The sequence below is a fragment of the Odocoileus virginianus genome, chromosome 29 (genome assembly GCF_023699985.2).
Source record: "Odocoileus virginianus isolate 20LAN1187 ecotype Illinois chromosome 29, Ovbor_1.2, whole genome shotgun sequence".
Taxonomy (NCBI): Eukaryota; Metazoa; Chordata; class Mammalia; order Artiodactyla; family Cervidae; genus Odocoileus; species Odocoileus virginianus.
In genome coordinates this window covers 21,281,640-21,353,728 of record NC_069702.1, presented here as the reverse complement: position 1 = coordinate 21,353,728, position 72,089 = coordinate 21,281,640, and the positions used below count along the sequence as shown (strand labels likewise).

The following is a 72,089-nucleotide window of genomic DNA, read 5'->3' as shown; positions in this document are numbered from 1 at the left end:
GTTATTGTTCAGTCACCAAGTCATGTCTGACTCTTCATGACCCCATTCATGTATGGCAGCACACCAGGCTTCTCTGTTCTTTAGGAGGGTTCAGAGGATATTCCCTTTGTTAACACAATAAGGAAGGCACAGGCATCATTGAGTAGAATGGCAATCCTCTTTGAGTTACTGGGTTCTCTACTTGCAATGGGGAAGATAGAATTCCAAGGTAGGAGAGACCAGGTGATAGCACTTGACTTCCTGAAGCAAGATGGACACAGGAAGCAAAGTTGGGGTGACTATGAGGGATTCTTGCCCACAGAGGCCATATGAAAATAGCTAGTAGACCCTGGAGTTCCCAGAGACTAACCTGACAGACTGTGGGTGTTGCTTCCCCTGTATAACCGAAAAAGATCAAGGGTGAGTAAGCAGAAGTTTGGTGTCAGTTACTACAATTAAAGGTCATGATTCTTCACCTAGTTTCAAGATGTTGGCCAGTTCTCAGACTCAGAGGCCAATAATCAGAAGGGAATTCAATCTCCTTAAGGAAGGACCTTTACACTACAACTATATACAACTGTGATCCCCCTTATACTTTCCCAGAGTGACTTATAACCACTTACAGAAATTTTACACTAATAAAAGTGAAATACACAAATATTTACAGGGATGTTGGATACAAAGACTGAGGTAATACTGATACAATGGAAACATTATTTATAATGAAAGAAGTAAAGACATGACCACTAGACCTCCTATTTTTTAAATACTCAGCTGGAATTCTGTGAGCTCTTAGCATCTGTAAGATGTAAGACTTTATCTTACATTTGAAGCTTGACTTCAAATTACAGCACCTTCATCTCCTTATCTGATGGCTTTCTCTAACCATCAAAGCTTGCCCTTGCCTCCACACACAGCAGACAGAATTCTTGAAAATGAATGCAACCCTAAGAACAACCCAACTCCTGCTACCTTTGAGGCTTATGTTCTACTCTGCTTCAAATCATATTTTAAGTGGCTTGGTAATGCACTTTATATTGGCTTTCTTCTCTTCTTGGTCTTGATTTATTACTCTCCTAGCAGTGTTTCCAACATCCATTGGATCATAGAAAAAGCAAAAGAATTCCAGAAAAATGTCTACTTAAGCTTCATTGACTACGATAACGCCTTTGACTGTGGGGATCACAAAAATCTGTGGAAAATTCTTCAAGAGATGGGAGTACCAGACCTTACCTGTCTCCTGAGAAACCTATATGCAGGTCAAGAAGCAACAGAACCAGATATGAAACAATTGACTGGTTCAAAATTGGGAAAGGAGTACATCAAGGCTGTATATTGTCATCTTACTTATTTAATGTATATGCAGAGTACATCATGTGAAATGCTGGGCTGGATGAAGCACCCTGGAATCAAGATTAAAGGTGAAATATCAATTACCTCAGATATGCAGCTGACACCACCCTTATGGCAGAAAGTGAAGAAGAACTAAAGAGCCTCTTGGTGAAAGTGCAAGAGGAGAGTAAGAAAGCTGGCTTGAAGCTTAACATTTAAAAAACGAAGATCATGGCATCGGGTCCCATCACTTCATGGCAAATAGATGGGGAAACAGTGGGAACAGTGACAGACTTTATTTTCTTAGGCTCCAAAATCACTACAGATGGTGACTACAGCCATGACATTAAAAGATGCTTGCTCCATGGAAGAAAAGCTATGAGAAACCTAGACAGCCTATTAAAAAGCAGAGACATTATTTTACCAACAAAGGTCCATTTAATCAAAGCTATGGTTTTCCCAGTAGTGATGTATGGATATGAGAGTTGGACCGTGAAGAAAGCTGAGTGCCGAAGAATTGATGCTTTTGAACTGTGGTGTTGGAGAAGACTCTTGAGAGTCCCTTGGACTGTAAGGAGATCAAATCAGTCAATCCTAAAAGGAAATCAGTCCTGAATGTTCATTGGAAGGACTGATGCTGAAGCTGAAGCTCCAATACTTTGGCCACCTGATGCAAAGAACTGACGTATTGGAAAAGACCCTGATGCTGGGAAAGACTGAAGGCAGGAGGAGAAGGGGACGATGGAGGATGAGATGGTTGGATGGCATCACCAACTCGACAGGCATGAGTTTGAGCAAGCTCCGGGAGTTGGTGATGGACAGGGAAGCCTGGTGTGCTGCAGTATATGGGGTCACAGAGTTGGACATGACTGAGAGACAGAACTTAACTGAGCACTGTTTTCATAGATCCTTTCCCAAATGTGTGTGCTCAAATATTTGTGTCTAGCGCTGCTTCTGGGGAGAAATGCATATTAAGATATATTAATACAAGTAAACAGGACAGGAAGTGAAAAGTTTCCTCCCTTTTTCATTTGGGATTCTGGCACATCATCACCTAAGATACCCATCATCAATACAGGATATCTGATAGAAATGAGAAACTATGATGTGACACTTAGGCACAAAAACGGGGGCAAGAAATAGCACCTTCTGAGTCGTCTTCTGTGAAGCTTGTCAGATATTTAGAAATTCTGATGTGATGTAATTGAGTTGAAAGCCAGAAGACCTGCTAGCGTGAGGTAAGAAATGAGATGACATCACTGCTGACACTGCTGAGGATCAGCGATACCACCAAGCATTCATATAGAGCCAGTTCTACATGTGGAAGATCATGGTGCCTTGACCACAGCAAGAGACCAGAAAAGTCTCTCTAGCTTCAGACAGACTTCTGCAGGTGATTCCATAAGGGTATCTATCTACGATGAGGAGGGATGAAGGGTATTGCCCAGAACCCAGGGAGAACACAATCTCTTATCCCACAATCATAAGGACAGAGAAATCCTCTCAAATCCAGATATATTTCAAGTAGGATAGGAGAGGAGGAGTCACAGAAAGCTGAAATTTGGACTGTCTGAATGTGTGTGCTGTGCTAAGTTGCTTCAGTCATGTCCAACTCTATGCAACCCCATGGACTGTAGTCTGCCAGGCTCCTCTGTCCATGGAATTCTCCAGGCAAGAATACTACAGTGGGTTGCTATTCCCTTCTCCAGGGGATCTCCCTGATGCAGGGACTGAACCTGCATCTCTAGCACTGCAGGCTGATTCTTTACCATCTGAGCCAAAAGGAACCCCAAATAGTAATATAACACGGGGTTGTCTAAAACCAAGAGGCTGAGATCATTTTTACTGACAAGTTTAAAGACTGCCACAGCACAATCTATGCTGTCCAGTTAAGTGGGGCTCCAGAGGAAGAGTTTCATGTTAACAGCACCCCCAGTTTATAGATTTAATGTCTTCAAAGAATAACTGAATTCTCACTTTCTTTTATTTATTAAGGGGAAAATGCTTTTGATATATATATTTAAATATAATTATATTATAATAATATAATACCCTGGAGTGCATCACTTACACTTTCTAGGAATGTAAAGGCAGAAAAAGACAAGATCATAAGCACAACAGGCTACACAGGCAGGAGAGCCCTTGGATGCAGACACTCAGATTCACCTGAGACCAGGAAAGAGGTGAGGCTGTACATTAGAGGATCCTGGGCCTCAGGGGACCTGAAAGAGCCGTCAGGACAAAAGGTAATTAACAACTGTCCCTGTAGCTTCTCCTTCTCTCGGGAAATTTGTCCCCTCACTTCTCCTGTACATGTCCTGTGTCTTCTCTTGATGATTCGTAATTCAACCACTCTGAATCCAAATGTCATTAAGAAAGATAACACAAAGGGAAACTTTAGACACCTTAGAACTGAAGCAGTTCATTCAGATGAAGAAGTGCTGTGTTTTATAAAACTCTGTGAAATGGATCCTAACACAGAAGTCAAAAAAAGAAAACTGTGGGGATCTCAGCATTTAACAGTCCACACAAGTGTTAACGGGAGTTTCAACCCACATCAGGATTAATCAAGATGTCTCAAATCATAATTTTACAGAGCACTTTATAAATTGTCATATAAACAAAGGCACTATCATTGGAAATCTAAAACAGAAAAGGCCATTGTTTTTCAGTTGCTCAATAGTGTCTGACTCTTTGCAACCCCATGGGCTGAAGCATACAAGACTTCCCTGTTCTTCACTATCTCCTGAAGCTTGTTCAAACTTATCTCCATTGTGTTGATGATACCATCCAACCATTTCATCTTCTGTCACCCCCTTCTCCTCCTGCCCTTAATCGTTCCCAGCATCAGGATCTTTTCCAAGGAGTCAGCTCTTCACATCAAGTGGCCAAAGTATTAGAGCTTCAGCTTCAGCAACAGTCCTTCCAATGAATATTCAGGACTGATTTCCTTTAGGATTGACTGGTTTGATATCCTTGCAGTCAAGGGACTCTAAAGAGTCTTCTCCAGCACCACAGTTTGAAATAATCAACTCTTCAATGCTTAGCTTTCTTTATGGTCCAACTCTCACATCTGCACACAACTACTGGAAAAACCATAGCTTTGATTATATGGAGATTTGACACTAAATTGATGTCTCTGCTTTTCAATATGATGTCTAGATTTGTCATAGCTTTTCTTCCAAGGAGTGAGCATCTTAATTTCATGGCTGCAGTTATCGTCCACAGTGAATCTGGAGCCCAAGAAAATAAAATCTGTCACTGTTTCCACTTTCTCCCTTCTGTTTGCTATGAAGTGATGGGACAGGATGCCATGATCTTCGTTTTCTGAACACTGAATTTGAAGCCAGGTTTTCACTCTTCTCTTTCACCCTCATAGAGGCTCTTTAGTTCCTCTTCACTTTCTCCAATAGAGTAGTGTCATCTGCACATCTGAGGATATTTATATTTCTCCCAGCAATCTTCATTCCTCCTTGGGCTTCATATAGCTCAGCAATTTGCATGATATACCCTGCATATCAGTTAAATAAGCAGGGTGACAATATATAGCCTTGTAGTACACCTTTATCAATTTTGAACCAGTCAATTGTTTCATGTCTGGTTCTAACTGTTGCTTCTTAAGAGACAGGTAAGGTCTGGTACTCCCATCTCTTTAAGAATTTTCCAGTTTGTTATGATCCACACAGTCAAGGGCTTTAGTGTACTCAATGAAGCAGAAATAGATGTTTTTCTGGAATTCCTTTACTTTCCTTACGATCCAATGAACTGCTTCTTCTAAACCTGCTTGTGCATCTGGAAGTTATTGGCTCACCTCCTGTTGAAGCCTAGTTTGAAGGATTTTGAGTGTAATCTTGCTAGTATGTGAAATGAGCACAATTGTATGGTATTTTGAACATTCTTTGGTATTGCCTTTCTTTGGGATTGGAATGAAAACTGACTTTTTCCAGTCCCGTGGCTGCTGCTAAGTTCCAAATTTGAGTGCAACACTTTAACAGCATCATGTTTTAGGATTTGAAATAGCTCAGCTGGAACTGCATCGCCTCCACTAGCTTCATTCATAGTAATGCTTCCTAAGGCCCACTTGACATTCTAGGATGTCTGGCTCTAGGTGAGTGATCACACCGTCGTGGTTATACAAGTCATTAAGACCTTTTCTTGTACAGTTCTTCTATGTATTCTTGCTACCTCTTCTTAATCTCTTCTGCTTCTGTTAGATAGATCTTTACTGCTTCTGTCCTTAATTGTGCCCAAACTTGCCTGGACTGTTTCCTTGATATCGCCAGATTTCTTGAAGAGATCTCTAGACTTTAGCATTCTATTGTTTTCCTCTATTTACACTGTTCACTCAAGAAAGCTTTCTTATCTCTCCTTGTGATTTTCTGGAACTCTGCATTCAGTTGGATATATCTTTCACTTTCTCCTTTGCCTGTCACTTCTCTTCTTTTCTCAGCTATTTGTAAAGCCCCCTCAGACAACCACTTTGCCTTCTTGCATTTCTTCTTCTTGGCGATGGTTTTGGTCACTGCTTCCTGTACAGTGTTATGAACCTCCATCCATAATTCTTCAGGCACTCTGTCTACTGGATCCAATCCTTTGAATCTATTCATCATATAAAATTTCTTTTACAGATAATTCTGATAATTAGTACAGGAAAAAGAAAAAGTGAGGATTAGGCCTTCCATATGGCTGGGAAGTAGGAGAGATGTTGATGATGAGGGAATCAGGGGAATCACTAACACCTCTGTCAAGGAGAACAGCAAAGTAAAGTAATTAAAGCCCAGTTTTGATACCAGATGGGCTCAGATTTTAATCCCAGATCTGCCACCTGCTACCTGTGCAATTGAGCAGTTTATTTAACCTTTCTGAGAATTAACTGGATGTTATGCAGATTAACTGAGACCATATAAAGTTTTGGGAACATCATAGATGTCCAATAACTATTCATTTTTCCACCCCATTCACACCCACTACCCATATTTAAGAGAAGGAAGAGGTGGAATCTTGGGTAAATGAGACTGAAAATACAGGGGAAGAAAGCAAAGCTCCAGGAAAAATTGCAGAAATAAAAGTGAAAAACAAAATACTTTATGGAAGGTGCCTTGGTTTTCTAGCACATGCATTCTAACACACCCAAATTTTATGTCTAGTCTGAGAAGCCAAGTTTTCATGCCAGGTGACACCTACTAGATCATTTCCAGTCTCCTCAAAATCCTCTGGAATCCATCTGAGATCAGTGTCCAAACTGGGGAACCTGCTACAATGTTGATCCCCAGGCACCAGGGCCAGAGGCTTTGATTCAAAATATTATTCTGTATTTTCACAAAAGAGACTAATGTTTTTAGATAAGAACTGAGGCTTCTCTCCCTGTTTTTCATCTGATTGCTAAATTTTCTTTCTTCTCTTCTCTTACTCAGTCAGAAGCTGCATGACCTCAGGACAAAAAAATAATAAAAACAAACATCTTATTATTAGAAATTACTATCCAAATCAAATTTTCAAAAGAAAATGTTAGAGTCAAAGAAATTTTAATTCCACAGAGCCTACAATTTTGAAAGAAGATAAAAGGTTTTATGGTGAATGTCAAAATATGTGACACATGCCATAGGCAATAGATTTGAGAAAGAATCAGATAACATCCCATTTTCCTACCCAACCTGAGTTCAAGAAAAGATGCAGCTTACCCAACTAGAGGTAAAGGAACCTTAAGCCAGAGAACAGAATTAAGTGTAAATGTGAAATTCTTGGTCAGCAAAGGTCAAGAAGCTTGGAGGACAAATTAGTCCAAACCTCTGATGCCATGAAATCATTAAATAACTTGGGAACTCAGGTACAGTTTCAGGAAAAGGGCGTGGAACAGAACTCTTGAGTAAACTAAGTTACAATGACAGGCTAATCCATGAAGTCCAACATCAGTAGATTAATTCTTCTGTCATCACTGAAAACAATGGCTCTCAGCAGAAATTAAATCCAGTTATATGAAAATCTTATAAAAGTTAAATTTCCCCACACATTTTGGAAATTGTATGCCTACTACAGTTTAATAAGCTACGTAAATTCTTCTGATTCAAGTGACCTGCAAACCACACTCTGAGAAATACTGTGAACTCTACTTAAAGTCTAGGTCCTCCTTCATACAGATCTTCAGTTCAGTTCAGTTCAGTCACTCAGTCATGTCCTACTCTTTGCGACCCCATGAACTGCAGCATGCCAGGCCTCCCTGTCCATCACAAACTCCCAGAGTCCACCCAAACCCATGTCCATTGTGTCGGTGATGCCATCCAACCATCTCACCCTTTGTCGTCCCCTTCTCCTCCTGCCCCCAATTTCTCCCAGCATCAGGGTCTTTTTAAATGAGTCAGTTCTTCCCATCAGGTGGCCAAAGTATTGGAGTTTCAGCTTCAACATCAGTCCTTCCAATGAACCCTCAGGACTGATCTCCTTTAGGATGGACTGGTTGGATCTCTTTGGAGTCCAAGGGGCTCTCAAGAGTCTTCTCCAACACCACAGTTCAAAAGCATCAATTCTTCAGTGCTCAGCTTTCTTTATAGTCCAACTCTCACGTCCATATATATGACTACAGGAAGAACCATAGCCTTAACTAGATGGACCTTTGTTGGCAAAGTAATGTCTCTGCTTTTTAATATGCTGTCTAGGTTGGTCATAACTTTCCTTCCAAGGAGCAAGCATCTTTTAATTTCATGGCTGCAATCACCATCTGCAGTTATTTTGGAGCCCAGAAAAATAAAGCCTGTCACTGTTTCCACTGTTTCCCCATCTATTTGCCATGAACTGATGGGACCGGATGCCACGATCTTAGTTTTCTGAATGTTGAGCTTTAAGCCAACTTTTTCATTCTCCTCTTTCATTTTCATCAAGAGACTCTTAGTTCTTCACTTTCTGCCATAAGGGTGATGTCATCTGCATACCTGAGGTTATTGATATTTCTCCCAGCAATCTTGATTCCAGCTTGTGCTTCCTGCAGCCCAGCGTTTAAGATCTTCAGCTTACCCTATAAAGTGATACCTGCTGCTTAGGGTTAAGGTGAGGGTTTAGTGAAACATGTTACTTAGTGTATAGTAAGTTACTGATAAATATTAACACATTGTTATCAGAGAAACATTTCTAACTCCCTCCTGATATTTTCTTCTATATTGAGAGGGCTTAGTGTAACTGCTGGTGTTTTTTACACAACTTTATCTGCCCCATGAAACTGAATGACTTATTGGTCACTTTGGGAAGAATAAACTGGAGTATTGTTAGCTCAGTTCCTTCCTGCTTCTTCATGGGAACATGTAGCCAGTGATATTCCAGTGGGAGCACGTCACCTACTATTCCCTCAGAGACAGACTCTGTCCCTACAGTGAAGCTCCCCCCTGGTCCAGCATTATCTGTATCTGTGCATTCTACTAACCCTGGGCTCAGTTATAGGCTCATTTAGCTTTCACATGATTTGACTTACCTTCTTTGGGCAACAAGGTTCTATTTTGGCCTATTGCATTCCTTTGTATTATATATAAGTTTATTTAAATCTGAATATTGATGAAGACTGCTACTTAGTAAGTTTCTAAGGAATCTCAGCACTTATTGTAAATGAAATAAGTAAGAGCTATACAATTTACCCAAAAGTCTTGGTTTTTACATCCTTTGACCCATAAATTTCATCTAAAATAATTTAAACAAAGGCAGAAATATTTATGCATAATAATTTTCATAATATTTATGAATAATAATTTTTATGATTGGAAAAATGTAAATATCCAACAATATGTAACTAGTTAACTTATGGTATTGATAAAGTGGAATACTATGAATATTTTAAATATAATATTGTCGACTTCAAATACTTACTAGATGTAATAACAGAGACCAGATTGACTCTGCCAATTTTAACAGCTAAACACATGAACAGAGATATGAACAAACAATTTTCAGACATCGGACAACAAGCAGCATAGGACTGTGGGATCCCAGAGAGATCAGAAACAAACAAGGTGAGCCCTGCATTTTCATCAGCTTACTGCTAGGAGACAGTTTCCATGGAACAACTAGGAGAACTCCTATAAAGATCATCAGTATTGCCTAGTTGAGAAGACAGAGATGGCATTCAAGGCAGCTACAAATTGTAGAGCAAAGCAATGGAAAAGAGAACACTCTATATAGAAAGAGCTTTGCAGCTCTACAAATGGATCCCACTGAGGCTTTAGCTGAGTATTGGTCTGTACGTGTCTAAGAAAAAAAATATGTGAGGTCAGGGGGGGAAATACCAAAGAGGAATAGACAAAACAATTCTGGACCTCACACAAGCCTGGAAATAGTTTGTCTTCACATCAGTTAGAGTGGAAAGATCTCATAATATATGGTCATCAGGTGGAATTCTGAGAAGGGCATCACCTTGGTAGTAGAGTTAAATTAGTCTCAGACTAAAGAGTTCTCTATACCAATAAGCAAAGATTAAACCTTGAAAAAGTATAATTAACTGCAGATCTGAACAAAATCTAACATTAAAAGATAATCAAAATCCATCAACCAACAACCTAAATTTACAATGCCAGGTATCTAATAAAATATTGCAAGACATGAGCATAAACAATAAAATATGACTCATAACCAGGCTTCCCTGGTGGCTCAGAGGTTAAAGCGTCTGCCTGGAATCCGGGACACCCCGGTTCGATCCCTGAGTTGGGAAGATCTCTGGAGAAGGAAATGGCAACCCACTCCAGTACTCTTGCCTGGAGAATCCCACGGAGGGAGGAGCCTGGTAGGCTACAGTCCATGGGGTCGCAAAGAGTTGGACACGACTAAGCGACTTCTCTTTCACTTTCACTGTCATAACCAGAAGAAAAATCAAACTACAGAAATGCACAGAAAATTCCATAGATGAAATTAGCAGACAGGAATATCAAAACAGTTAATATAAATAAACTGTATATGTAAGATCATGTCATAAACTGTATATGTAAGACCATGTAAGACCATGTAAGGTCATGTCATAAAATTATGACCATCATGAGGAAATAAATGTAAGTTATATAAAAAGTTGTATGTCTAAAGAGATAAAATACTGTATCTGTAAGGGGGAAAGGCATGGAATGAGATCAACAGCAAATTAGACATTGGAGAAGAAAATATTAGTAAATTGAAGACATAACAATACTAACTTTCCAAATGAAAGACAAAAGGGAAGAAAATACTGAAAAATAAGTGGGCAGAGCATTTGTAATCTGGTTAACCTTGCAAATGGTTAGAACCCCAAAAGACGAGAATGAGGTAGAGGCTGAACACCACATTTGAAAAAATAATGGGTGACAACTTTACAAATTTGATTAAAATACTAAGCTCACAATCTAACTCAGTGACTCCCAAATAGGAGAAACTTGAAGAAAAACATGCCAAGACATATAATAATCAAATTGCTGAAATGATAAATTCAATAAATGCATAAAAAGAATGGCTAAGTTCAATATTTATTTCTGATGGAACTCTCCACAAACTATAGATAGAAATGATTTCTTCAACCTAAAAGGTAAATCTGTAAAAAAAAAAAAAATCACCAGTAGAATACTCAGTGGTAAATAACTGGTTATTTTACCTGTAATTTTGGAATAAGGCACTATTAGCAAATTTATTCAATATTTCCCTGAAAATCTTAGCCAGTGAAACAAGGCAAAATAATAATAATAATTTAAAAGTCACTCATGTTGGGAAAAAAGAATTTTTTCTAATTCTTTTTTTTTTTTTTTCCAAAAAAGGCACATGGTATATGTAGAAAATCCTAAGGAATCTACAAAAAAATTACTAGCTTTATTATAATAAGTAAGCTAAGCAAAATCACAGGATACAGGTTAATCTACAAATACCCATTTTATTTCAATATTTTATTAGTACATATTTGGAAACTATGTGTTTGTCAGTTTTTAAGTTTTGCGATTTCTTTTATCCTTTTAAATAAATATTCACTGTTGCACTTAGCTTTCTATTCATCATTTTGTATTCTTGCTCTTAACGAAATTCTCCAGAATTCTACAAGCCCCAGGCCCCATAAAACCTGGGTCCTTCCCTAACACAAATATTAGGGTCTACTTAAATAATGTCTTATTGTACACCACTGTAATGTGGAGCAAGCTTAAGAAATAATTAAACATACTAATGCAACATTCTGCATGCTTCCTTCCAAAAAAATAGTTCTGAATTATCAGTGAGATCACTGATGGAAAGCACTCTGAAAACTAGTAACTACCATATCCATGCAAATTGTTATTTTTATTATCCTTTTATATGCAAGCATCTGGAGCTCTCTACATTAGTTTGATAACTATTTTGTGATCTTCCAGTAAGTGTATGACACTCCTGGGGCTGTGGCGGGTCTAAAGATGAAATATATCCAATACTTGCCTTTGAGGAGTTCACTGTCTCCAGTTTGAGAACACTGTAAACTGAAGATAAAATTAAGATATAAACTCTATGTTAGTGCTGTGGACTGAATTTTGTTGTCGTTCAGTTGCTAAGTCGTGTCTGACTCTGCTACCCCACGGACTGCAGCACACCAGGCTCCTCTGTCCTCCACTATCTCCCAGAGTTTGCTCAAATTCATGTCCATTGAGTCAGTGATGCTATCTAACCATCTCATCCTCTGTCACCCTCTCCTCCTGCCTTTAATCTGTTCCAACATCGGGGTCTTTTCCAGTGAGTCAGCTCTTCGCATCAGGTGGCCAAAGAATTGGAGCTTCAGCTTCAGCAGCAGTACTTCCAATTAATATTCAGGGTCGATTTCCTTTAGAATTGACTGGCTCAATCTTCTTTCTGTCCAGTGGACTATGAAGGGTCTTCTCCAGCACCACAATTCGAAAGCATCATGTCTTTCCACATTTTGTCTGTTGAAGCCCTAATCCCAATATGATGGCTTTTGGAGAAGGGGCCTTGGGAGGTAAACAGGTTTATATGAGGTCATGAGAATAGAACCCTCGTGATAGAATTAGTGCTCTTCTAGAAAGAGATATCAAAGAGCTTACTCTCTCTCCTCACCATGTGAAGAAGGCAGCTGTCTGCAAGACAAGAGAGAGTTCTCATCAGGATGCAACAATGCCAGCACCCTGATCTCTGACTTCCAGCCTCTAGCACTATAGGAAAATTAACTCATGTTGTTTCAACCACCCAGTTGTGGGTATTTTGTTATATCAGCCAAGGCCAACTAATAGGTCAGAAAATTTTAATGTTTAAAAAAGTTTACTTTAAAAAAGTCCACATCGTAAGTGGAAATTATGGTCTAATACACACATACACATACTCAAACAAACATTTCACAAAATAATACTCACACTTACCATACACTAAATATAGTTTCTCATAGTTTGCTGTTCTATTCCACTTCATTTGGTAAAATGCTGGTCACAACTCTCTTAATTTACTTCATAATCTCCAAATAAATTACATCCTATCATTTGAAAGTTGCTCTTTCCTGTCCAACTCTTTTGCAACCCCATGGACTATACAGTCCATGGAATTCTCCAGGCTAGAATACTGAAGTGGGTAACCTTTTCCTTCTCCAGGGGATCTTCCCAACTCAGAGACTGAATCCAGGTCTCCCACATTGCAGGCGGATTCTTTACCAGCTGAGCCACAAGGGAAGCATGACTATTTCATCCTATGGAATGTACACTAAAAATGCATTAATATAACCTATACAGAAATAGGTTATATTAGAGAAATCTTCCTTATATACAGAAATCTTCAATAGCTCTAAAAAAAAGTTTTGAACTCTATTAGAGTGAAAAACAAGACATCAAAATCCTAACAGACCATTTCTCCCAATTAATCATATATGTTTTATTAGAACAAAGACCTTAACTGTCCCTCTATATACATACATACTAGAGAGAGCACACACACACATGGGCACACGCACACACATATACTCAAAAGCCTTCACCTCCTGTATCTACATATTAAAATTGATTGCTTTTTCACACTGACAACTGCAATGAAAGCTCCCTGCAGGGAATCACAAGAGTCTGAGTGAAGGGGTTATTTTAGTGGTTCTTTGCCATCCGAGAATTGCATTGAGCCACAAGAGCTTTCTGACAGGACTTGGCAAGCTCTGCATTATATTCAAGATTGTTTATTCTGTTGGAAAATTTGTCATAAAGGGGTTTGGCTCTTTTCTCAAGTATGTTCTGTGTGTGTGTGTGTGTGTGTGTGTGCACATATGTGCCAATACATGTATAAATATTCTATAAAATATATAACATGGATGTTATATAGAGATATTTTCTTAATTCTTTAATGGCAACATTTGTACATGAGCTATTATGATAATAATTTTTATAATGATAAACAATTATTTACTTAGGAAATACATCAAGTTTATGGAATAGAGCTGATCTCTACCTCCTCACTACAGCACTTATCTCTATTTAGAATGCACTTTTCAGCATCAACTCGGCATGTCTTAAGTGATCCATGAGAATAGGCATAGTCATTGTGTAAACAGAGAATATTTTAAAGTATAAGACTATTAATAAGTTCTATAAGACTATCAATAAGTTTCAGTAGATGAAGAAAAGGTTTACTCAATCCATTTCTCTCTCTGCATCTAAAGAAATATTACCAATACCCTTGTTTTTCCAATTTTTCCTTGACTAGAATTCACCAGCAGATTTACTCCTTTTGATCACTTCAAGAATGGGCAAAATCAGGCTGGAGTAAGAACATGACCAGCAGCTTTGGGGCATCCAAGAAATGTCTTTGGTGTAACTCCTGAAGTCATGTACAACAGTCTCTGATTAACACCAGTCTCTCTCTCTCAAAGCCCCGGCTGTTTAACCATGCCACAGTGCCATGTAGACCAGCTACAGAGATATCTAGAAAAGTGAGGGGTGGGGGGAAAAGGGAATGAAAGACAAGAAGATGTGAAAATCCAGAATTACAGACATACTGACTACCTGTCATCATTTGGAAGTGTGCCCATCTTATGCCAATTTTAAGCCAATGTATGCATTCCCTGGTGGTGCAGGGGTAAAGAATCCACCTGCCAGTGCAAGAGACGCAGGAGACAGGGGTTCCATCCCTGGGCTGGGAGGATCCCCTGGAGGTGAAAATGGCTACCCACTCCAGTATACTTGCCAGGAAAATCCCATGGACAGAGGAGCCTGGACAGCTACAATTCATAGAGTCACAAAGAGTCAGACATGACTGAAAGGACTTAGAACGCGCACTGTATTTTCAAGTTTCCGAATCTGCATTTTTTTCCTCATCGCCCTAGTTTATCTTTTCTGTAACCCATATTTTCCGTAAGTCCCAATCTTCTATTTCCTGCTTTTTCCAGTATGAGCCTCTTGGCCTTCTAAATTCCACTATGTGCTGTTCATTCTGCCTATTATGTCTTCTCTCCCTTTATGTTGTTGTTCAGTTGCAAAGTCATGTCTGACTCCGTGTGACCCCATGGACTGCAGTACACCAGGCTTTCCTGGCCTTCACTGTCTCCTGGAATTTGCTCAGATTCAACTCCACTGAGTCCGTGATGCTATTTAACCATCTCATCCTCTGTTGCACCCTTCTCCTGCCCTCGGTCTTTTGCAGCATCAGGGTCTTTTTCCAATGAGACAGTTCTTCATGTCATGTGGCCCAAGTATTGGAGCTTCAGCTTCAGCATCAGTCCTTCCAGTGGATATTCAGGGTTGATTTCCTTTAAGATTCACTGGTTTGATCTCCCTGCTGTCCAAGGGACTCTCAAGAGTTTTCTCCCTCACTAAGATCAATCTCAGATAATCCTTCTCCTGATCAATTTCTGGTAATCCTCCAGAGCAGTGGAGCCTGCTCTGACCAACCCAAACACAATGGACCATCTTACTTCATACCATGGCTGTGAGACTCTCATGGTCTTTTGGTTTTCCTCTTCTTTTTCTCCTACTAGAATATAACCTCCTCGATGGTTGTGTCTGTGTCATATTTATATTCCATCCCTGGTGTCTCTTATAAAATCTACTTCTAGGATATTGAGCTGATTAATTGATTGACTGATGTATCAGACCTGGGTTGGCATGTCTACTGTTCTTGGGAGCCCTGCTTTGTAACAAAGCACTTTTCTCTGTCCTTTCTGAAAATTTCAAAATGTATTCATTGGAAGTTCAGGAGCGTAGTCTGAACTTCATCCAAAATGCAGCTAGCACTGTGACCTAGTCTCACCTGAGAATTTTGATTGATGGTTGTTGGTACTATACTCTGGAGTATGTCTGCGTTACACTGGTTCCTTCTAATGATCAGAGGCAAGCTATTTTGAGCTTTCAGCACCACTATTATTTTTTTCTTATTGAAGGGCTCCTCTAGTAGAGCAGATATATATAACAAACGCTAGGTCAATAATAAAACTAGGGTAACAGTATGTCACAGTTTCAGTTACATTTGAGGGTGCTTTCCTAAGCTAGACATCTCTGTCTCAGGATAAAAAAATTTTAACTGTTAATGGTCCCAGAATTGATATTATTTCCCCAGTAATTGGGTCCCAGTGATAGAGAGGTTGCTTGTTCCTAATTGCTGATTCTCTGCATGTTTGTCCAATATGCCATAGCTGGAAGGAGAAACAGTGTGCTCACACTTAGTATTTTTTATTTTTTCCAGGCAGAAATTTGGAATTCACCTCTAATGAAACTCACTGTAACATCCTTGTATTTTCCTTGGAATTCAGAGACAAGGTTTTCCCTATTTTATATGTGGATTTACACATATCAAAATATTAATGAAGCATAATTCCTAAACAAAAGAGCTTTTTAAAAGGGGTTCATTTTTCTTTCATTTCAGTGTTGGAATTTTTCAAAAAGGAGCCCAACAATCTTGAGACACCTTGTTTAAGAAAAATAGTTGGAATGTACCAGTTTTAATCTGTTTTCATGGAGTGCTCGCTTCGGCAGCACATATACTAATCTGGTTTCATGGAAAGTAAAAGTTATTATTACATGGTAGCATACTAGGGACCTCGGGCCCACTTGGGATTTTTCTATAGGCCCCTGCAACATAACTCCATCTGCTTTTCCTTTAGAAAGTCTGTCCTCAAGTTTCCCAGATAAACAATCCTTCTAGACTATTTTCACCTATAGGTAAGAAGAGGTTTATCTCCAGTCCCAACATCTGACAATGAGACAACAGAACCTGCCTGCAATTCCAGTAACTACTCTAATGGGAGTACAGATCAACCAATTAATCAACTCAATATCCTAGAAACAGACACTGGAGATGGAATATAAATATGACAGTCTCAACCATCAAGGAGGTTCTATTCTAATAGGAGAGAAAGAAGAGGAAAACCAAAAAAAAAACTCTAATGGGAGTTCTGTTACCTTATCCTAGAGCTCCCTGGTCTTGACCTCATCTTCCTCTTTGGAATGACTCTTAGCACCCATTTCCTAGGCATTCAACTTCTCTTCCCAGCCTTCTACTAATGTACTTGATATCTCTTCAAGATTATACCTTGAATTTCAGACTAAACCTGGAGACAGTTTCTTGATCCTGCAGACTCTGAACTCACTCCCCTTCCCAAGGCTTTCAGATTACTGTTGCTGCCACCACAGAATTATTAGGTTGAATATTAGGTAGAAGACTAATTCAATAATCTAAATAAGACAGGAGGACCTGGACTGAAGCACAGCAAGGAAGGTGAGGGGTTCACATTTTAGAGGCACACCCACCTTCTTGCCTGGAGAATTCCATGCATGGAGGAAGCAGAAGAGCTACAGTCCATGGTTAGTCACTTAGTCACGACTGAATGACTAACACACACACACTTGCTTACAAACAAAATAATCTGGGGATTAATATGGGACGATAGTAAACAGAAAGGGAAGAAGCTATTAAACAGAAATGGAAAGCAGACTGTTCTTCTAGCTACCCGTTACTGCTTAAAAGGAAAGGGTATGAGTGTGTGTGTGTGAGAGAGAGTGAGAGAGAGAGAGATCATGGAAATTCTGGGGAAGAAATAAGGAGAAACAAGTAAAATTTCTTACAGTAGACCATTTTTGACCTATAAAATGTCAGCTTCACTTGATTTCAGCCTAAAAGAATTAAACCCAGCAGGAGTCACGTCCATTGCTGACAGTGTTACTGGCACGTTTGACAACTTTCCATTTCCAATATTCCTTCTAGGTTTATGTTCGTACAGAAAAATACTCAGAAGTATTACAAGCCTCCTTAAGTCTCTAAACTATCAGCAAATCTACAGATGCTTCCTTTTTAATAATAATAATGCTAGATAAGTGCACTTCCACAAAGATTATATCATATTATCCTCATAGTAATATCCCCAGAGAAGATATTATCCTCATCATACATATGGAAACAGGCTCAAAGAGGTTAAACAGCTTGTCTGAGGACAAATGGAAAGTAATGACCTCTAAGTATTCTAGCTGTGGGTCTACTGTTCTGTCCACTTTGTGTGGATTTCCTATCTATGAAACAGAAAAGAGGAGATTAGAGGTGCTTCCCATTAGCTATACTTAAAGCAGCAGAAAAATAACAACAGCCAAACAAATAAGGTCAACTTTTATTCTCTAAACTGTGATCATTTTATATGGGCTTAAAAGTTATTAAAATTATCATTTCCCTTTTTCAAAGCAATTATACCTGTGGTCTCCTCTCTTGTGACTTCCTATAGAACTTCACTGTTGGGAAAACCACTGACTAGCTTCCTGATAAAGTCACTTCTGTTCTCCTGCCCAAATTTGCCTTTCCTGGTGTTAGCTGCTTTCCCCTAACTCCTGCTGTCTAGAGAACATGCCCAGTGTTTTCTTTGTTTCATAGAAGAGGCCTGTATGAAGACTTTGGATTTTAATTTGAAAAATAAATAAATGCCCTTGAAAAGGGAAGACTGTATTCCCCTAGGCCTCTTTCATTAATATGAGCTTCCTGAAATGCAGAGTTCAGTAGTGAGACTCAAGGTTAGAGGCAGAAGACCACACAAACTTGGAGAAGCCTTAAAAAATAAGAGAGGAAAATGTGGTTTATTAGTTATACTCGTTACAGAATGAACAGCATATTGTATGTGCTGTGTTAGAGGTATGTTATGAATAACAAAAGCCCTGGAGCATTTACATATTTGTTTTCAGCAATCCTGGCAGTTGGATTTCACCATTCTATGCCTCTTTGCCAGAATCACTAAACACTGGTACATATGGCATCTGAAGTACCATATGCCATAGAAAATGTTAGCTGATGCCTATACTTCTATATTATATTTTTATTTCAGATTTTTGCAGTTTGAACAAAGAATAGTAGAAAAAACAAAATATTGGACAAGCAGTAAACAGTGAAGTGAAAAAAAATGCCTTCAGAGAAAGCAAATAAAGGAAATGAATCTACCATGAGTTAACATGGCTACATGGTAATGAATCAGATATGGGAAGTAATTGTTTTGCATGAATAAAATTTAGATAGCCTCTTAACTATTTTTTTGGAGTTAAAGGCTGCAACATGAAGAGTGAGGGTTGACATATTTTTCTTATCTTATTCTTCCTGACATTTCTTGCTAAAATCAGTCTGCATTTGATTGAAGTTAATTAACATGAAGGCTACAGTCAGGGACAACTAAAATCCAGGTTAAAACAGAAAAACTCAAATACTAGGAATGATTTTGCAATATTTATTTAGATTTTTTGACCAAGCTTTTCAGATAACATCTAGAGGCTTTTTTGGTTTTTGTTCTGAGACATAAGAAGACTTTAAAGTTAAAATCAGTATAATTGAATATTTGGCTCTCTCAAACAGAAAAACAAACAAAAATTCTATAGCCAACTGCAACTTTGTGATTTATAAGGAATACAAATATTTGGTCATTCAGATGACCAAAATATATTTCTCATGTATATTTGGTCTTCATTCACAGTTCCTGGCTCACAGCTCCCAAATTCCTTTCAATTTTCTGAGTGATAACAGCAATATGAGATTCTTTTGTTATATTAAATAATATTTCATCTCTTGTCCCAAGTTCCTGAAAATGCTTCAAAGCCATCAAAGGTGAAATGGGTGTCTTGTTATTCATAACAAGCCCCTACCCCCATGACTGAGTTTATGTTCATGAAGGTGACTTTTGGCCAGAGTAATCAACCATGAATAGAGGGTTGCAACTTTCAGTGCTACCCCCCTGATTTCCAGAGAGGGGAAAGGGGCTAGAGATTGAGTCAATCACCAATGGCCAGTGAATTAATCAATCATACTTATGTAATGAAGCCTCTCTAAAAACCCAAAGAAAGTTTGGAGAGTTTCCAAGATTGGGGAACCAGAACGCCTCCACATGCCACTGTTCCAGCCCCAAGCTCCAGGGGACAGAAGCCCCTTTGTTTGGAAACTTGCACTACGTATTTCTTCATCTGGTTGTTGGTTTGTGTATTTTAATATTCTTTATAATAAAATGGTAATCTAGCAAGTACAATGTTTCTCTGACTTTTGTAAGCTGTTCTAGCAAATTCAGTTCAGTCGCTCAGTCATGTCCGACTCTTTGCGACCCCATGGACTGCAGCACGTTAGGCCTCCCTGTCCATCACGTCCATCACCAACTTCCAGAGTTTACCCAAACTCATGTCCATTGAGTCAGTGATGCCATCCAACCATCTCATCCTCTGTCGGCCCCTTCTCCTCCTGCCCTCAATCTTTCCCAGCATCAGGGTCTTCTCAAATGAGTCAGCTCTTCGCATCAGATGGCCAAAGTATTGGAGTTTCAGCTTCAACATCAGTCCTTCCAATGAACACTCAGGACTGATCTCCTTGAGGAGATGGTTGGATGGACTGGTTGGATCTCCTTGCAGTCCAAGGGACTCTCAAAGAGTCTTCTCCAACACCACAGTTCAAAAACGTCAATTCTTTGGTGCTTAGCTTTCTTTATAGTCCAGCTCTCACATCCATACATGACTACTGGAAAAGCCATAGCCTTGACTAGATAGACCTTTGTTGACAAAGTAATGTCTCTACTTTTAATATGCTTTCTATGTTGGTCATAACTTTCCTTCTAAGGAGTAAGCTTCTTTAATTTCATGGCCGCAGTCACTATCTGCAGTGATTTTGGAGCCCAAGAAAATAAAGTCAGCCACTGTTTCCACTGTTTCCCCATCTATTTGTCATGAAGTGATGGGACAGGATGCCATGATCTTAAGTTTTCTGCATGTTGAGTTTTAAGCCAACTTTTTCACTCTCCTCTTTCATCTTCAGCAAGAGGCTCTTTAGTTCTTCTTCACTTTCCACCATAGGGGTGGTGTCATCTGCATATCTGAGGTTATCGATATTTCTCCCGGCAATCTTGATTCCAGCTTGTGCTTCCTCCAGCCCTGCATTTCTCATGGTGTACTCAGCATATAAGTTAAATAAGCAGGGTGACAATATACAGCCTTGACGCACTCCTTTTCCTATTTGGAACCAGTCTGTTGTTCCATGTCCAGTTCTAACTGCTGCTTCCTGACCTGCACACAGATTTCTCAAGAGGCAGGTCAGGTGGTCTGGTATTCCCATCTCTTTCAGAATTTTCCACAGTTTACTGTGATCCACACAGTCATTAATTGAGCCCAAAGAAGGGGTTGTGGGAACCTCTGATTTATAGCCGATTGGTAAGAACTATAGGTAAAAACGTAGACTTGTCATTGACATCCTGAGCTGGAAGGAGTCACTGGAATCTCCAACTTGTAGCCAGTCAGTCAGAATCACAGGGACTTGTGACTGGTGCCTGAAGTGTAGGGTGGTTTTGGACTGAGCCCTTTACCTGTGTAATTCAATGTTATCTTCTGCTGGTGGCTGAATATTGGATCCGGGCACCAAAAAGACCAACCTTTACCAGTAAGAAAAACATCCAAATAGCTGAATAGCTCTAGTATGTAACAGGTAAGTGATATCCCAATGGGTATAACTTGGTGAATATATTCATCCTAGGAGAAAACCACTTACTCACAATTTTCCAAAAACAGCTTATGATTTTAAAAATAAAATTCTTAGTCTGAAAATGACCTGAGATAGACAAGTCATCCAAAGTTGTGCAAACTGACAAAAAGTTAGGATGCTTGACTGCTTGATATATCCTGGTTGAATGAATGAACTTAATGAAGTAAGGAGTGAAAGGAAAAACAAAAGAAAACCACAACAGAGTAAAGCATAAAAGTTATAATGGTTTGACTTAAAATCATCCAATAATATTAATAGTTTTAAAGCAGATTTGTGCGTGTTTTTGTCAGTGTTCTCCAGAGAAACAGAACCAACACAGAACTAGAACCAAGATAGACAGACAGATAGATTTATTATGAGGAATTGACTTACATAATTATGAGGCTGGTAAGTTCCACAATCTGCCATCTGCAAACAGAAGACCTAGGGAAGCCAGTGGTTAATTCCCATCCTAGTCTCAAGGCCTGAGAACCAGAGAAGCCAGTGGTATACATTCTAGTCCAAGAGCAGGAAAAGAAACCAATTTCCCAGCAGAAGCAGGCAGGCAACAAGGGGATGAGTCTTCTCACCCTCTGCTTTTTGTCCCATTCAGGACCTCAGCAGATCAGATGCTGTCCACCCCCATCCAGGAAGACAATCTACTTTACTGAGTCCACCAATTCAAATGCTAATCTCATCCAGAAGCATCTTCAGATACACACAGAAATAGTATTTAGCCTAAGCACCCCATGGCCAAAATTGACTATCACAAGTAGTACTTTACACCTTTAAAAGCAGACTCATGTTCTTTTCCATAAGAAAAAAATATGCAATTCTGCACATTGGATATTAGAGCTTTCCCATCTCAGAGATGAGAAAACCAGCTCAGAAAGGTTGTCCTCTTGTCCTTATGTCTTAATTATATGTTGGAATTACATCCCATTCTAGAAGTAATACCACCACAAATTAAAAACAATGTACTTTCCCAGAGGAATTGCATATTTCCAAATAAGATACAAAAATATAGGTGATAAAGAATCTTAAGCTTTTCCTAAAAGTTTGCTATGAATAGAAGTTTGTGCGAGACCTGTAAAGATGTCTGTATAAACTTATTGTATTGTCTTTGTCCCAGTCATCCCAAAAGGGGCTTCCTCCGTGGGTTAGTAGTAAAGAACCCACGTGCTAATGCAGGAGACAAAGGAGGTGCAGATATGATTCCTGGGTCAGGAAGACCCCCAGGAAAAGGAAATGACAACCCAATTCAATATTCTTGCCTAGAAAATCACACGGACAAAGGAGCCTGGCGGCAACCATCCATGGAATCACAAAGAGCTGAACACCTTAGCAAGTGAACAACAGATCATCTCCAGAACCAAAAATCTCAGGCTCCCAAACTTACACCAAGAAACCAAAACCATATATAATGGCTCTTTTATAATGCTGATGTGACTCTCTCCTAACAGAGCTCTAAATCCAAAAATGTAACAAGGTAGGTATATTTGTTTCCTAGGGTTTTCATAACAAATTAACGACAAACTCTGAGACTTAAAAACAATAGAAAATAATTCTCTCATAGTTCTGGAGGAGGCCAGAAGTCCAAAGTCAAGGTGTAAGTCTCTCTGAAGTTTCTAAGAAAGAAAAATTTCTTGACTTTTCCAACTTCCAATGGCTTCAGGCATTCCTTAGCTTATGACTGTATAACTCCAATCTCTGTCTCCATTTTCCCATAGCCTTCTCATCTTCCTATGTGTCTTTCTTCTATGTGTCTCTTATAAGGACACTTGTCATTGGGTTTAGAGTCCACGGTTTCTCTGGTGACTCAGACGATAAAGAATCTGCCTGCAATGCAGGAGACCTGGGTTCAACCTCTGGGTTAGGAAGCTCCCCTGGAGAAGGACATGGCAACGCACTCTAATATTCTTGCCTGGAGAATCCCCATGGACAGAGGAGCCTGGCGGACTACCATCCATGGGGTCGCAAATTTGAACACAACTGAGCAATTAAGCACAGCACAGGTAATCTCATCTTAAAATCCTAACAGTTACATCTGCAAAGACTGTTTTTCCAAATAAGATCACATTCTCAGATTCTACGGATTAGAATATGGCCACCATGTCTTTGGACAGGGAAGCCTGGCATGCTGCTGTTTATGGGGTCACAAAGAGTCAGACACAACTGAGCGACTGAACAAGAACAAAATATCTTTGGAGGATGATGCCATTCAACCTACCAAAGTCCACTGTCTAGTCCCCCAAAGTTCACAACTGTCTCATGTGCAAAGTACATTCTCATTATCCCAACATCCTCCAAAATCTTAACTCATTACAGCATCAACTCTTAAATCCATAATTTCATCAAAATATCATCAGCACAAAAGTCCCAAATCTTATCATTTATGTCAGGTATGGGTTAGAGACTGAGTCTGATCCATCCTGGAACAAAAGTTTCTTTTTTGTGGACATCTAAAACAAGGAAACAAGTTCCTTGCTTCCAAAATACAATGGTGTGATAGGCATAGATATTAGATATAGACAGGATAGACACTCCTATTCCAAAAGGGAGAAATTGGAAGGAATATTGGGGTCACCAGTTTCAGGTATGTTAGAAATACATAAAGGAAAATTCCATTAAGCTTCAAGGTCTATGAGTAATATTCTGTGTTTTAATGCTCTGCCTCTGAGACTCCATAGGTCTCTGTACAACCTGCAGGGGCTGCATCCTTGGAGTCATTATTACTTTTTCTTGAAGGGTAGCATATGTTTGCAGTAGCAGTGTCCTGCTTGAATAATTTTGGAAGCCCAACAGCTTTCTCATTTTGTTCTGCTGTTACCCCTTTCAGTCCAAGCAGGCAGTGTTTCTGCTGATATAACATTATCAAGAACCTTGTGGGTCTCCCTTATATGTCACAAGGGTCCACAGCATTAGACAAAAGAATCCCCCAGAAATATTTCCAGAATAACTCTATCCCTATTCCTGCCTTCTCCTAAGATAATTGAGTGGATTCATGAGTCACATGCCTAATTGATCCAGCAAGTGTTATCCAGCTTTACCCTTGGCCTTCTCTCCAGAACACACTTCCCTAATCAGTCTCCTAGTATTAACATCCTTTGAAATATAGATAGGCCAATAACCTCCCAAATCATCAAGCACTGCTTCCTTTTTGCTTAACAATTCCTTCCTCAATTTATCTCTTTCCTCCTGCATTTTACTAAGCAAAAAAAAAAAAAAAAAAGAAAGAAAAGAAAAAAGAAAAGAAAAACAGGTTGCCTCTTTAATACTTTGCTTGGAAATCTCTTCAGCAACCTATCCAATTTCATCATTTACAATTTCTGCTTTCTCCACAATTGTAGAACACAATGAAGCCAAGTTTTCTGCCACTATAACAATTCTTCCAGTTATACTTAAAATTCCTTCACCTTCCAATAATGTGTTCCTCTTTTCCTCCTGAATCCTAGTAAGAACTGCCTTTAACGTTCATGTTCCTCCCAACAGACTTTTTAAGGCAAACTTTTTGTGCTCAAATTTCTTTCAGCCTCTACCCATTACTCTATTGTTATATAAATGAGTCAGAGTTAGCCTCTGTATATTGGCCTCTGGGATATTTACTTCTTCAAGTTTCTACCATCAACTTCACCAGTGTCAAACTCAAATTTTCACACCCCCAGTTGTTTTAAACACACTCCAAACAAATGGATTTTTAGCCATGTAAAGTCCATCTGCTTTGCATGCCCCATAAACCTGCACACAACATCTGCTAGCGATAGTTAAGACAAACTTAAAGAGCTGTAAAGACCCTAAACTGCTGCGACCCTTCAAAACACAGAGACTCTCTGTTGGGCTAATGAGCAACATCACCTCTCACACCTTTCTCTCGGAATTCCCTTGTCATGCTACCTTTCTTGGTGGTAAAACAATTACAGTTTCCTGCTGTGAGAGATTCCACCTAATATGCAAATCCACCAAAGTGTTACCCAAATAAATCCTGTTTGTGGAACTACCACCTCATGGTCATATTTTCCCCCCCACCCCAAGATCAGCCTCTAAATATCTCAAAACCCCTAAAGTAGTGATAAGGATAGGATAGCCGTTTTCACATCTTTTGTTATATGTTACAGCAACACTCCACTTCTCAGGACTATAGTTCTGTCTTTTGGAGAACGTAACATAAATAAAAACAACAGTTTATATAACCTTTTGGGGGGCTTTCCTGGTGGATCAGTGGTGAAGAATCCGCTTGCCAAAGCAGGAGACTTGGGTTTGATCGCTGGGTCAGGAAGATTTCCTAGAAAAGAAAATGGCAACCCACTCCAGTATTGTTGCCTGGGAAATCCCATGGACAGAGGAGCCTGGTGGGCTACAGTCCAAGGGGTCACAAAAGAGTGGGACTTGACTTGGTGACTAAACATTTTCAGATTAACTTTTTTCACTCAGTGTAACGCCTTTGGGTATCATCCAAGTTTTTCTTTATATCAAGAGTTCATTCCTTTTTCTCTGAGTACTTTCCATTTTATGTATGTATGAAAGTGGTTTATTCATTCACCCAGTGAAAGACATTTTGGTTTTTTTTCCATATTGTGAATACAACTGTTATCAATGTTAGTGAATAAGATTTTGTGAATATCAGTTTCATTTCTTTAGGATAAACACTCAAAACAATGAGACTTCTGGGTCACATAAGTATGTGTTTAACTATTTTTAAAAGAACTATCAAACTTTTCAGAGTGACAGGATGATTTCATGTCCCCACAGTATTTTAGAGTTCTATTTCCTCTATCTCTGTTAGTTGCTAAGGACTAAATGTCTGTGTTTCTTTCAAAATTCATATGCTGAATCTGTAATCCCCAGTGTGAAGGTGTTTGGAGGTAGAGACTTTGGGAAGTAATCAGGTTGTGAGCCTATGTGTGCAGTTGTTCAATCCCGTCTGATTCTTCGCGACCCCGTGGACTGCAGCTGATCAGGCTCCTCCATCCATGGGATTTCCCAGGCAGAAAGAGTGAAGTGGGCTGCCATTTCCTCCTCCAGAGCTCTCTCTGACCTAGGGATCAAACTCATGTCTCCTGTGTCTCCTGCATTGGCAGGCAGATTCTCTACCACCAAGCCGCCAGAAAAGCCCTAGGTCTACTCTCTTAGAGTAGAGCCGTTATGAATGGGATTAGTGCCCACATAAGAAGAGACTGGATAAAAATGATCTCTCCTTCTGCTACATGAGAACACAGCAAGAAGGCAGTCATTTGCAAAACAGGAAAAGGGTTCTCATCAGAACCCAGCCATGTCAGGATCCTGATTTTGGATTTTCAGTCCCCAGAACTGTGAGAAATTCCTGTTGTCTAAGCCACCAGGTCTAGGGTATTCTGATAACAGCAGCCAAAGCAGACTAATACACTTGTACTTGGTATTATCAATATTCTTTTAAACTATTCAAATATTGAAAATCATTGTAGTTTTAATTTTCATATATGCAGTATCTAAAGATGTTGAACATCATTTCATGTCTTCATTGTGATTGATACATTCTGATGAGAGAGTATCTATTTAAACCCTTTACCCATATTTTAATTGAGCTCTTTATTTTCTTATGGTTGAGTTATACGGGTTCTTTTTCTATTTTGAATACAAGTCTTTTGTTAGATATATGATTTGCAAATGTGTTCGCCTGGCCTGAGCTTGTTTATCCATTCTCTTAACAAAGGCTTTCACAGAAAAGACGTTTTAAATTTTTATTAAGTCCAAGTTATTTTTTTTTCCTTTTCTCAGTCATGCTCTTGATATCATGACTAAGAACTCTTTGCCTAACCCCAAGTCATAAAGACTTACTTCTGTTTTCTTCTAAAAGTTCTATAAGATTTAGATTTTAGACTTAGATCTATGATCTATTTATTGTGCATTAATATTGGTGCAATAAGTGTGAGATTTTATTATTTTCTTTTGCTTTAGCATATGGATGTCCAATTGTTGCAATAACATTTTTTGAAAAATCTATTAATTTTCCATTTAATTATTTTTGCACCTTTGCCAAAAAACCTAAAATAAAAGCTGTATTTGTAGCTCTTTTTTATTATTTATTTCCTACATTGAGTATTGCAAACCATGAGTGAGATATATCTTTCCATCATTTAAATGTTCTTTAATTTCTTTAGTCAACACTTTTTAGTTTTCAGCATATAGGTCCTACACAATTTAGTTAGACTTATTCATTTCCCTCTTTTATCAGGAACTTTAGTAGTACAGAAAATATTTGGTATCTAATTATTCATTGTTAGTATATAGAATGATTGAGTTGTATGAGCTATTTGTATATTTTTGGATATGAACCCCTTATTGGTCTCATAATTTGCAAATATTTTCTCCCACTTCATAGGCTGTCTTTTTGATGGTTTCCTTTGCTGTACAAAAGCTTTTAAGTTCGATTAGGTCTCATTGGCTTTTATTTCTTTTGCCTTGGGAAACTGTCTAAGAAAATACTGCTACAATTTAAGTCAGAGAGTGTTCTGCCCACATCCTTTTCTAGAAGTTTTATGGTATCATGTCTTATATTTAGGTCTTCAAACCATTTTGAATTTACTTTTTTATATGGTGTGAGGGAGTGTTCTAATTTCATTAATTTGCATGTAGCTGTTCAGTGTTTCCAACACTGCTTGCTGAAAAGACTTTTTTTTTTCTCCATTGTATATTCTTGCCTCCTTTGTCATAAATTAATCGATAGTGTGTGTGTTTATTTCTGCGCTCTCTATTCTGTTCTACTGATCTCTATGTCTGCATTTAAACACTTTCAAGTGTTATTTTGAGTCATTGTTTAGTTGTATATAGTACTTCCAAATTATTCATCTTTGCATCTCACTCTTCACATTCTATTTTTCTATAATTGTTTCTCTCCATTAAAACAGTGACTTTTAATTTTGTATCAGACCTCACAAATTTTTAAACTCAGTGCCTAGGAAATTCAAGAATGTGGCTTTTTATTGTACTAATATGTAGTGTGAACACTCAAGATTCTGATATTAGTTATAATTTTATATAAAATTAGAAAAAAGAACATGCTTCTTTACCACTGTTTTTCATCATTTCACCTATGGGTTAGTTCAGGTATAGGAGGAGAGGATAGGGTTGGTAAAATCGGGAAGAGGAAAAGTTACTTCAGTCTGAAGTCCACACAGACTTTGAACTCAAGAAAATGTGTTAGTAGGATTTGCCGTTGCTGCGGGGTTGATTTCTTATGAAGTAGTCACTTTTTGCTGAATCTTGGCTGACTTTCTTGAAAGCAACAGTCAGCAAGTGACTAACCAGGTCTAGCAAGACTGAGGCCGACACAGGAAACCACAAAATGATGAGAGACCTAGGGATGCCCAGAGGAAGTCAATGGGGTGTACTCTCAAATTCTTCCAGGTCTTGGCTTACACAGCCTGCCAAGACCTCTGGAAATCAGTGCTAGTAGGAACTTGCAGCCAAAGGGCTCTGAGAGATGGCTCTTAAAAACTTGGATGGTTAGGTTTATTTAAAGCCTGTTAAGTTTCTACTTCCAGTTGGAATTGTGCTTCGAAAAGATGTTTGCAGAGAGAGTTCTCAGACAAACTTTGTGATGAATGATAATAGTTATATGCTGATTATTCTCCCCAAGATCCATTCTCCAGCCTTCTAGGCCTGGCTTGAGGTCCTCAAAAGCTGACCCATGTAGATCCAGCATCATGTTCCAGTACATTGCCAACTAGTTCCCAGCTGGGTTGGGCCAACAGAAGATATCAACATGAAATTGGAAGATGTGAGATGAGAAGGACTGGGGTGTTACATCCCTTCTCTCCCTGCTATATCATTGTCTCTCTGGCAGTAGGTTGTGCTCCTGAGCTCTCCTCCAAGGTTCCAGTCCTTACTGGGCTCTAGAAACTCTAATTCCTCTCCTAAGAGCTTCTTGCAGTGCTGTTTCTGTGTGTTTCATTATTTCATTTGTTCCCACAGCTGTGCCCACCTCTTTTTAAGTAATCTCTTCCTTTGATCCACTTAGGCTGAATTCTGATTCCTACTGGGTCCCTAACAATTACTACATTTTAAAACCCATCATTATTTCTAAGTCTCACCATAACCCTGCAAGGCTAATACATTATTAACCAATTTACAGATAAGGTGATGGTGGTGGTTTAGTCACTCAGTCCTGTCTGACTCTTTCAGACCCCATGGATTACAGGCTCCTCTGTCCATGGGATTCTCCAGGCAAGAATAGTATAATGAGTTGCCATTCCCTTCTCCAGGGGATCTTCTCGACCCAGGAATCGAACCCAGGTCTCCTGCATTGCAAGTAGATTCTTTACCAACTGAGCTACAAGGGAAGCGGTAGCAACAGATAAGGATATAGACTTAAACTGCAAAAATATCCAAAGTCACACATATAGTGAGTTAACAGAGTTGGGATTAACACTCTAGTCCTTCTAAAAGGAGTCATTTTCCTTGCTTCATTTAGGTTTGTAAACAAGTTAGTTCTATTTATATTTTTCCTCCCCAAACTAATTTTATTCAGATACAAGTCAGAGTTTATGTCTCTGTCTTATAAACATGTTGAGTAAGCTTGAGTCTTTATTTTGAAATAGAATTTAATGAAACTCACAAAGAAGTTGCTAAATTCAAGTACGGTATCCCTGACTGATCAGTTTTAATGACAATAATGAGAACAAAAACTTTTTATTTAAAATAATACAATAAAATGTGATAATCTGCTCTTGCCTCATGCTAGCATTAAGTCTTCTCTGCCCTGAGCTTTTTGCCAGACACCCTTGGTTGCAACTCACAACCATTCTCAATATCCTTATCTCTATCTTTTTACATTTTAAAGGTTGGTTCTCCCAGACTTTGCAAGTATCTGTGGCCAGGGAATAAACAAAAACCAAAAGTATTTCCTTGACATAAAAGGAAAGAACTACTTTTCTTTGCCCTTCCCTTTCTTAATGGTGTGATGCCTGGAATTATGGCAGTCATCTTGTGATCATGAGCCAGTATAAGAATGACCCAAATATTTCATAGTACTATTTACACTAAAAAGAGTATTATAATTTTATACACAATATGTATACATATTCAGTAACAAGCTGTTATACTCAACTTAAATACTGAGTTCCACAAGCCCTAAAGCCTCTGAGTTTTGTTGTTGTTTTATTAAATATGGAATGGACACAAAGAATATCTATAAAATATGTGCCTGACATTAAAAAAAAAACCAATATGCTGTCCACTTAAGTAAACACAACTCAGTCTATGAAGAAAAAAATCCTCAGAGGAAACTTCTATCCTGCATTTTACATTTATCCATCCCTGGCTGTTTTAAAAATTGCTTTCCCTTGTTCATCTCTATGCCCTTTGAAAAGCTAGAAATTGAAACATTTCCCCTTTTTTTTCACTTAAGTTGTTAATATATGCAACAGTTAGTCCCTAAACACACTTTACTTTTTCAAATGCAGTAAAGGTAGCCTGACAGACTCCCTTCCTCCTCAAATTACAAGGCAAAGACTTGGGTGGGACATTAAAAACAGGAAGGTGTTCCTTATAGCGGTGACCAGAAACCCTGAAGAGGGCAGAGAAGTGCATCTTTTCAGAGCTAGTTAGGGACACAGAGGTACAGACGGCGTGGGGACAGGGGTGGGGGGAGAGAGAGGAGAGAGGGTAGGGGAGAGAGAGTGGTCTTACAGGTAATGTGGGAGGGGTTTGATCGTTGTGTATTTTTAGAGGAGCAGCTCCAACTTTGAGATTTTGAAGGGCTTCCCCTGCCGCTCCCTCAGTGCATCTTAGGAAGGCAGACCCCTGCCCAAGCCTCCCTTCTGAGATCCTGCATATGCTTTGTTGCTAAATGACTCTTTGCCCCGTTATCTCCTCACGGGATACATCTGTTGGGTGCCTCGCGTCCTCAGCCCCGCTTTCATCTCTTCGTATCTCAACACACTGTTTCCTCCAGTCCTTGTGCCAGGGTGGAAGGGAGCCATCCCGCCCGGCCACGCTCTGGGATTGGCAGCGAATGAATGATTGGCAGCGGGCATCTCTGTCAGGGCTTTGGCATGCTGCGGAGTAGAAGCCCTGTGCTAATGAATGTCATCTACACCTACCAGATGTGCCACTGGGTGACATGCCAGATCTTTTACATAATGCCATTCTGCCGGACACGAGACAGCTGGGGGAGGGAGTGTCTTTTAATGCCTTGGGGTGGGAATGAGCATGGCTTCTTCTTTTTTTATTTTTTTTAATCCGGACTTCCCGCCACCACCCATACACCCAATCAGCTCCCCCTGCACTGAGCTAAAACCTATGGCTGAGGGCATCTCCCTCAGGGACAGCCCTGAAGCTGGAGGGCTGGAGTTCGTTGGCTCTCTCCCACGTTCGTCGCCTTTCCTCTTCCTTGAGTTTGCTCCCCGCCCCCATCCAAACTTAGGACAGAAGATTTTTTTTTAAGTTCCAGATATAAAAATATTGAAGCTGAAATACAAAAAAAGAGAGAGAGAGAGAGAAGAAATGACATTCCCTATCCCCCGCCCCCCTCCACGCTACGCTAAAAGTGCAAGAATGCGCTCCCCCACACCGCCACCCCCTTCTTTTTCCACCGTCCACCGGAAACTAGATGGCGTTTATCCCCAAGGATGGTATCCTGTCACTGTCTGTCCCACGTTCTGGCTGAAAAAGTTCTCTGGAGTGATGTGGAGGTGTCCAAAAATCCACGCCGTGTGGAGGGGACTGTTTCCTGGAGTGGGATGGACAAGGTGGGAGGAAAGGGAAATGAGAAAACCACTTCTGATGGGCAGCGGGTGTGTGAGCGCGTAGGAGAGTTTTGGTACCCACACGCCCCCCCCCCCCCCCCCCGCCTCAGCTCTCCACCCCGCGAGGGGGAGGGACTGCCACGCGGGTGCCTCGATCTTTCGCTAGACCTCCGGGTCGGGACTGCCCCGGGGTTCGGGGGGGGCCCGAAAGGGGGCAGGCCTCTGCTCCCCCTCCCCAGGGGCCAGACCCCCTCCCGCACATTTCCCATCACACCCCCAGGCCTCCGCTCCCACGCCGCTCGGACCCCGGCCTCTCGCGCGCCCCGGGCCCAGTCACCCGGCCCCTTCCCTGGCACCCGCACCCCCGCCCGCAGCCGAGGCTCCAGATGGCGGCTCCTCGCGCTCGGCTCGCGGCCCCCAGACGCCGCCCGGCAGCAGCCGCCGGTCGCTCCCTCCCTCCCAGCTGCTGCGGCGGCGGAGACCGCGACTGCTCGGCGAGGAGGGCGGGCTCCTCCGCCGGCTCGGCTTGGGGTAGGAGCCGGGCCGCCGAGGGGCGCGCCGGAGCCGTGCCCGCGGGGAAGGAGCCCCGCAGGCCCCAGGTGAGGAGCGCGCTGGGGAGGGCTCGGGAGGTGGGGGGGAGGGGGCCTGCCCGCCGCCCGGCACCCCCACACCGCCTCGTTCTCCCGACTTCCCTCCCCCGCAGCACCTCCGGGTGCCCGGCGCCTCGGGCCGAGCCGGCGCGGGACCCCAGCATCCGCGGGACCGCCGAGGTGAGCGCCGCGCAGCCGCCAGGAGGGGGCGCCCAGCACCCTGGAGCCCCTGCCCGAGGGCGGGCTCCGCCCGGACGTCCCGCCCCGACCCTGTCGAAGGCTGTCCCGGCCCGAGAGGTGCCCCCTTCTGCCGGAGAGCGGTAATGCCCACCAACTGCGACCACCCGCTTCCTCACTTTTCTCCGCTCTTCTCTATCGCTTCCTATTTGCCTCTCTTTCCCCCTCCCCCCCCTCGCTTGCCAGGTTCTCTTCCTTCTCCCTTCCTGCGCATCCTGCATCTTTCTTCTTTCCCGGTCCCTTCACCCGCGGGTTTGTTCCCCTCCTGGGGCGATGGGAAGGGGGATGTATTTAGTGCCTAGGCGCTAGCTCCCCTCCGCAGGTGCATCCTGGTGGGCCCCCCAAAGCAGCTCTGAGAATGGCGGTTCGAAAGGGTTGAGATCACCCTCTTCCTGACCTGGGTCCGTTGAGTCACTTGGGGAGGGGAGTGATGCGTTTGGGAGCAGCGCTTCCCCTGAACACAGACTTCGGAATTCTCTTTACTGGGCGGATGTGTGAAGTTCAGCGGCCTGGCACCGAGCCCTTTTCTCCCACCCTAGAGTCAGGACCCTTCGAGGGCATTTTCCCGTATAAGAGAGCCCGATAAGACTTTAAAGTCCGCCTCCCCGGGCAGTCCTCCCTGCGGTCTTCGGTAGAAATTGTGCTGGGATCAGGGTGGAGGGGGGAAGGCGCTAAAAGGTCTCGGTGCCTGGCGTCCCCTCTAATCCCCCCAGGGCTGGCGCGCGTGCCCACAGGCCCCCTGCCGGGCCCTGCGCGCGGCCGTCTGGCATTAGACCGCCGAGAGTGCGTCCCGTAAGCTCCCAGTACAAATCCCCTCGGAAATATTAATCACAACCACCAGAAAATGCAAAATGGGTGCCCGCTCCGTGTCTGTCTTTTAATCCCGAACGTAATTCTGCAAGGCAGCATCAGACAGGGACTCTATTAATCCCTTACACGAGCAAATGCAATCTCTGACCTACTAGACTTGTTTTCCTGCAATTTCACGAAGAGTTGGCCTCGCTTCGCCAGAGGAATACCCAAAGACAGACGGAAAACTGTGAGAGACTGGCGACGCGACATAGCATCGCAATAATGGGGGTGCATGTCAGTCCGGAGGTGCTCCTGCCGTAGAGTGCGATCGCCGGCCAGGAGCCCTGAAATTCCTGTAGGGGCAGTTGCGGAGTGGGCCGGGGTGGGGAAGGTCGAGTGAGCTAGGCGGCAGGCTCCAACCTAGGGGAGGTTGGAGCCTGAGAGGAAATCCAGTTCTCTTTCCTCCGAAACCTTCCGACACAACTGACCTCCTTTGGGGCTGACCCGTGGCGACGGCGCTAGGGCAGGCAGAGGGGGTCAGCTCGCTAGACGGAGGGGGTCAAGGTTTCAGCCCCTGAGGCCTGTTCCTCACACTTGAGATTTCCCTCTCCACCCTCCTGTCGTTCAATCAATCACGTTTCCCGTCTCCCGTTTTATTCAAAACCGTCTTCCAGTTCCCTCATAATCGTAATTTGCACCATTGCTTTTTATCTTTGATTAATTAGGAAATCGAAAAAGATAATGGAGGGTCGGGCCAATAAATTAGCCTCAGGAGCCGACGGCCGGACGTCTGGGACTGCTGTGTGGGTGGGCACCGTCGGCGGAGGCGGTGGGGGGCGGGGGGCCGAGGGCGCCGGCCGGAAAGGAAGGGGTTAAGCGAAGGCGCGCGGCGCCCGCCGAAGGGAGAGACCCGCTCAGAAACCTGCAAGTGGGCGCGAGCAAAGACTGCCCCGTAGTGAGTGCACAGTCTCCAGTGATGCTTAGCTTTTCCTGTTTGGGTCTAAAGAAGGAGAGAGGAGAAGACTGGGATGGGGTGAGGGCGGGACTCCTGTTTCTTCCAAAGACGCCTCCTTTCTAGCGGCAGAATTTGGTGTTTCAGATTAGGGTCTCTGTCTTCCGGAGATGGAAACTTAGATTTACTCTTGCATCCTTTCCTTCCCTCTCCATTTGCCTACTGGTCTGAGAGAGGATGGGAGGAAGGGAAGAAGGAAGGGAAGGAAAAGCGAACGATTGAGAAATTCTGTTATTAAGATCAAATCAGTCACTCCCTGGCCCCAGAGCAAAGCTCCTCACGCGGAACTGTTCCCTGCCCTCTCCCAGGCGCCGGGCGGGTTCCGGATCCTTCTTTTCGCCCTCCGCGAAATCGATCACGCCTCCCAGACAGCTGAACGGGGGCACTTTGCCACTCTTCACAGCTTCGCCCCAGCCTCTTTAGCTTTCAATTGAAAACCAATTAAAGGTTTCTATAAATCTGTTAGTGCCCCTTTTATCTGGAGACCCCTGATGCATGCGATATTGCCCTTTAGATGCCTCTTCCGTGTTTTGTTTTACAATTGTTGTATCAATATAATGCGGCCTTTCTTCTCCTGTCTCTATAGATACAGATACACAAGGCAAACCAAAGCTATTCAGTCTCCTCATTTGTCCGGCAGCCTAACACTGGTGCCCTTTCTCTGCGGCTGCTCTCCCTGCTTCGAGCAGCAGTTATGGTAGAAGCAGATGGCTACTGATTGGGGGAGCTTTGTGGCTCTAATACTGAATACTTTATGGAAAAGGACTTTAGCATGCTTCGTTGGGCAGAGGAACAAGGGGATGAGATTTATGGCCAGGAAAAATAAATCTTTTCTAAGTTGCAGCTCCTTCTCACCAGTTGTTGCCTTTGCCCTGGAATTGGAGGGAGGTTGGGGGATGAAACACTGAGGAAATGGTTTTATTTCATTTTATTCTCCTTTCTATTCCAACGCTTTTTAGTCAAGGTTTTAGAAGAGAGCAGAGGAAGAGCCAGAAGTTTATGAAATACCTTAGATAGCTGTTCCTGCATCAGTATTCTCTGCCCTTAAGAATAAACAGAAGGGTATGGGTCTTGAATGCTGTTTGGGGCCATGTTTCCCCCGATGGACTGTTTGTTCCTGGTACAGCATCATCCTCCATTATCCTACTATCTATGGAGAACAAAAAAGCATATCAGTGATCCCATCTGAAAAATCAGAGGACCCTGGTATTGAGAGAATGAGGCAAGTGATGAAGCATATGGTGATACAGTGTGCTTTCCTCCTCTGAAAGGGTCTGAGCCTTAAAGATGACTAAGGGATGCCTATGGATGTAAGGTCCTGGACTCTAAATTGAATTTTCAAGCTTTGGGGAATTTATAGATCCCATCCCTCCATTAAAGGCCTCATTCATCCCCAAGATAATTCACCCCTGTATCTTCCCCTCCCAGAAGCCAAAAACAGAATGTCACACAGAAATGCTCTTAGCATCCCTACTGGCAGCCAGGTGCAGAGAGATGGAAGCCAACCCCAATTCTGGGTCTCCTATTCCATTCCAGACAGACCCTTTGTCTCAATATTTGAAATGCCATTCTCTACTCAAGACACATTTGTTGAGCATCTTCCATGTTCTAAGTTCCTTTTCCCTGCCTTTCCTATTCTTTTACCTTGTCCCTAGAAACTGAAGAGGAAGAGCCAGAAGGAAAGGCATGTAGCTTTCAGAAGTGTCACCTAATTTACTGCCACAAGCTGCCTCTTCCCGGTTGTGTGAACTACCACCCAGCCTGGCCTCATGCACCTTTACATTGTTTCTCTCTGAAGAGGATAAAAAGATTAGGAGAACTAAGATTAAAAAACTCTATTTACCCAGCATTTCAAAGTGGCAGACACTGAGATGCTTTAACTAATTAACTGTTTAGGCTCTTACCATGTGCTAGACTAAATGCCCCCAACAGGCTTATCACCTTTAATTCTTACAACCCTTTGAGTTAAGGATTATCAACCCTAGTTCACAGATCCCCTTCCTTCACAGCAAACAGGAGAACAGAGAAGCTAACCCAAGCAACTGGGCCAGCTGGGTTCTGAACCCAGCTTGCTTTTACAATATTCATAGTGACTCTAAGATACCAACGGTGTTTCTGCTATTTTCCAGATGAGGAAATCAGACTTCAGAGAGGTTAAGTGTGTGCTCAAAGACACACAGCTAGTAGACTGCAGACCCGGGGTTCAAATCTAAGTGTTTAGGATCCCAAATTTTGGTCCAGTGGTTCCAGGACCCTTCAGAAGAAAGGGCCCACACTGACCTCTGTTACCTGTCCCTGCGCAGGCAGGAGGGTTCATGAGACTGTAGGCCTGGGGTAAAGGCACTTCCACTGCAGAGGCCCAAAAGCAGCAGGGATCCAGGCAAGGAGGCTTTGCCCCAAGCCCTGGCCTGGAACTAGGGGGCGCCGTGCGGCCCACAAGGCCCCGCGCAGACCGCGTGTGGACGTCGGGGGCGGGGCCAGGGTGCCACCACGTGGCTGAGGCCCGGCTGTAGTCCTGTCTGGCTGCTAGGAACGGTGGCGTGTGTAGGGGCGGTCCAGGAATGTCCACCCGGTCTCAGGGCCACCTGCTCCTGAGCCCCGCGGTTGCGCCTCAGCCCTTTGAGGAAGAGAAAGGGCCGCGTGGCTCCCAGACCCTGAGTCCCGGTCGGGGCCGGCGGCCGGGGCCTCAGGTTCCTCTGCCCCCCGGCTCTGGCATTCTGGCCAGGACACTTGAGGCGGTCAGCCCTGCGTTCCCAGGCTCATCACCCCACGGGTCGCGCTGCCCGGACTTGCCCGCGTTTCCAACGTGTGCCGCTGCCAGGTCTGAGGAAAAGACTCACGGCCGGGATGAGGGATAAAAGCCCAATCTCCCAGGATCCCGGCCGAAAAACCGCTCGTTCTACCGTAAAGTCTGTGTTTGGGCCCTTGCGGATCCCTAAACACCTGGACACAGCCCTCATACCTTCTTACTTTATCCTACAGGACGTCCTTCCTGTTAGAAACATCGAGAAATCCTCAGCCTTCACTGAGTGGCTTTGAAAGCGGAGGCATAGTACAATTCTTAAATTTTCTGAAAGGGAAGCCAAGGCAGTGTTACTATCAGTAAGAGGAGCCAGCACTGAAATAGGTATTTAATGTGTGTTAGGCATTGTTCCAGAGAAGGCAATGGCACCCCACTCCAGTACTCTTGCCTGGAAAATCCCATGGACGGAGGAGCCTGGTGGGCTGCAGTCCATGGGGAGTCGGACACGACTGAGCGACTTCACTTTCACTTTTCACTTTCATGCATTGGAGGAGGAAATGGCAACCTACTCCAGTATTCTTGCCTGGAGAATCCCAGGGACGGGGGAGCCTGGTGAGGTGCCGTCTATGGGGTTGCGCAGAGTCGGACACGACTGAAGCAACTTAGCAGCAGCAGCAGCAGGCATTGTTCTCTGCGCTTGCTAAATATCAACTCAGCCCTCACAGTAACTTCATAAAAAGAGCTGTCTTTATTACTCTTGATTCACAGAAGGCCTGAAGCACAGACGGGTTAAATTACCTGCCACGCGTCAGGGGCCAGGATTCCAACAGAGGTAGATAGTTGCTCTGATGGAGTCGTGGCCTAAACCTGAGTTGGTGGTGGTCCTTCTCGGGTCAGTTCTCTAGACGTCTGAGAAGAACGTTCCTTTATGAAGGCACTGAGACCTCTCTGGGACGGCCAAGGCTGAAATGAAACTAACTCCGGCTCTTGGAAGTAATCCCTTACCATCTGCTCAGCAACTGGCTTTCCAGAGCGCGCTCGCCCTCGTTTCCTCACTGAGTCGTCGCCGCGACCCCGGAGGCAGCTCTGGCCAGCCTTATTTCGCCCGAGGAGAAAATCCAAGGCTGGGAGCGGTCACGGGCAGCTCAGCTAGTGAAAGATCTGAACACAGACCGCAGGCCCTGGGAAAAGGGGATGGGGGCGCCGTGTGAGGACCAACCAGGGAGGCGTGGTGAGGGGGAGCTGCGGTACCCAGTGCTCCAGAAACCTTTCCACAGGGAAACTAGCCGCGTAGCAGGAGGCCAGAGTTGGCGCTAATTCCAGGCTTGCGGTAGGAGACTGGAGAACATGGAAAACTTGGAGGGGAGGGGGCTTAACTGCACTTTCCCCCTCCTTAGGCCAGGGCAGGTCTGTCCCCGCACTGGGAGCGCTGCGTGGCTTCTTCCTGCTCAATGTGGCCGGGCTTGCTAGCACTGCTTCTGAAAGAGTAACGCTGCACCAAAAGCTTGTCTGGTTCTGCCCAGTGTCACTCCAAATGTAATGGGAGTGTTGTCTGCCCTCTGTGGTACTGTCCGGGTAATGCTGTCTTTGGGTCCATCGTGAGGAAGCCTCCTTAGCCCACCAAGTTCATCTCTGTTATTTGGCTTTCTCTGCACTCTTAACTCTATGGCCCTTTGCTGAGACTTGCAGGCTGCTGAGGAGAATCCAGATATAAAGAATTGTCTTAGGCTAGCAAACATTTCCCTGCCTTGCCTTGAGGCCCAAATGTTGGGCCTAACTCAGCTGTGAGTGGCTTTAGGGATAGAAAAACTCATTCAGTCTCCCAGATGAGAAATGGAACCGGCTGCACTCTCAAAACACTGACTTTCCCCAGGACATTTTCAGAAGTTCAGAAGCTCCTTGGAAAAGTTAACTTCCTAGTGCCTCAGGTAAACTGACTCTAGGATGTAGATAACACTGTGAGGCACCTGATCACATACACTAGGTATATATAAAACATATTCTTCAGAACTCTTGTTTTGCTTCTCTGGGAGCAATTGCTTTCTTATATGATGTCACATATATTCTCAAAACCATCTTACATGAAAACATGTAACAAGAAGTGACTACTTTGCAGACATGCAGCCAAGAAAAACCTCTCCTTTCCCCTGCACGCACACACACACACACACACACACACACACACGACCATGTCTGATCAGGTATATTGTTCAGACATAATTGGATTCTAGGCCTTCAGGAAACTCAACACTCAGGTCTTTAAATTCAGTGTATTTATTCTTCTTAAGAATTTGTGAATTTTTTCCCACAATTCTGGATATTATTTATTTTTAAAGTATGGGTTTTCTTTAAAACTTTAGAGGACATTATGAATTATATCTTGGTTACCTTTATATGACATCACCAGAAGACTAGCAAATCAATGTGGAAGTTGGCTTTTCAGTAAGAAAGTATTAGTACAAGAGAACAAGTGTCAGTCCCCCTGCCTATCATTTTTGCCATTTTGTAATGTATATACAATATTGCTTATAGTAGTGATGATAGTACTATTATTGTTCGTGACCTACACTGATCGTTTTTTAGTGCTGATGAAAAAGCTCTAGGCCTTCCTTATACTATTTTCAGAGACATTCCCCCTGCGCTGCTAGATTAATACCCCCAGATTAAATTATGAAATACATGCAACTCATTTGAATTGAAATCATGAAAGATAATTTTCACTCAAACAATCCAATTTGCAAGATGACCAGGGAAGCAGTTTGTGTATGAGGACACAGTTTGTGAAAAAATTAAACTATTTCCAAGGCTCTAACAAAGTAATGTAAGTCGTCACTGTTGTGGTGAGTGATGGATATCTATTGCTCCTATCCTTTTCATTCTTTTTCTTTTTTGCCTCCCTTTTTGTTAGAGAAAATCAAGTGTCTCCTCGAGCTTCAGGAAAGTATGCCATGGACAGATTCCTAGCTAGAAAGTCCTGAGTGTGCATGCATTCTGACAAGACCCCCTTCCCAGGAGAGGAATGCTATATGCTCTTCAAAGGTTAGCTGTGATCAGGTGCCAGGGAGTCAAATCTGCCTAGTATGAACCCACTTTTTCAGTAAGCATCTCTTTTAACCTGGGGTCAAACTGGAGTCTTGTCTCTTGAGGCTTCTGCATTGGTAAAGTGGATTCTTTACCAACTGCACCACCTGGGAAGCCTAAATAAAGGGGAAAAGAGGTAGAAGTCAGGTGCTGAGTATTGGGATAATTCCTTTGTCTTGGCTGTGTAAAGAAATGTGATGTAGAGCTTCTCAACTTGGTGGCATTTCTAAGGCCTAGAGTCAGTCTTCTCAAAATCTGATGCTCCCGCCAATCTGAGACTGCTGGACACCCCTTGGTCCCTTGTCTATCTGGAAACCCTGACCCAGAGGTTAAGGAGGGGCTGACTATGGCCCTGTCTACATTTGCTTTCTCCTACCCTACTCCACCTTTAAGAAGGAAATGGCCACCCACTCCAGTATTCTTGCCTGGAAAATCCCATGGACAGAGGAATCTGGTGAGTGGCTACAGTCCATGGAGTCACAAAAGAGTCTGACACTACTTAGCAAGTAAGCAACAACCCTACTGCACCTACTAAGATATATTCAAGGACTGTATGTATGATTCTGGGGAGGACTTTGTAACCTGAGGATTAGATAGAATATTCCTTGCCAGATCTCTAGAGATTCACCTTGGAGGAGTATAAAATCTGGGAGAATGCAGGGGGCCAGGATACTGGATAGTAGATCTGGTTCACAGGTTACATTCACACAGGTGAGCATGAGGCGTTCATTTCAGGTCTATAGTAACCACTATAGATGCCTTCAGTATCACCACAGTTTCCTTGCTCTGCTGGAAGTCATTTTCAGAAGTCCTTTAAACCAGCTGACTACAACTTAGATCCAGGAGAGAAACTGAATTGCACAAAGGCTATCCAGCTCAAAGCTGAACTCCAACAGAAGGAAGGGCAAGTGGAACTTGAGATCCCTCAGAGAGAAGGTTTTATAGCTATAATGATGATTGCAGTTGTAGCAACAGGATTAAGAAGAAGAGGAAGAGCCTAAGAGAGAAAAATGTGAGTGAGGAGTAATGATCCCTGCAATTGGAAGCCTGGAGTCCCTCCTCACAGGCTACAAAATTATCCATCCTTTGAGTCTCTGGCTGTCCTAGAATGAGCCTAGGAAACATTAATTCATTTATAACCTATTGAATCTGCTATAACCCTTGGTGAGGAACAGACCCAGACTGATTTTGCCATGAATATCTATATAAAGCAAAGTGCCCCCTCCCCATTCCTGTAAACCTTTATCCAGTTCAGCCAATTGCCTCTTGCCTCTAACTTATCCCTTAGAAAGTTCTTCATCCTCCTTGGTAAGGCTAGGGCAGTGCAGTACCCCTCCATGAAGTTCCATAATCTGTCTCACCCAGTGTCCCCATAGCTCCTCCCAGATACCTCCCTGTAGGAAACTAATAAGCTTAGGAAAAAGTCTCCACCATCTATCTGCTTCTTTGGCATCATCTTGTCTCCCAGTGTGAAAATATATAATATTATATACCTATATATTTCAAACTAAGTCTTTACTGGTATAGTGCTTTGGAGATATGATTGGAGGGGTATGAGCCAGGACCTGGAAAGGGAGAGAGAAAGAAAAATATTGTGTTTCATTGTTATAAAGTAATAATCCTTCTGAGTGAGTTATTCTTGGAGACTTTACCTGCCTCCTATCATACAAGTTGAGATATTTGAGGCCCTCTTTCTCTACCCTGGGACATTTCCATTGTAACACTCTCAAGTATCAGATTTCCTTTCATACCCTTTCTCCACCCTCTCACTTAGGTCAGAAAAGGCACCACCTCAGGAATCATTCATCAACCTCTCTCCAGCCTTCTCTTCCAAAACAACGCTGCAGTTGTCTACACATGTATTTTCTGCCGTAACTCCAAGAAGCCTTGTTAAAGTGGGGCAAGGCAAAAATACCCTCACTCTTCATCGTCATCCCTCTAATCATTTAACTGGAAATAAAATCCCAAGGAAGAGAGCTCTAAATATATGCATAAACCCATGTTCCATGTGAATTAGATAAAAAGTATTGACCGAGATATATTTTTATAGTACTGTTTGAGGCTGAATAAATGCCTCAACCCTTCATTTAGTATCAGTGAATTCCAGTAAGTAATAATTCAGGATGATTTCAAAGTGGTTTATGCCCCACTTTAGCCCATAGATTTCTAGAGAAAGTAAGTTGTAGGTTTTCTTTACCTCCAATTAACAGTTTTCACTTAGGTCACTTATACTACCTAGCAAAATATGTTTTACTTAAAATGCTAGAAAACCCTCAAAGTAGGAATTTCAAACTTACTCTTACCTATATTTGTGGGGTTTGTTGTTGTTGTTGTGTGATTTATTTAATACATAAGACAAAGAGTTGGTTGGATTCATAAAATGTAGGAATTATTTTTTAATTTGGAGACTTTTATCTAAAATTAGTAGGGGAAGTCTAATTATGGGGCAAGATAAGTGAAACTGAGAGAATCAGATGGCTGATTCTCAATACATCTCTCTCCTCTTTGATGTATAGAATCTTAGTTATTTTCTAGCTTGACATTTGGAAAGCCAAGCTCCCTCACCCCCAATTTCAGTGCCAAAAACATTTATTATTTTATACAGATTAGAGTCTAGGTTTCAGTACCTCAAAGAAGACATAGACCAAGTGCCCTTTATATTTAAGAAAGGAAAGGCCAGGGAAAAGAAAAATGCCTTCTGCCATTTAGATTCTAAGGTTTTCCAGAATGCTTATATTCTGGGGTAGATCCTTTTATACTCACAATATGTAAGAAGATTTTTAAAAAGTGGTTTGCATGGATGGATGACTTTTCCTGGGAAAAGCAAACTTCCTATTCTCTTAAAAAACAAACAAAACAGTAAAAGAAGGCCCTTAGAGTGTTTGGTTCTACAGTTTAGGAATTAAGTTTGAAAACACTGCACTCCCCCACCCCCATTCCCCATCCCTTGCCACCCCCCCCCCAACACACACACTTGCTGTAGTTTCTTAGGGACCACAACCCTCTAATGGTTACTTCTTTATCTTAATTTGCTGTTGTTTACACCTTCTTCTTTCTCTGAATTCACTGAAGTGAATTCTTCAACACTGCAAGTTATTTTTCAGATGTTTGAGATAATTCTTTTGACATTTCTAATCCCATCACCCTTTCTTTAAACAAATGATGAGGGATGCTTTTGTGTGTGTGTGTGTGTGTGTGTGTGTGTGTGTGTGTGTGTGTGAATGAGATGAGGGGAGTAATGAATGGAGCATCCAGTTATAAGACAAATGGTGACTAAATAACTTTACAGATTTTTATATAGACACATATGAAAACTCTCAGCATTAAGCCTTGGTCATTACATGAGTTGCCCTTAGCCAAACTATTTTAAAGTGTGGATAAGTATAAGAGAAAAGATATGTTCAGATGGAAGGCAACTGCAGTTTGAGATTTCTTTGAAAAGTTGATAACTAACCTGAAAATTAAGGGCGAATTCTCCCTTTACTTCCTAGTATATGGAGATTTTGCAACCTTTCTTTCTCCAAGTCCCAGCTTAGGCAATGGGCCCTGTCTGATCAGAAGGATTCTGAATTTATGTGTGGGGGGCGGGGAGGGGGAGAGGGGGGAGCGCTGCGGCTGGCCAGGGCTGGATGAAAAGAGAGGGGAGGAGCGGGGGTGACAGGAAAACCCAGTGGGAAATTCCTCGCACTGTTTTTTAATTTCTCCTCTGCAGAATTCTCTCCAGGCCTCCTAGCACTTTGGGACCCGGGGTAAAGATGATCCGTGCCTGACTGCTTCACTGGGTTCCGGAGGGAGGTCTCAGAGCCTCAAAGCACACACCTTTTCCTTTTAAGCTGCTCTTCGCCAACCCCCAATCTACTTACCTTGTTTGAACACAGGATACAAACTAGGCTGTCTCCTCAAGTCCTGGCCACTTTAATCAGCTACTCGTCCGATTTATCCTAAAGCTAATGGATTGCCCTCTTCAATGTAGTGGTGGTGTGGCTGGGGCTGAAGGAGAAGGACTGTCTATACCACTCAAAAGGTCTTTCTTCCCTTAGGAGCAGAGAGAGTTGAATGTCGAAAAAGAACCCTGAGATCCCCCAGCGAAAATGTGTGGCGGAATCCTGCAGAAGGACTCCACTTTCAGGCCGTTAAAGACCTCCAGTCATTAGCATCAGCTGCTGCACTAAAGGAGCAAGCCAGCGCCTCTAAGTGGCTTAGCGCACAAACGAGGCTCCCGAGACGGCCTCGGCCTCTCCATCCACTCTTCCACCACCTGCTGGACGTGAAAAGCTCTCCGGAGCCCATCTCGGTAATAATTTTCACTTTTGACTCACCTTCCCCACCTTCGGGGGTCTTAGAATACCGGCCTCACCCGGCAGGGGACCCGCGTGGAGACTAGGCGGAACGCGCCAGGCTGAGGGCGGAAGCGCAGGAAGAGATTGTGTCCCACAATCTGGGTTTTCTTTCCCACCCATCTCCTCCTCACCCCTTCTCCCGCCCGGTACTTGTGTACTGGGGCAAAAGACCCCTGTAAATTCCCTTCGGAGGTCTGGCGGCGTCTCTACTCCATCTCCCTTACCTATCTCCGTGTTCAAGGAAGGACCGAGCCAAGTTCTCACCAAAGCGCATCCTTTTTGAGTCTTGCTCCTAAGGGCTTGGTAGTGTGAGCGCTCCTGGAGAGCGCTGGCGAGCGTTTGTCACCACCACCCCCCAGGCAACTAGCCGCGCGTATCAGCTGCGGCTGGAGGGGCTAATCCACAACCCCCCTTTCCCCTCCAGAGAACTCAGACTCGGGGGAAATGCGCGCGGGGTCCTTGCGCGCGCTGAGTGGACAGCCGTCTGCCAAGGGTTCTCCAGGTGCCAAGAGGAACGGGGAAAGGCCCTCTCCAGGTCTTTTTGGTACTTCCCTTTCCGACCCCCAAGCTGATCCCCGCCCCCAACCAGTCCCAGAGAGCCCAGGCTTTCGGAGGTGTGAGCCGGGCCGAGCTCCGAGAGGCGTTGCCACACGGAGAAAGCGCTCAGGGGCTGCGCGGGGCGCGGGCAGGCCGGCGAGACCGCTTCCAGGCAGGCGGCGCCGCCGGAGGGAGCGCCCAGCCCAGCAAAGAGTTAAAGGGAGGGGACGTGGGCTGTCACGCGTCATTGGGCAGATTATGTGCAGCAAACAAAAAGTGTGTGTCTGCGTGCCAGTCAGTCACTGCATCGGGCCCATCTGTACAACTCTCTCTCCTCTCTCCTCTCCCTACTCTCCCTGGTTCCTCCGCGTCTCTCCACCTCTCCTCCCTTTAGGCAGACCCTCCTTGACAGCAACACCAGCACCTCTCGACATGGAAATACACTGATACGCTAGGCAAAAGCAACACTCGTCCGCAACTCCCGGTTCCAGGTGGCCTCATTGGGGCGATTTGATCCTGACCTTATTCCTGGTAAGTCTCTGCCTCGATGGGGGTGGGGTGGGCGGGGGGAGGACGACAGGTTTGGTGGGGAGAGTGGAGAATTCTGTCCGTCTTCTCATTATCCAGAAGAGGGGGAGGAAATAATTGTGGAGGGGCTCGCTGCTGCCGACGGGGTTATACAAAGGGAGGGGCGGGTGGAAAGCACTTTGCCCAAGAAGAAGCCAGCGACTGGGGCGCGCGGCCGCCAGACAATGCCTGCCTACGGGGGAGGGCGAGCGGCCGGCGGCAGCGACGGCTTTCGGCGAGCCGGGCCGGCTCCGGGAGGATGCTCTGGGCGGCTGGGAACCCGGGCCTAGCGGAGGATGCAGAGCTGCGAAAGGTTGGGCGGCGAAGGCGACCGCGCGCGGGCGGCAGAGCCCAGGCTCTCGCCCAGCGCTTATTGTGAGCGGCGCGAGGCTCGTGGCGGCCGCCGCGGCGACGCGAACCCCTATTAGCGCGGCGTAGCGAGGAGCTTTTCACCGTATTGTTAGGTAGGACTGCATTTTAATGACTGCGTCCCTGCTGTTGCCCGAAGTGACGGGGCGACCTCTCGGCACAATGAGCCGTTTGTGTGAAAGAGACTTCTAAAAGGAAGAGAAAAATTGGGGCATAAAACGCTGAATTGAGGAAATTGAAAAGGAGAGAATAGAATTCCGTTGAAAAGGAGGTTCTGAGAGATGCTGAGATTTTTTTTTTAATGAATTTAAATGTGCAGTTGGAGATCAGATAGGCTACCTTGGGTGGGGTAAAATGCCCAGAGGTAAATGCTGTAGAATAATAAAGGGAGTTTCTACTTTATGGATATTTTCTCTGATTCCTGTCTGGCAGATACAGCCCATACTTGCTATTTGGAGGAGATAGCAGAATGAATGGAAAAGAGACTGGCCAAAGTTTCCTGCTGTTAGCTGTAAAAGGGAGGGGGAAAGCACTACCTTCTAATGACATTTGCAAGATTAATTGATTAATAGACATTAAGATAAAAATGGACTTTACCAATATTGTTCCAGAAAGAACAGGTTCTTAGGAAAAGAATTGGGTTTCCCTTTCCTGCTACTTACTGTACAAAATGTACTTAAATATCTGCCTATGGCAATGTTATTGGGGAAAAATCAACTTGGAGGAATCTTCTAATCAGGCAGCAAAAGTGAACAATGCAGTCAGTTCAAAGCTGCCTTAAAATTTCAATATGTTTTGTTTGTTTTTTGATGATAAGTCTTGTAGTGGGGGGGGGGGGTTTGTCCAGTGGCAAAGGAAGGAAAATGTGTCTTTATGACAGCTTAATAATAAGAGAGCCCACCGCCGGGGCATTACTTTCTGAATTGCTGCAGATTAAACAGCTGGAGAGCCTACTGAGGTCTACTCAAGCGGGGCTGCCCCCTCTTGCCCAGACAAGGTCCGATCTGGGGGAGCGAACATTCACCAGTCATTACACACGCAGTATTTCAGACAGGGGACACTTCAGTCCTGCTCTGTACCTGCTCACTTCATGAGGCACATGCGACTCTACCCACCGCCTTGTATAACAAGGTAACTGGGATTCACCCTCATCCATAAATAAGCATGTCGAGAAGAAAATAATTACCTCTGCTTGCTGCTTTTAATTAAAGCCTCGGAGGGACAGTGTTGGATTATGGTAATGAGCAGACACACGTCCCCTCTTGTCGGCTGCAGAGAAAGGTTAGCTGACACGGAATCAGTGGCCCTGACACCCCACTTGAAATCCATTCGCCATGCTCCGCCGTCTCTGCCTGCTCACTAGTGCTGCTCCCCTCTTTGGAAGAAAAATAAAATAAGATAAAACCAGCTCCCGGACACCCAACTCAATACACAAGAGTAAAAGAGAGAAGCTTTTCCCCAAAGGTTAGAAGTTTCTTTCAGTCTAGAAAGTCTATAAGCTAGCGAAAAAAAAATCCTTTTGTTCTCCACTTTTCTCCCCCTCCCCCCCCATCCTGTCTCATCCTCCCCCCAGGTAAGTCAAAAAACATCTCCTCTTTCCTAGCGCCGTTTGTCTTTCTTTCTAGCAGTCAGTCCACTCTGAGCTCCCCCATCACAATTCTCTTTACATTTTTAAAGGAAAAGAAAGTACTCTTCTTTGGCATCTTTGTCATATGCCAGATTTAATCTGCCATCGGCTTTATTTCTGAAATAAGATCGATGCAAAAACCAAGCAAATTCAAGAAAAATCTGTCTAGTAGTTGGAACATTCTGCCTGGGTTCAGAGAGGCAAAAGGAGGAAGGTAAATTCGCTTCAATTGTCCTATGTATCTGTCTCCAGTGGTGATGGAGGATTCGGGCATCCAGCGAGGCATCTGGGAGGGAGATGCCAAGGCTGTCCAGCAGTGTCTGACAGATATTTTTACCAGCGTTTACACCACCTGCGACATCCCTGAGAATGCTATATTCGGTCCCTGCGTCCTGAGCCACACTTCCTTGTACGACAGCATAGCTTTCATAGCTCTCAAGTCCACAGACAAGAGAACGGTCCCTTACATCTTCCGGGTAAGTCTTGGTTGATGTTCTGTAGGATATGAGGGTAATATCCTCTTAAAAACAGACTAAGAATCATTCTAATAACAACCTGAGATAGGTTCTACATGTAGAAAATGCAGTGATACATGCAATTCTATTTTACACACCAGAAATTAGAAAAGGAAAATTAAACTCCAGAGTATTGTCAGCTGATTTTGGGAAATAAGTGACAAAATTAGATTTTGAATGCCAGATATGTCTAAATCAATGCCTGGATTCTGGGCTTTCCTGGAGATGAACACCACTTCCTTAACTCTGTGGGAAATTTCACTAGGATTGAGGCTATTTGTAGGTTAAGTACTTCCTATAAGTACTTTTTTGTAAATATTAGGTGCATTCGCCTTCCAATCCCAGAGGCCTCCTGTCCCCTGGGATATTACTCTTTCTGGTTAAGCTAGCTAGTGTCTAGAGTTTGTATTTAAATAAAAGTGTTGGTGTTTTGACAATAAAACATCATTCCAGCCATATGTTTGAGTGTGAAAAGTCCTGTCACTTCCTATTCTTTCTTTACAAAGAACCATTAGTTTAAGTCAAAATAAAGAAGATGAGCAAAAGTCACAAAATAATTTTTAAAATCTAAGTGTGCTTTTCACTTCTAAAACAGACAAAATTCCACATACTTTTGCAATGTGGGATAATTTAGAAATCAGTTCTCAAGAGCTTAGCACTAATTTGAATTGTTTTTAAAAATTGCTAATTTGGTATTCATCCAATATGTAAAAAGACAGGACTCTCCTGGTGGTCCAGTGGTTAAGGCTCTGCCCTTCCAAAACAGGGGCACAGGTTTGACCCCTGGTTTGGCAACTAAGACCCCACTGCCCCTTTGGCTAAAACATACACACACAAGCCTGCGACTTAAATAATCTGTATAATTAATGCAGCTTGCCAGGTATGTTATTTTGCCTGCTGGCAGCAAACATGAGGATGGGTGTTAAGTTGAGTCAGGTTTTTGGAAACTTGATTTCAGATTCTTAGAGAAATAATAACAGCGGAAATGGCCCTGGCTCCTTTGGCTTCATTCCCTCACAAGAGTCTCCCTCCCTCATCCCCTTCCTTCTTGCATTCTTTCTCTTCTCTAAACTGTAGGTAGACACCTCAGCGGCGAATGGTTCCTCGGAAGGTCTCATGTGGCTGCGTCTGGTGCAATCAGCCAGAGATAAAGAAGAGCAGAACCTTGAAGCCTATATAAAAAACGGACAGCTGTTTTACCGCTCTCTCCGCAGGATTGCCAAAGATGAGGAGTTACTAGTTTGGTACGGGAAAGAACTGACCGAGTTACTCTTGCTCTGCCCCTCTAGATCCCACAGCAAAATGAATGGTAGGTTGGCTCAATCAAGACCTGTGTCCCGGCCCTTAGCTAGCGGAGGGGCGGAGGGTGGGGGCCGGCGGGGTCACTCTGGCGCCTGGGCGCGCCTTCCCTCCCTTGGGGTACCTTGTTGAGAGCTCCTGAGATATAATCTGGGGCAAAGCTGGGATAGCTAGGTGAGGATGAATCGGGACATGCTTGGCTTAATTCCTGCACTCTCCTCAAATCTGGAGGGAAAGTTAGACCGGGTCTTGTCCGATGTTCTTGTTTTCAGGCACTCAGACCCTGAGAGGTGAAAGTGGATTTGTGGAGGGGGTGATGGCAAACTGGCCTAGAGACGGTGCTGAGTAATCGTGTGTGTGTGTGTGTGTGTGTGTGTGTGTGTGTGTGTGTGTGTGTGCTGTTTGCTCACTAAGCAGGGTCATCCCCTTACACGTGCCTGGAGTGCAGCCAACGTTTCCAGTTTGAGTTCCCCTATGTAGCGCATCTGCGCTTCCGCTGCCCCAAGAGACTTCACGGCGCTGATCTGAGCCCCAGAGAGGAGCAAGGCGGCGGCGTGGGCACCAAGGATCACGGGGGCGGCGGCGGTGGCAAGGACCAGCAGCAGTCGCAGGAGGCACCCTTGGGTCCCGGCCCCAAGTTCTGCAAAGCCGGCCCGGTCCACCACTACCCAGCGCCCTCCCCCGAGAGCGGTAATCCGCCGACGGCTGGTGGCGGCAGCGGCGCGAAGCCGTCCACGGACTTTCACAACCTGGCGCGGGAGCTGGAGAACTCCGGGGGCGCCAGCAGCTGCTCCCCGGTGCGGAGCCTCGGCGGCGGCAGCAGCCACCAGGAGGCGGAGCTGAGTCCCGACGGCAACGCCGCAGGCGTGGGCAAAGGGAAGAGGAAGTTCCCGGAGGAGGCGGCCGAGGGCGGCGGTGCGGGGCTGGTGGGGGGCCGGGGCCGTTTCGCCGAGCGGGCCCTGCCCGCCTCCAAGGAGGACCTGGTGTGCACGCCGCAGCAGTACCGCAACTCGGGCAGCTACTTCAGCCTGGAGGAGAACGGCCGCCTCTTCGCGCCGCCCAGCCCAGAGACGGGAGAGGCGAAGCGCAGCGCCTTCGTGGAGGTGAAGAAGGCGCCCCGGGCGGCCGGGGGGCCGGAGGAGGCGGCCGCCGACGGCGGGGGCGCGGTCGCCGAGGAGCAGGACGCGGGCGGCGGCGGCGGCTCCTCCTCCACGCCCGTGGCCGCGTCCCCGGCCGGCACCGAGAAGCTGCTGGCCCCGCGGCCCGGAGGCGCGCTGCCCGGCCGGCTGGAGGGCGGCAGCCCGGCGCGGGGCAGCGCCTTCACCTCGGTGCCGCAGCTGGGTGGCGCGGGCGGCGGCGGCGCGGGGGGCGGTGCGGGCGCTGGGGGCGGTGCGGGTGGGGCGGGCGGCGGCCAGGGCGCAGCGGCGGACGAGCGCAAGAGCGCCTTCTCGCAGCCGGCGCGCTCCTTCTCGCAGCTGTCCCCGCTGGTGCTGGGCCAGAAGCTGGGCGCTCTCGAGCCGTGCCACCCCGGCGATGGGGTGGGCCCCACCAGACTGTACCCCGCCGCCTCCGACCCGCTGGCCGTGAAGCTCCAGGGAGCGGCGGAGCTGAACGGAGGTTGCGGGGCCCTGCCGAACGGCGGCGGCGCGGGCGGGCTGCCCAAGCAGAGCCCGTTCCTCTATGCCACCGCCTTCTGGCCCAAGAGCTCCGCCGCCGCGGCGGCCGCAGCAGCGGCGGCCGCGGGGCCCCTGCAGTTGCAGCTGCCGTCGGCGCTCACGCTGCTGCCGCCCTCGTTCACCTCGCTGTGTCTGCCGGCGCAGAACTGGTGCGCCAAGTGCAATGCCTCCTTCCGCATGACCTCCGACCTAGTGTACCACATGAGGTCGCATCACAAAAAGGAGTACGCCATGGAGCCCTTGGTGAAGCGGCGGCGGGAGGAGAAACTCAAGTGCCCCATTTGCAACGAGTCCTTCAGGGAGCGCCACCACCTCTCCAGGCACATGACCTCGCATAATTGACACAGAAAGGACCCCCGCCTTCTGCGCGCGCGCACGCACAGTCGAACCACCTGCAGGAACAAACACGCGAGGACATCCACCACCTCCTTGTGACCGGAAACATCACACCCAGAGACACTCGCACACACACAGGCACACACACGTGGTCTCCCCCAACCTTTACATCCAGATGTTTACCTGTGACCTACACCACACACACACACACACACACACACACACACACACGAGACAGGATGGTGGATTTTTGATCGGGTGGGTTGTTTGAAGGGTTTTCTTTTGAATGCACGCATTTTCACTTTCCCAAAAACAAAGGTACATTTTTTTAAATGTCATATATTGCAACATATTGATGCATTTGTCATACGTTTCTACTTAAATTATTAAGCACATACGGTTTAGATGTAATAATTATATGTAAGGGCAAAATTTATTTTAGATATAAAGTAAAGGAGGAGGGTGAGATGCTTCCTGCATTTCTTGATTACAGTTTGTGTTCTTACAAAAATAAGCAAAACAAATAAAAAGGAGGTAACCATTCAGTTTAAGTTTCCAGGGGGAAGTGCATGTATCATGAAATGATTATGGACTTCAATGAAGAATGTCATCATTATGTAAATATGTATTTCCTTTTAATACAAAGTGTAATTTTGTGCCAGTGAAATGGAGTCTGAATAGTTAAGTGTTTCTTTTATCCCTGGAAAGATTTATTAAACTTTATAGATTATCCGGGTATGTTGGATGCTTTGACAATAAATGACTATTTTCCTCAAAGCAATTATTGGGAAAGTGTTTTAAAATGTTTTTTGTAGCTAAAGGCTACACTTTTGAGTGCGTGCTCAGATGCTTAGTATTGTCTGACTCTTTGCAACCCTATGGTTCCTCTGTCCATGGGATTACACTTTGAGTAGATACCATATATTTTCATTGAGCCCCTGAAAAGAAGAAACTACAAAACAGAGGAATGATAAACCCTGCCCCACTTGTATTATTTACTCTAAGCCAATTTTGAGCCTAAAAGTGAGAAGACAAGGTGATTATTACTTGGGAAATCTTTATCTGGAAAGGGTTGCACTTCTTGATCAAAGCACAAGTAATTTAAACTAAGATGCCTGCCATGAAGCTAACCAGTGTCTGGGATGTCGACGTTCTTTTCAGCAGCAGGATAAGTAGTATCTTCACAAGTGGCCAAAGACAAATGATTTTCAGACCTGGATTAGGGACAATGGGTGAAAAGACCACTTTTGGTTCTTACTAGCGATGCTTGCATGGAAGGGTATCTTGTGCTCTAAGAACCCTGTGGTTTTCTGTCATTAATCATTAAGAGACCCTCGGGAGAGTTTCTCCAGAAACTAAGGTGAAATGACCATGGTAGTCTATGTATTGCAGGGCCCTCTAAAGTTCTGAACAGCTGCATGGCCTCTGGAAAAAACTAGCCCTGAAGCATTACAATGCAGACCTAATAAATTTCTTCTCCCTGCCCTTCCTCTTATGAAAAGTCCCTCTGTACTCTTCATATACTGATGATAGTTCTTCAATAGTGTACTTATGTAAATGTGTGTGGTATGTAGAAAGCAGTAGATCAAAACCAAGTGGTCCTTTAGGTCTCAGGGTAGTATGCACTTAATCCATGGGCATCTTCAGAGAAGTCATTCTACAGGTGCTCTGGTAACCAATACTACACTGGTTTATGCATCAAATGAGGTGTTCCTTCCCATTTTTAATTCTTGCACATCTTGCCAACCCTCCCCTCTGTCAGAAGGAGAGTATCTGTGAAAAGTTCTGAAATGTGAGACTTGTATAAGATCTTATTGCAGGCCTTCAGTGGCCTTCCCTAGAAGGATTTTAAAGACTTCATTATCTTAAGGGGACTACATAACAAGTTATAATTAGGTAAACAGAAACCAAGGGTAGGGCAGAGATGGATCCATAGTGTGACCACTGAGATTGGTGAAAAAACAGGTTGACTTCTTAAGATTACCCAAGTACTTTTTGTGCTACCTTTCTTTGAGACCTGCTCTCAGTTTTCCTAAGCAACAGTCTGATGATCTGAAACACTAATCCCCAGTAAGATGTGATGAGAAGAACAGTCCAAAATTCCTGTTCTGTTTCTGCTCTGCATGATTAGTATAACTTGCATCATTATTGTTGGTATCATTAATTTACTTGCATTTTGCTTTTCTTATCTGTGCAATGACTGAGACAGGTTCTGCTATCTTTAAAGTACTTCTAGCACTGGGGAGTTGTTTTTTCTAATGGGCTAATCAGGCTCCGATTAAATCTAAAGAAGACTTTCTAGAGAAAAAAGCAAGATTGGTTTGGAAGGCAAGAAATCAGAAAGATATTTGGGAACAAATAGAATGTGGGCCTCCAAGATCCTTAAATCACAACGCTTAAGAGGCTGACCAAACTATCCATCCCTAGAACACTAGTGGATCCCTAGAGCAAAAGTTTCTTAAAAACCAGCCAACCAACCACCAAGTCAACCAATCAAGGTTGCCTGGGGCCTAACTTTAAAAACAAAAACCCGATAACAAACAAAAAACCTTGAATGCTCCTTCATGTCTATCCCATCCTTCCAGAATCTTCCTTTCACTATGGTGGCTAGATTACCTGTTGGGTAGTCAAAGAAGAAGTTAAGTCTAAAGAAACAGTAAGCAAATACTGCTTCTTGAAAAGGACTTCTTCAGAGTCTAGAATCTTGTTGTTGTTTTTTAAGGATACTGTAGACACTTTTGAGCTTCTCCTGTGTTTTCTTTTGTATGGTAATCAATGTAAACACTCAATCAGGAAGAAAACTGAACCTTGGCTGAGCTAATGCCCAGGCGATCAGGTAGCTGAGTGAGTGGCAGACGCTTTAGGGCTGTGAAGTTTTACTGACCAATCTACCTAGGAGACTTTTTTGGGCGGGAAGCAGTAGGGGAAGGGTGCCCAGAGCTAGTTTTGCCTTCAGCCAAGGCAAACTGAGAAATGTTTTATTTTAATGTTGCATTTTCAAGCGTTTGGATGTATCAACTTTCTCGGATGAGACTTTCTAAAATTCCATAATCCCACCCATCTGCCAAACTAGCTGAGGTTGCTGGCTGAAGCCATAGGCGTAAATGTCTACACACAGCTGCGGGGGAAACAAGGTCATAGGGTCATGCAGGCTTGGAGTAGGCTGGTGCCGTGAAGTCCAGGCAGGTGGCCTGCGCTCCGAGTGCCTGCCAGGTCCTCCGGACTGGGCAAAAGGCAACTCAAGCGGCTGCCGCACTAGCATTTGCTGTGTCCCCAGTCAAGGGCAGATTGCTTGGAACTGGCCCGACTCTGGAATCTCCGAGCGCGCTCTCTGCGTGGATCGCGAACCCCTCTAGTCTTCTAGCTTTTGCGAGTAGGAGGGGAACGCGTCTATTTCCCAAGATGAGTTTCCAGGGTGTAGCCGAAGATCACCGGCGTGCGGGAACCGGAGGGCTGGGGAAAGAATGCACCAGTTCTCAGGCACTGGGGAGCCGAGACTGAAACCGGACCTACCGGGGATAGTTTCCAGGGTCCTGGGCCCACTTCTACGCTCTGCGGCTCTCTGAGGCCCAGGGTACCAGTGTAGCCGTCACACCGGCGCGCCAGCCAGCATAGACGTGTCGCCGCCGCCGGGCGCGGCGGGGGGATGGAGGGAGTGGGTCCAACAGGGTTGCGCGTTTCCCCCACACACCCCTGTCTGAACCGCCGCGTAGCATCCGCTTCTCGTCTTCTATTAAGTTCACCCTTCCTGCAGCTTGTCTCTTAGAATCACCCCAGCGCCGAAACCTGGAACACCCGGGACCACCCGTACCCAGAAAACGACCGGGAGGGGCAACCTCTCCTCCCGGATTCCGAGGGCCCCAAAAGCGGCCTCGCCTCGTGAGTCAGGGGTTTCTCCTCTCTTTCTCCACGCACTATCGGCCCAGACTCCCCCCCGACCAAGGACGGTGCAGCCGGCTCGAGTCCACGATCGGAGCGCCAGGCTAGGTGCGCTTGGCAAGGCACACGCGTCCGAGTCCGAAGCCTTCAGAGCTCGGCAGTGCGGAGACAGGGCACATAAGGGGACCGCCTAGGACCCAGCGAGGGACGGCAGGCAAGCGCGACGGCCAAGGATCCGCCCTGAGCTTTTAGACTTTCCTTCCTCCCCACGCCCCTCGCCCTCGCCCAATCCCGTGTGCTGGAATCAGTCTCGCCCATTCTTTGGTATCTCCCGTTTTCCCTTCCCTCCACCCCTCCATCACTTTCACGCTGTATTCCGTCTCTTAAGTACTTCTTAAGTACTGGAGATTTGAGATCATTCTTAGAGTTTTATTAGGAAACCTCTCCCCGCCTGATGATTCTCAACCATTCAGGCAACCGACTCCTGAGGCGGTTGCCCCAGCCCGAGGGGAGACTGCTCTGCCGATTGGATTGATTGAGACTTAAAGACTTCTGCACACCCTACCTTGGGGTCTGGGGAGTCAAAGAGATGAGCAAATGCCACCCCCCCCCCCCCCAAACAGACACTCCCTCCGCCCCCATATAGGAGCACACAGCCACGTGTGTCGCCTCCTGAAAAATTCCTCCTAGGAGAGGAAGCTGTCGTCTGATGTTCTTCTGTCCTTAAACTGATGTGCCTGTGTCCTTGTTTGGAAATGCTGTCTTTCCTTGAAGGTGTGAAAGTACCTCCAAGGGATGTCGAAAATTAAGCCTGCCCAGAAGCTGAACTGGGAATAGAGTGAGAAGCTGGGCTACTTCCTTCTAAATGTGTTTTGGCTGACAGGTGGGCCAGGAGCCTAGAATGTTGAGCCAGAAGCATCCCTGTTAGGCCAGTGGGCCTGAATGCCTGCTGAGTGTGACTGGGCTGGGTGGGCAGAAGGGGTGTTCTCAGCCTCTTGGCTTCACAGACCTATTCCTAAGGCAAATTTTACTTTTTTAAAAAACATTAAATTGGACTTAAAACTTTTTAGAAACATAGCTATTCTCCAGGGCAAGAGGATGAAGAAACTAAAGAGAAAGTTCTTTTTAAAATTTATTTTTTAAAACTCTCCAGGGCCAACAAAGGTCCGTATAGTCAAAGCTATGGTTTTTCCAGTAGTCATGTATGGATGTGAGAGTTGGACTATAAAGAAAGCTGAGCGCTGAAGAATTGATGCTTTTGAACTGTGGTGTTGGAGGACTCCTGAGAGTCCCTTGGACTGCAAGGAGATCCAACCAGTCCATCCTAAAGGAAATCAGTCCTGGGTGTTCATTGGAAGGACTGATGCTGAAGCTGAAACTCCAATACTTTGACCACCTGATGTGAAGAACTGACTCATTTGAAAAGACCTTGATGCTGGGAAAGATTGAAGGAGGGAGGAGAAGGGGACAACTGAGGATGAGATGGTTGGATGGCATCATTGACTCGGTGGACATGGGTTTGAGTCAACTCTGGGAGTCAGTGATGGACAGGGAGGCCTGGTGTGCCTGTGTGTCCATGGGGTCACAACGAGTCAGACACGACTGAGCGACTTAACTGAAGTGAACTGAGGGTCTGAGATCTGGTAAGCTGTTCTACTTGAGTAGCTAATCTGGTTATAATTGTTATTTACATATGCCTTTTCAGCAATTCCCAGGTGACACTAGTGATAAAGAACCCACCTACCAATGCAGGAGACATAAGAGGTGTGGGTTCAATCCCTGGGTCTAGAAGATCCCCTGAAGGAGGGAATGGCAACCCACTCCAGTATTCTTGCCTGGAGAATCCCATGGAAAGAGGAGCCTGGAGGGCTATAGTTCATAGGATTGCAAAGAGTCAGATACGACTAAAGCAACTTAGCATGCACATATGCATCTGTTGTCAAGTTGTGTGTGTATATTAGAATGTATGTGTGTGCATGTTTGCACACATAATATATTTTTACACTTACATATGTATATATTATGTACACACATGTGTATTATATATACAAATGTACATATCCATTTTGGTACACACATAGACACAGAACTGGTAGGCACTATTCTAAGTACATGTTGACTTGGTATAATTCTCACAACCTACTCAGGAGGAAGCCTAGTAAGGATTCCACTCCATCAAGTTTTAGAACTGTGTGGTCGATATGACTGTCGTCTAGGAACAGAAAGCTGAGATTCAATACCATAAAGTAATGGAAAGAATAGTGCCTCCTAAGGCAGAAAGCTTGCTTGGAATTCTGTGGCCTTTCCATCTATGCATCTCAGTTTGCTTTACTTGAGCTTGTGAATAATTCTACCTGTGAGCTTATCATATAGATGTGTCTTGAAAAGCAAATAAAATCATTCATGTAGAAGCTTTTCATACTATCACACATGATAGACTTCCCAGTTGGTGAAAGAAATGTACTTTAAGCCTCAACTTATCTTCCTCAGATGGTCAGGAACTTCTATAAGAAATCCTCAGGTACCTTCCTCTATAAGACGTCTTTTGTGGCCTTGACTTTCTTTAATGATCTTCACTCATTTTTAAGCAGAGGTGGGAGTAACAGCTGGTTTGATTTTGTGGATTTGTATTTAACTACTCAATGCTTCCTCCTTATGTCCTAACTTACAGAAGGGTCACTGAAAAAATATTCAAGAAGTAAAATCAAGCAAGCTTATAGATCCATCCAGGGGTATGTAGTTTTAATTATCTTAGTCAGAATGCTCTTAAATGGCAAGTACAATATGTTCCCAGTACTTAAAAGTTATGTGTAAGCAAAACACCAAGAGTGAAAACGACTGTAAGAGGAGGGCTAGCTATCATTTCCCGTGCTGTAGAAAAGATGAGCAAAATGCAAAACAGTAGCCCATTTCTCTTCCTGAGTACCATGTAACAAATGGCATCTTGCTTAGAAAGATGTCTTAAAAAAAAAAAAAAAGATGTCTTAGTGCTTAGTGAAGACAGCTCTTGGTCTGCAGATTATGGAGATCCATGAATGATACTAATCCATGAGTCAATATCTTGGAGGGGAACTCTGACTCCACCTCATGTTTTGGACTGATGCTGAAGCTGAAGCTCCAATACTTTGGCCACCTAATAAAAAGAGCTGACTCATTGGATATGAGGCCCTGATGCTGGGAAAGATTGAAGACAAGAGGAGAAGGGGATGACAGAGAATGAGATGGTTGGTTGGCATCACCAACTCAGTGGCCATGAGTCTGAGCAAACTCGAAACTGGTGAAAGACAGAGAAGCCTGGAGTGCTGCAGTCCATGGGGTCTCAAAGGGTCGGACGTGGCTTAGCAATTGAACAACAACTGACTCCAGCTTATGTTTTTCATTGCTTTTAAATATATTTTGAGCGAGAACGCATTATTTAATTGTGCACTTCCCCTCTGTTAAAATGGAGACTTGAAGGATAGATGCCTATGCTATCTTCTCTTTCTCAAATTCTCCAGGGAGTAAATTTTTCAAGGAAATATTAAGAGCCTTTGTAGACCAAGAATAGGAATGTGATTTGGAAGGAAAAAAACCACAGGAGAAGAGAGACTAAGTCTATCAGATCTTTGGCCCTTCATTTCTTTTCAGATGGCTAGCCACTGATTCCGAATTTCTTTTGTCCCCATCATTTTTTGTTTTTGCACTTTTTTTTTTTTCTGAAGAAAGGCAGGGATGTGGGTTTTAGGGGAGAAATCCATAAAACAGTCCCACACTTGAGCAACATCCCAGAGCACATCTGCTGTGGGGGTTGGAATCTGGAAAAATGTAGTGTGATTATACTTTTCTTCAGGGATTCATCTTGGTGGGGTGTGCCTGTGTTATACCATTGCTTGTAGAACTCAAAGTAGCTTTTTCTATGTTTAGTAATTTTTTGGTGAAGTGTGAAACTTTAAAAAAAAGCATTTGATGACTTTTCCCCCTCCCAAACAAGTGAATTACGATCTCTTTTCTCCCTGGCCAAATTTCACTGGGTCTTTGAAAAAGAAAAACAGCCAAACAGCGACACCCAGCCCCCAAAATGATGCAAATCATAGTTAGAAAAATCCGAGTATCCTTAGGCTCCTCTAGGTTCAAAGGTTCCAGTGTAGGAGCAGAATGAGGGTGGAGGGAAAGAAAAGGAAAGGAATATTCCTGCAGGGTCTCTCCTAGAAAGAGGAATCACTTGGACTTCTACATTAAAATATTTTGGAGATCACCAGCCCAGGTTGGATGCATGAGACAAGTGCTTGGGCCTGGTGCACTGGGAAGACCCAGAGGGATCAGGTGGAGAGGGAAGTGGGAGGGGGGACTGGGATGGGGAATACATGTAAATCCATGGCTAATTCATTTCAATGTATGACAAAACCCACTGCAATGTTGTATAGTAATTAGCCTCCAACTAATAAAAATAAATGGAAAAAAAATATTTTGGAGAAAGTGTAAGTTAAACTGTTTACCTTAACAGGGCTGGATAGAAGTCAATAGTGAATGCCATGAAGTTTATCTTCATGGACATTTAATCTGCTCTCTGAATTCCATCTCAGAACGGCTCATACTCAGTTGCTTTTGCCATTTGACTTTGTCAGATCTCCCTTCGCACTTTCCCCTCCAGCAAAGAGATGGTATAGAGAATTCCCATCAGTATGAATCAGTAGTAAGATAAAAAAGTTTGAATTTACTTGAAAGCATTTTCTTTTCCCCCATTTGCTTTTTGGGGCTTAATTTCTAATTTTGGAACAATCTAAGGAAAGATGAGGCATTGGTATGTAGAGGTACGCCCCTTCTTGGGGGTGATAATGCCTGAAACTGCTTTCAAATCAGAGATCTTTGATTCTGAGACTGCACTTGAAAGTGCTTATTAAGCCTCCAAACATGCATAAACTTAAAACCAGGGAGATATTTAGAAAACCTACCTTTCAAACATCTAACTCCATGCATAGTAAAGGGAATGGCAAGAAACTATCTCCGTGCATAGTAAAGGGGATGATATGGTATAAGACAAGTTTCATCAAGTTACATGATTGCCAGAAGCTCACATCTGAATTTCTTACATCTTTCCAATAGTCAAAATACATCTTCTTTGCTATTAAGCCAATTTTATAACAGCTCAAAAACAGGGACTTGGGACTGTGGGTAGCGCAACTCTCTCTCTTTTCAGGGATGGTGGCTTTTGTTTGAACACACTGCAGAAGAAGAAATTTAAATTTTAATAAGTACAGTTTCAGAGTCTTTGTCATATCAACTATTTATGACAGCCTACTCAGGGACCAATACTTTGGCCCCCAGATGTGAAGAACAGACTCACTGGAAAAGACCCTGATTCTGAGAAAGATTGAAGGCGGGAGGAAAAGGGGATGACAGATGATGAGATGGTTGGATGGCATCACCGACACGATGGACATGAGTTTGAGTAGGCCCCCAGAGTTGGTGATGGACAGGGAAGCCTGGTGTGCTACAGTCCTTGGAGTCACAAAGAGTTGGACATGATTGAGTGACTGAGCTGAACTGAACTGAATTCAGGGACCCAGGAGCATGGTCAACTGGAAAAATCAGGTAAGGATACTGAGAAAAAAGGGACCTCAGGTAACAACTTCAGTAATAACTTCAGACATTACAGAGACCCTAGAAAAAGAGATCTCTCTAAATCACATAGGTAGCTGTGAAAAATGCAGATTCTCAAACTCATCTCCAGAAATTGGGTAGATTTCATGAGAAGGGGCTGCAGAGGATGAAATGGTTAGATAGCATCATCAACTCAATGGACATGAATTTGAGCAAACTCCAGGAGATAGTGGAGGACAGAGGGACCAGGCCTGCTGCAGCCCATGGAGTTGCAAAGAGTTGGACCTGACTTAGTGGCTGAACAACAACAACAACAAACATGAGAATCTTGCATTTTAAATAATCATCAGGTAATTCTAGAGCAGGTGGTTCTGGATTCACACTTTGAGAAACACACTGCAGGGTTAGAACAGCAACAAGTCTTATAGAAACTTCAATTAAAACAGATGTGTCCTCCGTCTAGAAAGCTGATTTATCTCTGAAATACTGTTCATGGTGTTCTCAAGGCAAGAATACTGAAGTGGCTCGCCATTCCCTTCTCCAGTGGACCACATTTTGTGAGATGGAAATACCAGACCACCTGACCTGCCTCTTGAGAAATCTGTATGCAGGTCAGGAAGCAATGGTTAGAACTGGACATGAAACAACAGACTGGTTCCAAATAGGAAAAGGAGTACGCCAAGGTGGTATATTGTCATCCTGCTTATTTAACTTATATGTAGAGTACATCATGAGAAATGCTGGGCTGGATGAAGCATAAGCTGCAATCAAGATTTCAAGGAGAAATATCAATAACCTCAGATATGCAGATGACACCACCCTTATGGCAGAAAGTGAAGAAGAACTAAAGAGATTTTTGATGAAAGTGAATGAGGAGAGTGAAAGGTTTGCTTAAAACTCAACATTGAGAAAGCTACGATCATGGCATCTGGTCCCATCACTTCATGGCAAATAGATGGGGGAACAGTGGAAACAGTGACAGACTTTATTTTGGGGCGCTCCAAAATCACTGCAGATGGTGACTGTAGCCATGAAATTAAAAGATGCTTACTCCTTGGAAGGAAAGTTATGACCAACCTAGAAAGCATATTAAAAAGCAGAGACATTACTTTGCCAACAAAGGTCCGTCTAGTTAAAGCTATGGTTTTTCCAGTAGTCATGTATGGATGTGAGAGTTGGACTGTGAAGAAAGCTGAGCGCCGAAGAATTGATGGTTTTGAACTGTGGTGTTGGAGAAGACTCTTGAGAATCCCATGGACTGCAAGGAGATCCAACCAGTCCATCCTAAAGGAAATCAGTCCTGAATATTCATTGGAAGGACTGATGCTGAAGCTGAAACTCCAATACTTTGGCTACCTGATGCAAAGAACTGACTCATTTGAAAAGACCCTGATGCTGGGAAAGATTGAAGGTGGGAGCAGAAGGGGATGACAGAGGATGAGATGGTTGGATGGCATCACCAAGTCGATAGGCATGAGTTTGAGTCAACTCTGGGAGTCGGTGATGGACAGGGAGGCCTGGTGTGCTGCAGTCCATGGGGTCACAAAGAGTCAGACATGACTGAGCAATTGAACTGTACTGAAATACTGAGGCTAAACTGAATTATAGTGCTATAAATATACACTAAATTAAAAAACTCTTCAGTGATGTCTATCTTGGTTTCAGATCCATTTCAGATCCATTTCCACCCCCCCCCCCCCATTTCTGGTGTTTCATAACACGTCGACATTTTGTTGTTCTTTTCTCATTCAAGTCTGGTTATTCTGAACAGCAACAACAAAATATAAATGCGTAAGAGTTCATGCTAAGTCTCTTCAGCCGTGTCTGATTCTGTGCAACCCTGTTGACTGTAGCCCACCAGGCTCCTCTGTCTATGGGGTTTTCAAGGCAAGAATATTGGAGTGGGTTGCCATGTCCTCCTCCAGGGGATCTTCCTGAGCCAGGGATTGAACCCACATCTCTTACATCTCCTGCATTGGCAGGCAGGTTCTTTACTACTAGCGCCACCTTGGAAGCCCCTAAATGCACAAGAAAGCCTCTGTTAAACAAAATCTTCAAGCTGCATGTTTATGAAAAAAATTTAAATGTACTCGGATCATCACCTCCTGAGGGATTTGGTGCTTATTTTTTGGATTCTGATACATTAGATTGTCTAAAATCATGTCACAACTTATTTGTATATGCATGTCCACGGCCTCCACTAACTCATAGGCTGACACCAAGCTCCCGAGAGCTCTCTTTGCCCAGGGATTTTGGATGGGTTATAGCAACAGAATTGAAAATCTCTTGAGCTGCTGTTCCAGCTCACCGGTCAACAACTGCTGCTCGTCGGCCAGCCCATGACTGAAAAGAGACTGCTGTTCTCTGACGGCAAGTGATTCTAAGCCACCAACTCCTGCTGCTGCTGCTGCTCCCGGGATGGCAGTCTCCTCCACTGGCTTTGCGTCCCTGAATTGCCACCCAGGACTCAGGCCTACATCTGAGGAGGTGAGCCCAGCAGGGCCTGGCAGCAGGGTAGAAGGCTGTATTCACAGTAACCCATCAGTTCTGATGCTGCCCATTGTCCCTGAACACAATACAGGCTCCTGGAATGCCTTTTTCATGGAAATATCACTGCAATGATCCTATTGGGCTTCCAGATTTGTCAGGACACGCCTGAATTCAAGGGTAGATGCAGTCTAGGACTGGGACCAGAGCTGCAAGATCATTTAAACGTCCACACAGTGCTTCACCAACACAGAGAATCCAGCTTAAAAAATTGGATTAGGTTTCAAGAGATCTGACATCTAATTTCCTTCTGGTTCTGCCTTTCTCTAGCTGGGTTACCTTGGATGAACTAATTTCACGGAGCCTCAGCCCTTTGACCTGTAAGATGAGAGGGTGAAAACTAGGTCAGAGCTTCTCAGACTTCCAGGTTCATAATAATTCCTAACGCACTTGATAAATGGACTTGGCTCCATTTCTGGAGATTCAGAATGAAAGCAGCAATGGCCCTTTTAGAGGAATTTGCATGTTCATAAATCTATTGTGTGATTCTCTAACCACTTTTGGGAAATATTTGTCTAAAATCATCAGAATGTCTGGGTCTGGGACCAGACATTGGTGTGCTTTGAAAGTTCTTATGTCTGGCCAAAGTGAAGACGCAGTGAAGTAGATTATCTCTAAAATCCTTCCTTAGCTCTAGAACTCGGACTTCCAATCTAGGATTTTTGGTTCTACCACAACATCACAGTTTAGAAAATGGAGCATTCTGTGTGTACATTTACTAGTTGTTATGGTCTACATTGTCATCCCCCTGTGAAATGCATATGTTGAATTCCTAACCCTTAGTATCTCAGAACGTGCCTGTATTTTCAGATAAAGACTTTAAAGAGGTAACTGAAATAAAATAGGATCTTAGGGGTGGATTCTAACCCACCATGACTGGAGGCCTTGTATAAAGAGATTTAAACATACACAGCACAGAGGTTCAACTGTGTGAGGACCCAGGAGAAGACTGCTTTCTGTGAGCCATGGAAAGAAGCCTCAGAAGAGACCAATCCAGCCAACGTCTTGACCTTGGACTTCTAATTTCCAGAACTGTGAGAAAATAAATCTCCTCTAGTCTGTGGTATTTTGTTATGATAGCCTTCAAAAGCTAATATATATATATCCATATATTATTTATATATATATGTATATATATATATATCCATATATTATTTATATATACGTGTGTGTGTGTATATATATATATATATAAATGATATAAAGTCAAACAGTTTACTGAAAATTCTATGACTTTAAAGGAAATATTGGACTTCCCTGGTGGTCCAGTGGTAACGAATCCACCTACCAGTGCAGCTTCGATCCCTGGTTCAGGAAGATTCCACATGCCATGGGGCAACTAAGCCTGTTCGCCGTAACTGCCGGAACCATGCCATAGAGCCTGAGCCTGTGCTTTGCAAAAGAGAAGCCACAACAATGAGACGCCCATGTGCTGCAACTAGAGAAAGACCCTGTGCAGCAAAAAAGATCCGCACAGCCAAAAGTCAGTAAATAGCATTTTTTTAATTAAAGACAATAGTATTTGTCTTATTATTCATTCAGAACCAACTTATCTCTAGTGTGCATGTGTTAGTCGCTCAGTTGTGTCCAACTCTTTGCAATGCCATGGACTGTAGCCCACCAGGCTCCCCTGTCCACGGAATTCTCCAGGCAAGAATACTGGAGTGGGTTACCATTTCCTACCCAGATCTTCCTGACCCAGGGGTCGAACCTGCATCTCTTTTGTCTCCTGCATTGGCAGGTGGATCCTTTACCACTGAGTCACTGTGATTTAATGTGTATTTCTTTTCAAAGTCTTGATTGGAGATAGGCTATGGAAATAAGTATTATAGTTTAGAATACTATGACCTAATCTTGAAGATGTGTTTTAAGCAGGACTAGGAAAATGTTGTGCTTTTTGCTACTGATAATAAATAACCAACCCGATTTCAATGTAACATTAAATCACTACCAAATTTTTAATGTGGTCATATAAATTGAAGCTAAATTTTAATTAGAGCCTATGCGAAGCAAAATTTATTCATTTTATTTCTGGGTTTTATTAGACAACCCTGTCTATCCTAGTACATCCCAATTTCTTACCTCTCTTTCTTAGAATTTCTTTAAGTCTTCATTTCAGTTGGGTTAACTAAGAAAGAAAACTACTCCAAGAAGTATTTTCATCATATCCTGGAAAACACATTTAAACTGTAAAGAAAAAGATATATTGCCACCTAGTGGAAAATAAGCAGAATCACTGGCTTGTAATTTAGATTTTTAACTACAAAATTGTTAGTACAAGAAACGTTTTTAAATGTTTTTGGATCATAAATAATTCTGCTTTGTTAATGAAAGGATGTATTCCAAGTGTAGCTGCAATATAACTTCTGACTTATACTCTTTACCTTTATTTAGTTGCTACTTATGTGCTAAGTCACTTAGTCCTATTTGCGACCCCATGGACTGTAGCTCACCAGGCCTTATCCATGGGATTCTCCAGGCAAGAATACTGGAGTGGGTTGCTGTGGCCTCCTCCAGGGAATTTTCCTGACCCAGGGATTGAACCCCGGTCTCTTATGTCTCATATCCATATATTAAATGCTGAGTGGTAAAGCTGAACTTTATTTTTATCAACGATATTTAGCAAAAGTGACAGAAGCATTTACAGCTAAATATTAAAAACATTTACCACCCACAAAAGGTCAGTAATATAGTAAACAACCAGAGTGAATATAGCTGACTGAGCTTGGGCAGATCACAGCTCTGAACCGTGTCCTCATCTAAAAAAAAGTAAAGTTGAACGACATGATTTATAAGACATTTTCAATTCTAATATATTGAGGTTATATCTCTATAGCATGTATTTATAGTTTTAAGCTCAGGATCTTTTTAATAATTAGGACAGTGCCCAAACTTGGTTTAGAAAACAGTGTTAGTTAGTAAGTGCATGTCTTTGGAATAATGTTTCAGCACAGAACTGAAAGAAGCTTATTAATGGGAAGGAAGTTCCTATCTATTTATTTGGTTGCCAGGTTCCCCGGGGTTTTTTTCCGTAAGAGTAAAGTGACCTGGCTAATTTTAACTTCAGGAATTACAGTCTATCCAGCTAAGTTATCCTTGGAGCTTCTATTTGGATATAGCATCCTTTATTGTTTCCTGTCCTAAAGTTTTAGGAAGTTGCTAGTAAACTGATTTACTGTTGTTGACCTTTAATAAGCATGAAGACTTTCTTACCATAGGCCAAGGAAGACAAGGAGAGTTTAAAGATACTTCTCTTTTAATAGTCCTTGGTATGTCCCAAGAATGTCACAGTCCTTAACTGGTTAACCCTACTGTATGTATGCTCTCTGAAAAGGTCCTGTTTCAGGTGATGTAATTCAGGGAGCTTAAGTTATCAAATTGTTTTGGCTCGAATTGTTGGATATGATTTCTTGCTGTACAACATTAATGTAGAAAGTCTTTATCTTTCAACTGGGATGGACTTACTGTGCAAATGTCAATATCTCTATGGGAAATAAGGAAGCATGCTAACTTAGTAGGTGTAGCGAAATACTACAGATACGTAGTTTGCTATAATCATCCAACTTTTAAATATCTGTGAGAAATTGCATTTATATGAGAGTTAAGAAAATAGAAGACATAGGAGTGGTTGATAACAAACTTTTGTTTGCGGCTTCATCCAGAGATAAGGCAGTCAGGAATGCTAATTATATTATTTCTAGTATTTCCCTTCTCTCTCTCTCAGTAGTCACTCAGTTGTGTCCAATTTTTTGTGACCCCCCCTCCCCCCATACTTAAGGCCACCAGGCTTCTCTGTCCGTGAAATTCTCAGGCAAGAATACCAGAGTGGATTGCCATTCCCTTCTCCAGGGGGATCTTCCCAACCCAGGGATTGAACCCAGGTCTCCTGCATGATGGGCAGATTCTTTACCATCTGAGCCACCAGGGGAGCTCCAGTAAGTTCCCTTATTTCTCCCTTTTTCTGTCCTACCCTCACCCCCTGAAAAGAGGAAAGAAAGGAAAAAAAAAGAGAGAGAGAGAAATGGCCAATTTTCTAGAGTAAACTTATTCTAATAAAGGCTCAGAAAGTTGCTTCTGACAGTTGAAGAGAACAGAGAAGACATCTAGGGTCTCATTTCTTTCTTCCTAGAAACCTTTTGTAATAATTGATTATTAGGTGCATATTGTGGTATTTGTTGCCCATCCATTCTATTTTCAAACAAGCGACACTGAAGAAAAATGATGTTCTCAGTCTCAAATAGGCAGCTAGAAACTATGTGCCTTCTTAGAATATGTAACTTTCTCCTCTATTGTTTATTTCTACACCGATAACCAGATTCCACACGTTTCAGAGGTAAAAAATTTCAGTTAACAGTGTGAAATACTATTTATTCTATCAGATTATACGGCTGCTTCACATCACTTTCATCGTCAATGTCACCAGCCTATTATATCGCGTCAAATTTCTCAATTAGAAAGGCAGTTTCAGCACTAGAATATGAGAAAGGGGTACTGCATGCTTGAAACAACAGTTGTACGTGACGAGGACAAATTAAAGGTCATGACACATGTCATTCGGGAAGCAATTTCTACAGGTTTGGGGAGAAACTCAGATTGATCTACGACTTAAATTTCAACATAATTTATCTGTTCCTTGAACAGATACATCTGTCAACTAATTACCATTATTGTTCTCTTTAAGATGGCATTTTCCCCTGCATTGTACTAGAACAGTGTAATGATGATATGACTTCCTCTCTAGCAATCTAGACTTTCTTGGTGGCTCAGAGGGTAAAGAATCTGCCTGCAATGTGGGAGACCTGGGTTCGATCCCTGGGTTGGGAAGATCCCCTGGAGGATGGTAACCTATTCTCCACTCCCCTGGAGAATCCCCATGGACAGAGGAGCCTGGTGGGCTACAGTCCATGGGGTCTCAAAGAGTCGGACACTACTGAGCGACTAAGCACAACAGCTAGTAATCTATTATTAAAACATTTCATTTCATCTAAAGAAGGCATCCTAAGTACAGACCCATGGAATGGGTACTTTGTAAGGTAACTTTGTTTTGACTGCCTTGATTTTTTTCTTTTTATTATCCAAATGCACTTTCATTTGACACACATTCCAGGGAAGCTGAATTTAAAAAGTCAAAGGTTTTTGTCATAATAAATGAAAAGAAATTTCTGAAGTCATACATGTGAAATTCCAGGCATTTTCGAAGGCTTCTAATAGAAAGCAGTTTTAAGATAATGACATAATTTGGAAATATTGCTCACACTTAAAATTCTGAGTGTCAAGATAGAAACATGTCCCAGAAATATAGGCAAAACTGACAATGATCCTTTCTGATAAAATATTGGTCTGCCTAGGTATAAGATGTTTTATTAACCTTCAGCTCTATTATATACATTTACACATGTGCATGATAATAAGCTTATTTATATTCAACCAAACATCCATTTGGCAAGCAGCCTAGAGTACTCTAGTGTTGAAGAGTCAAACAAATGCCTGAGAGATTCAAAGTCTTTGTTCCTTTTTCAGCACCGCAAGTCAGAACAGTTGTTTGTCCTCTTGTTGCTGTGCTCTGAAAAGCATATTAATTGACAGGCTACACAAGCTGCCTAAACGGCTTTCTCTACCTTAGAGGTGGAGGCTTCCTTCGGTGCTCGAATCTGCTATCTTTTACAACTCTGTCTGATTACATCTGGTAGACAGGGTACATGAAGAACTGTGGATGGAGGTTCTTAACACTGTACCGGAGGCAGTGACCAAAACCATCCCAAAGAAAAAGAAAGGCAAGAAGTAAAGTGGTTGCCTGTGGAAGCTTTACAAATAGCTGAGGAAAGAAGAGAAGCAAAGGGCAAAGGAGAAAAGGGAGGATATACTCAACTGAATGCAGAGTTCCAGAGAATAGCAAGGGGGAATAAAAAGGCCTTCTTAAGTGAACAATGCAAAGAAATAGAGGAAAACAATAAACTGGGAAAGGCTAGAGATCTCTTCAAGAAAATTGGAGATATCAAGGGAATATTTCATGCAAGAATGGACATAATAATGGATGGAAGCAGTACGAACCTAACAGAAGCAGAAGAGATTATGAAGAGGTGGCAAGAATACATGGAAGAGCTATGCAAGAAAGGTCTTAATGGCCTGGATAACCATGATGGTGTGGCCACTCACTTAGAGCCGGATATCCTCGAGTGTGAAGTCAAGTGGGTCTTAGGAAGCATCACTGCGAACAAAGCTAGTAGAGGTAATGGAATTGCAGCTGAGCTATTTAAAATCCTAAAAGACGATGCTGTTAAAGTGCTGCACTCAGTATGCCAGCAAATTTGGAAAACTCAGCAAGGTCCACAAGACTGAAAAAGGTCAGTTTTCATTCCAATACCAAAGAAAGGCCATGTCAAATAATGTTCAAACTATTGTACAACCACACTCATTTCACATGCTAGCAAGGTAATGCTCAAAATTCTTCAAGCAAGGCTTCAATAGCACTTGAACCAAGAACTTCCAGATGTACATACTGGGTTTAGAAAAGGCAGAGGGACCAGAGATCAAATTGCCAACATTCATTGGATCATGGAGAAAGCAAGGGAATTCCAGAAAAATATCTTCTTCTGCTTCATTGATTACATCAAAGCCTTTGACTGTGTGGATCAAAAGAAACTGGAAAATTCTTAAAAAGATGCGGTTATTGGATTGCCTTAACTGTCTTGTGAGAAACCTGTATGTGAATCAAGAAGCAACAGTTAGAACTAGACATGGAACAACTGACTGGTTCAAAATTGGGAAAGGAGTACGTCAAAGCTGTATATTGTCACCCTGCTTATTTAACTTATATGCAGAGTACATCATGCAAAATGCCAGACTGGATGACTCACAGCTGGAATCAAGATTACTGGGAGAAATATCAACCTCAGATATGTCGATGATACCTCTCTAATGGCGGAAAATGAAGAGGAACTAAAGAGCCTCTTGATGAAGGTGAAAGAGCAGAATAAAAAAGCTGGCTTGAAACTCAGTATTCAAAAACCTAAGATCACGACATCTGGTCCCATCACTTCATGGCAAATTGAAGGGGAAAAAGTGGAAGTGATGACAAATTTCATTTTCTTGGCTCCAAAATCACTGTGGATGCTGACTCTGGCCATGAAATTCAAAGACTTTTTGGAAGGAAAGCTATGACAAACCTAGACAGCATATTAAAAAGCAGATATATTACTTTGCTGACAAAGGTCTGTAGAGTCAAAGGTATGGTTTTTCCAGTAGTCATGTATGGACGTGAAAGCTGGACCATAAAGAAGGCTGAGTGCTAAAGAATTGATGCATTTGAATTGTGGTGCTGGAGAAGAAGACTCTTGAGAGTCCCTTGAACTACAAGGAGATGGAAGCAGTCAATCTGAAAGGAAATTAACCCTGAATATTCATCTGAAGGACTGATACTGAAGCTGATGTTACAATACTTTGGCCACTTGATGGGAAGAGCTGACTTTTTGGAAAAGACCCTGAAACTGGGAAAGATTGAAGACAAAAGGAGAAGGGGGTGACAGAGTATGATGGTTAACTAGCATCACCGACTTAATAGACATGAATTTGAGCAAACTCTGGGAGACAGTGGAGGACAGAGGAGTCTGGTGTGCTGCAGTCCATGTGGTTGCAAAGAGTCGGACGCAACTTAATGACTGAACAACAACATTCAGTTGTTGGAATTACTGATGACCACTGCCTCTCTTTGCTTTTCTAGATTTTCTTACTCCAGAAAAAGATATTGGAGTCAGAAAGACCATGGCACTGTTACAAGAGTTACTACTCTTGGTAGTGTTCTGTGCAGTGTGTATTGTTGGTAAGCTGCCTTACTTTTCTGAACATCAGTTTTCTTCCCTGTAAACTGAACATTGAAAACCATATAATGTAAAGATTGGAAATGAAGTTTGGAAGTCTAAGAGCATAACAATGATTATTTTCATAACTCCATTTTCTGTGTCTTCATGAGTTTTCTATTTCCTTGGGGTTTATCAACTTCATAAATGGCTTTCTCCTTTTTTGTGAATGAAGGGAAGAATCTTTGGTACTCTGTACAAAGAAGACGATGGGAAACTATGGGAAACTGGGAAGTTATGACAAACCTAGACAGCATATTAAAAAAACATTTTTTTCCCCCTACAGCAAAGCTTAGATAGTTTAACATAAGAATTTGTACAATAATTTTTAAAAAATCTTTGGCCTAGGTGGCCTCTTGCACCCTAAATATGCTGCAGTCACCAGTGTTTGGGGGAGATCATTGGTCTTCAAGAACCATGAGCTGACAGCATTTCAACACAGCAAGTTTTCCAAATTGCAGCTTGTAGTGCACATGACAATGAGTGAAGTCCTGAATAATACAGAGGAGGATGCCTAATTTAGATAATCTACTCTATTAAAAAAAAAATTCACAGATACCCATCAGTTACTACTTTAAGGTTCTAAT

General features: G+C 43.3%; 1 protein-coding gene across 5 annotated transcripts; it reads left to right on the top strand.

The window, feature by feature from the left end:
* Nucleotides 1-32,429: 32,429 nt before the first annotated feature.
* Nucleotides 32,430-52,421, top strand: PRDM8 (PR/SET domain 8). Of its 5 annotated transcripts, none has more exons than XM_070458248.1 (6): nucleotides 32,430-32,518; nucleotides 44,415-44,668; nucleotides 45,646-45,782; nucleotides 48,067-48,290; nucleotides 49,407-49,638; nucleotides 50,043-52,421. In XM_070458248.1, the coding sequence occupies exons 4-6, from the start codon at nucleotides 48,072-48,074 to the stop codon at nucleotides 51,644-51,646; spliced, it is 2,055 nt and encodes a 684-aa protein (XP_070314349.1). In that variant the 5' UTR covers nucleotides 32,430-32,518; nucleotides 44,415-44,668; nucleotides 45,646-45,782; nucleotides 48,067-48,071; the 3' UTR covers nucleotides 51,647-52,421. The 5 variants fall into 5 exon arrangements, with proteins under 5 accessions (XP_070314349.1, XP_070314351.1, XP_070314350.1 ...); XM_070458250.1 differs by lacking the exon at nucleotides 32,430-32,518 and adding an exon at nucleotides 32,610-32,689; XM_070458249.1 differs by lacking the exon at nucleotides 32,430-32,518 and adding an exon at nucleotides 32,708-32,829.
* Nucleotides 52,422-72,089: the final 19,668 nt, after the last annotated feature.

Excerpts from the sequence above, each read along its gene's own strand:
- PRDM8 (XM_070458248.1), top strand. The coding sequence starts at position 48,072 with ATGGAGGATTCGGGCATCCAGCGAGGCATCTGGGAGGGAGATGCCAAG. Across the intron at positions 48,291-49,406 it reads CGGTCCCTTACATCTTCCGG|GTAGACACCTCAGCGGCGAA; the intron begins GTAAGTCTTGGT and ends TCTAAACTGTAG. Across the intron at positions 49,639-50,042 it reads ATCCCACAGCAAAATGAATG|CAGGGTCATCCCCTTACACG; the intron begins GTAGGTTGGCTC and ends TTGCTCACTAAG.